This window comes from Rattus norvegicus, chromosome 9 (assembly GCF_021556685.1).
Source record: "Rattus norvegicus strain SHRSP/BbbUtx chromosome 9, alternate assembly SHRSP_T2T, whole genome shotgun sequence".
NCBI lineage: Eukaryota > Metazoa > Chordata > Mammalia > Rodentia > Muridae > Rattus > Rattus norvegicus.
The window spans coordinates 52,679,513-52,751,601 of record NC_141542.1 but is presented as its reverse complement, the minus strand read 5'-3'; positions in this window follow the sequence as shown (position 1 = coordinate 52,751,601).

The following is a 72,089-nucleotide window of genomic DNA, read 5'->3' as shown; positions in this document are numbered from 1 at the left end:
AAGTGTCACTAAGGAGGACCATGGACCCCTTCTCTGCACAGACAACTCTGTCTGGACCTTCAGTATTGAGGGGAAGTAGAGCAGATGCTTCTGCCTGGGCTCCTGCCTCAGCTCTGCCCTTCTGCTGCGGGTTTTTGCCTCAGCCTTGATGTTCACGCTACCTAGAGAAGCCAGGAAGTTAACACTGAGGCTGACTTTCCCCAAGAACAGCCAAGAACCCCTGACTGTTCTTGTTCTCCTCGGGAATTTCTCTCTCTCTCTCTCTCTCTCTCTCTCTCTCTCTCTCTCTCTCTCTCTCTCTCTCTCTCTCTCTGCTGAAGGAATACCCATATCTTCCTTTGTTCTCGGATCCATTAATTTCCTTTTTGCTCCCCACTCTGTGTGTGTGTGTGTGTGTGTGTGTGTGTGTGTGTGTGTGCTATGTGCATGTATGTGTGAGCTTGTGTGTGAGTGTGTATTTATGAGTGTGTGTTAAGTATGTATGTTGAGTATGTGTGTGAATGTGTGTATGTTGTGAATGTGTGTGTGTGCATGAGTGTGAGTATGTGTGCATGTAATGCATGTATATGTGTGTGTGAGTATGTGTATGTATGTGTGAGTGTGTATGTGTGAGTGTGAATGTGAGTGTGTGTGTGTGTATAAAATGAACAACTTCATCTATTCCTCACCAAGATGCCGCCATCTTTTATGAGACAGGACCTCTCACTGGCCTGGTACTCCGTGGTCTGGGGCCAGGCCAAGTGGCCAGCAAGTCCCCTAAATACCTACCTATCTCTGCCTCCACTGTCCCTCTCCAGCTCTGGCATCTCATGTGAACCTGCTCTGCCCTGACCAGCCTTTTCCCCTGGTTCTGTGATTGAGCTCACACACTGTGAGAATAAACAAGTTTATTCCACCATTTTCCCCTCTTACATAACTATCACTTCCGAAAACAAAGCAGTTAGACAGCCGCAGGTTTGTCACAGAGTACTGCAGGGCCTTCCACCCCCTAGTGCATTTACCACAGACCCAACTGCCACATACACTACAAGTCGTCCCGACTTCATTCCATCCTTCTTGGGAATAGCCATCAAACCCAATTTAATCCGAACATGCTTCACAGCCTAGGACCTGGCCTGCTGGGATAAGATGTGTGGGAAGTATGGTCGAGCCTCCTGGGCCCCCCAACAGAGGAAGCAGCCATGGGTGCTTGAGGCTCACTGCCTAGAATTTGTCAGGAGTTGAGTCTTGTTCTTTCCATCTTCTGGATCTCAACCGAGCTATGGCCAGTGGCTCGCCGGGCTTGTTTGAAGGCACACACTTCTAGTAGCTTTAGTCACCTTCCTTCCTCCCTATGCTGCAATCCCACCCCACTCCCGCTGCTTCCTCCTGGGCACGTGTGGGACTACTGGGTGATTTGGGACAACCAGCAACTAGGAAAGGGCTGTTCCCACAGCTGAAGTTCAAAAGTTCCCTATTCCTCATCCTAGGGTCAGGTCTCAAATGCTGTTGCTACACGTGTGAGCTTCTGTCTCGGAGCCCTGTGGGAGAAGCTGAAGAGAAACGAGTGACAAAAAACAGAGTCAGACACAGAGGATGCTCAGCATCCAGGAACTTAGGAAGCAGAGATGGGAGAGGCAAACATGGATCCCACTCGCTGGGGTGGTCCAGAGGAAGCCATAGATCCATACACTGTGGGAGACTCTAGGTTGGTCCCTCTGGAAGCTGCAACGGACATGTGCTCTGACCTCCCAGTCCAAGCCCTGGCTGCCAAGCAAGAAGATTTCATCCTAACGAAGCACAACCAATATGAAGGACCATATATGGCCACCACCAGTAGAGAAGACGACTCTGGCTGCAATGCCTCTTGCATTTGGCATCTGTGATGAGGTCTCCATTTCTTGCACTTGGGTTTTGTAGCCATAGCTCATCTCTATGCCTTATAGAGAGATGACAGGCGGTGACTGGGGAGTCACTGCAGTGCCTTGGGAAGGCTCCCAGCCCTCAACAGTGTCCCCACCGCTCAATCAGCCATTAGCTCTTGTGTGGACTTCCTGACACTTTTTGGTTTTCTTTTCTTTCCTCTAAGTGGGAAATGAAGTATAAAAAGCTATGCCCCTCCTACCACCCACATCGCAGCTCCTTGGAGAGTCATTGGCATTTAAATGCCAGTCTGCCAAAGTCAGGAGGACACCAGCCTCGGGCTTGTCTTGTGGTCAGGGGTAAGGATCAGGGGTCTCCTTTGGTCTCTGATTTAATAAGAGGATTGCTTCCAGCGAAGAGCAAGGCCAGCGAGGTCAGTCCTGAACATGCACAGATCCACGGAGAAATAAAGGAGCCAGATGGTTATCACGCTGTGCGGGCTCCTTATTAAAGGGGAAAGCATTTCAGGAAGGGGCTGCTGCAGAAGCTACTCATGGGAGAGGCGGGACATGCTGGAGCTGTCTCTGAAGGGAAAGTCACTTGAGAAAACATTGGTTATTCCACTCAGTTGGGACAGGGACCAAAGGGATTAGCACAGATGCAGGTGCATCCCGGAAATGAAAACTAGGCCTCCCTCACCTCAGATTCCTTCTTTTCCAATGTGAGGTTTTAGAAAGCTTGTGCCCTTGAGTGTGGTGATTAATGTTGTGAAGGCCAGAGCATCATAGACTGAAAAGGAAAAGGGCTTCCTCGCTCCAAAACCAGGTTGAGGCCTCCCACCGGCTGAGATGTCCAGCACATTGAACATCTGCTGAAGGACTTTTATCAGTTCCCAGCTGCAGATTCCCAGAAACCCTGGTGCAGACCTGGCAGCTCCTGGTTTTCCCTTTCAGATTGTGATCCTACACACCTATAGTCTCAATGATTGAAACGGAAACGGGAGTAGAGGAGGGGAGGGTCTCTTAGAAACCCACCGGACAATGAGATTCACGAAGCTCCCCCAGGCCTCTGCACAGTCTCCTACTATTATGGTCAATTTAGATACTTTCTGGAGAAGTCCACACTCAGCCTCTCAGGCCTGGCTTATTCTTTCCCTGAGTATTTTCCTGTGGTGTGGTATGTGTGTGTGTGTGGGGGGTGTGTGTGTGGGGTGTGTGCGTGTGTGTGTGTGTGTGGTGTGTGCTATGTATGTGTGTATGTGTGGTGCATGTAGTGTGTGTGTGTAGTGTATAGTGTGCATGTGGTATGATGTGTGTGTGTGGTGTGTGCATATATGTGGTATGGTGTGTATGTTTGGGTATGTGGTATGTAGGGTGTGTGTGGCATTTATGTGTGTGTTGTGCATGTGGTATATGGTATGTGTGGTGTGTATGTGTGTGTGTATGTGATGTGTGGTGTGTGTATGGTGTGGTGTGTGTGTATGTTTTGTGGGGGGGTGAGGGTGTGTGTGTCTATGGTATGTGTGGTTTACATGTGTGTGATGTGTGGTGTGTGGTATGTGTGTGTTTGGTGTGTGATGTATATGTGTGTGATGTGTGGTGTATGTGGTGTGTGTGTGTGTGTGTTGTGTATAGCATGTGTGTGTCTGTGGTGATGTGTAGTATGTGTGTGTGGTGTGTATATGTGTGTGTGGTTTGTATGTGTGTGTGTATGTGTGTGATGTGTGGTATGTGTGTGGTGTGTATGTGTGTGTGGTGTGTATAGCATGTGTGTGTCTGTGGTGATGTGTGGTATGTGTGTGTGTGTATGTGTGTGTGTGGTTTGTATGTGTGTGTGTATGTGTGTGATGTGTGGTATGTGTGTGGTGTGTTATGTGTGTGTGGTGTGTGTGGGGTATGTAGAGTGTGTGTGTCTGTGGTGATATGTGGTGTGTGTGTGTGAGAGTGTGTGCTCACATTTCCCAAAGTACAAAGAAGCCAGAGACAACCTTGGTTCTCATTCCTTGTCTTCCCACCCTGTTTGAGGCAAAATCTCTTTTTCATTTACGACTACATTGGCCAGGGTAGCTGGCACATGCACTTCAAGACGTTGTCTCTGATACCTATCTCAGCCTATTAGCATTAGGATTCTAGATGCAGCTTCTGCATCTGACTGTATGTGGGTTCTGGGACCGAAATGTGGGTCTTTGCACTTATGAAACAATCACTTTACCCACCGAGCCATCTCCCCAGCTCCCCGTGTTGTCTAGTTTTCTGTCAATTGACACGAGCTAAAGTACTTTTAGAAGAGAAACACCCCAACTGAGAAAATATCCACACCAGACTAGCCTGTGGAAAAGCTTTCATTGCCCGTTTGTTTGATTGTGACTGATGTGGGAGGGCAATGGCACTGTGTGTAGTCTTCCCCTGGGCTGGTAAGTGTAAGAAAGCAGGCTGAGCAAACCATAGGGAGCAAAACAGCAAGAAGTATTTCTCCATGGCCTCTGCATTGGTTCCTGCCTCTGGGTTCCTGCCCTGACTTCCCTGGATTAAGGACCACAAATTGTAAGAGGAGTAATCCCAAGCTGCTTTAGGTCATTTTGATTCAACAGAAATCCTAATTAAGCCATCTCTGTTGTCTTCATAATGCTATAACCTTGTTTCATGGCAGCTCACCCTGAAATTCTTCTTTGTGATGTGGCCAAGGATCTATATAGCTTTATTTAAATCAAAGTTCATAAAAGATTAAAGGAAACCATCGGGCTGCCAGGAGCAGTGAGGAGTTGTGCCTCTGTCCCTACTCTTGCTAACAGGTCCAGCCATATTGGGAATAGGGAGCCATAAGAGCCAGGTTATGATCAGAAAGCATGCTGTTAATACAGATACCCAGTAAGAGTCAGTTTAAACATGGCCGACAGAGACATTTATGGGGCTGTGAGTCAGCATAAAATGGCTGACCTCAAATGGTTGGAAAATGTCAAAAGCAGCAACATAACCCGTCCCCTGGAAGAATGGTATTTCTGTGTGGGTTCTACAGAAATGAAGCTTTGAGGGCAGAGACCTGAAAACTTGGCTTTTGCCCTCTCATGCCTGTGTGCACAGATCTGTAGGCCTGTGCACCTGTCTTCCTGCTGTCTGTGTGTGAGTCTATGCCCATATGGGTGTGGCCAGTATGTGCCTGGGCACCTACTGGCATCTGCCTTTCTATCTGTTTGTGTGGTGGGCTTCACCCAGAGAGAGTAAGATCTATCCTATGGCTCTACAGCTTCCTGAATCCCATTAATCCCCCAGCCTCCCATGACTTTTCTCCTTTCCTGGCATTAGAGCTTGAACCGTGCACCTCACTGCTGCTCCGTCATAGATGTGGCCTCCAGACGTGGAGCTCACACAGTTAGAGATCACTTCTCTAAACCACTAGTGCCTGTCAGTCATGCAAGGACACTGGGCTACTCCCCTTCTGCTCTAGAGTTGAACGTAGCAGATGGAAACGTTCCCAGAATTGGCTTATTAGCCATCACCAGGAAGATGGGTGGGTGTGAATGGCAGGGAGTCCCTGAATCTCCCTTAATATCCACGGGCTCAAAGTTTCCTCATTCCTCTCTTACACCGGAGCACTGTGGGGCACATGTCATTCTTGTAAAGATCCTGGAAACCGGCACTCCATGTTCTCTTCAAGGAGTGATATTAGCTAATGGTTAGAGCTCTTATTCAGTTAGGTAAAACCTCAAGCAGACAGTAAAGGCAGTGGAACTTCTAATGGGCCATGGATGGGATGCTACGGAAGAAAGCAAACCTTGGGTGTCTGGTGCTCCTCTTTTTCTCCGATTAAAAATAAAACAAAACAAGACCACCCCGAGGTGGAAAGAGTCCATCTGAATTACACTTCCTAGTCACCGTCTCTCATCGAGGGAAGTGTGGGCAGAAACTTGGGCAGGAATGTAGAGGCAGGGCCTGAAGCAGAGGCTACAAAGCGACATTGTGTGCTAGCTTGGTCTCCCTGGCTCGTCTCAGGTGCCTTTCTTATATAAGCCAGGATCACCTGTCCAGGGATGGCACCACTCACTGTGATGCAGGTCCTCATCCGTCAACTCACAGTGGAGAAAATGGCCCACAGACATGCCCACAAGCCAGTCTGATAGAAGCAATTCCTCAGCTGAGGCTCCTTCACCCCGGGTGACGTTAGTTAGTGACTAACCAGCTCAGTTGGTGATCTACCCTGCCACGCAGACGTCAGATGAGACATTGGGTGCCCAGTGCAGACACACTGACGAGACTCAGTTGGGCAGGCTTCTCTCTATACATTTTTAGAACTCACCGTCCCTCCCGGTTACAGTTAGTATCGGTTGTCAACGTGACGGGGTCTAGAGTTACCTAGGAGACAAATCTCTGGGCATGTCTGTGAGAGGGTTTCTAAATTAGGCTAATTAGGGGTGGAACCACACTGTGGGCTGAGGGCCCAGACTCCATAAAACGTCAAAAGTAAGCTGAGAAGCAGCATTCAGCTCTTTCAACTTCCTAATCAAGGACCCAGGGCCAGCTGCCGCCTCCTCATACTCCTGACTGGAGGTCCTCCTCACCGAGATGGACCGTGCCCTGGAATTGAGCCAAGGCGGCCCCTTTCTTCCTTCCTTAAGTTGCCACATCTCTTGTCACAGCAATAAGTCAAGTAATGAAGATACACAGCTCATCATCCCTGGGTATTCAGGAAAATCCTCCTTTCCTCCATGGGCTCCCATTCCCTTATCTCGAGTCTGTTTTAGCCCAAACGCCCCAAGGCATTCAGATGAATTGCCCTGTAGAGATGTTTTCTCAGCCAACAGGTAAAACGCCAAAGCCTAACTGCACGCTTCTATGCAGGAGCCTGGCTGCACTTACATCTAGTTAATTTATTTATGCTCAGGCTTCGTAAATGCAGTGTGGCCTGACCAATACACGTGGACTTCAAGACAGCCGCTTTGCATGAGGAGAGCAGCCGGAGCCGGCCCTGGCCTGTGGGTCCTGGCACAGTTACCGTTTCCTCTTACTTTTCTTTCTAGTCAGCATGTTTTCCAAACCTGCAGTCTTTTAGCTCGTGCACAGTCAGGGTATAAAATGTGACCTAATTAAATTAGAAATTATTCAGTTAATGGGACGCTAACAGAAGAAACTACTCTGGCTTAGAGATTTTACAGACCCTCATCAGCGTCTCCGAGTCTCACTGGAGGCTCTTCGTCTGCTGATTATTTATTCTGTTTGTGGCTGTCGTAGGCAGAGGATGGCACTGCGGTGTCCCTGCCATCTGCTCTCTGTTTGAAGACTCGGCAGCTGAGCATCCTTTGCTCTCTCCCCGAGTATGAATCATCACCCAACTTTCCTCAAATCGGGATGAGTCTCCACATTGTGGAAATAGACTGCAGAAGGAACCAGTGGAGTGAGAGGACATGGGGGGGAGAGGCAACAGACCATGTATACATGTGTGCATCTGTATGAACGTACACACGGGGAGGACAGAGGTCAACCTCAAATATTGTTCCTTAGAAGCTATCCCCCTTGTTTTTTGAGATGGGATTTCTCACCTGCCTGAGGCTTGCCAGGTTAGTGAGTTTGCTTGGGTGGTGATCTCCAAGAATCTTATCTCCACCTCCTTTATCACAGAGGTTATTACAAGGGCACACGTTCATGCTCTGCCTTTTCCATAAGTACTGGAAATCCTGAACTCAGCTCTTCACATTTTCATGACAAGTAGTCTACCTCCTGAGATGTATCTTCAGCCCCTGCAATGGACTCTGGGATTGTGAAATTGCCGAGATGCAGAATTACGCTGAAAGTCCTCCATTTTGTGGGTTTACTTTTTCCATTGAGACATTTGTTTTCAAAAGTCATGACTTGTGAATGCACAGATGGAGAAGTAAACAGCTCATCACCTCAGGAGTAGCCCTGAGGGCATGAAAGTTTGCAAGGCTGTATTCCAGAACTTACACTAGCCAAATGTATCTGCACAGTCATGCATGTGAGAGAGACACTGCAGAGGAAACATAGGAGCCAGAGCCCGGCACATAGGGCATACACACAAGAGCAAACCTCCCTTGGCCACCCCAGCTTGTCCCCTCCTGGGAACTCTCAGCCACTTCACCCCTCAGTGTCTTATCTTATTTACACATAGGCAGAACAGAAGAAATAGTACATATTTCCAGGATTACATATGCCTGGTCTGTACCCAGGCCATGAAGGTTTATCCTGGGAAAACATCCTCAAAGAAAGACACACAGGCGCTAGAATCCCCCAGCAGACAAACCATTGAGCCTGCCCCAAGGGACTTTGCAGATGGACTAAGTGAGGTAGAAAGGTCCACCCTGAACTTGAGCAGCGCCAGTGCATTGGCTGGAGTTATGAGCTGAATAAAGAAGAGAAAGTGATCCGAGCCATGCTTTGTGAAAGCAGTCATTGTCCTAGAGAAAGCCAGGCCAGAGGGATATTCTACCCCATTTCTGTCTCAAAGGGCACAACCTAACTGTCTCCAACCAAGAACAGAGCCCTTACTAGACGCCACATTTCTTGGTACCATGACATACAGAAGTGTGAAGAAAAAAATGATACTTTTTAAATTAGCCAAGCTATGCTATTGTGTCATAGCAGCAGGAGCACATTCACAGAGTAGCTAATTGCTACTTCAGTCACTTGCGAAGTGCTCCCTGCTATAGGGCATGCTCCCCTGGGCCCTGCGGTCAGGCTTCAGCTGCCTACCTGCACAGGCAGCATCCCTTTCTCCTGTCTGCTCCTCACTTCCTTCCCTTTCTCCGACTTCCTTTACCCTCTTACTCATAATTCTTCCTCTTGCCTCCTTGGATCCATTGTGTGTGTGTGTGTATGTGTGTGTGTGTGTGTGTGTGTGTCTGTGTGTGTGTATGAGTGTGTGTATGTGTGTGTCTGTGTGTGAGTGAGTGTGTGTATGTATGTTTGTGAGTGTGTGTGTGTCTGTGTGTGTGAGTGTGTGTGTATATGTGTGTTTGTGTGTGTGTGTGTCTGTGTGCGTGTGTGTGTGTGCCTGTGTGAGTGTGTGTGTGTGTATGTGTGTGTATGTGTGTGTGAGTGTGTGTGTGTGTGTGTGTGTGTGTGTGTGTGTGTGTGTGTGTATGGAGGGGAAAGAAAGAGATTCAGTGAATGTTATAAAACTATCTAGAGCCACTCACAGTCAGTAATTTCGCTATCAGAAGACATTTTCCCCTTATTTATTCACTTTAAATCTCAATATCAGCCTCTCCTCTTTCCTCAGTGCCCCCTCACACAGGTCCTCTCCCCATTCCCTTCTTTCTCCTCTGTGAAAGTGGAGGTCCCCTCTAGAGTATCATCCCATCGTGGCACACTAATTCACTGCAGGTATGTGTGAATCCTCTCCCACTGAGGCCAGACAAGGTGGACCAGTTAGGAGACCAGGATCCATAGGCAGGCAAGCAGGCAACAGATTCAGAGATAGCCCAGGTTCTAGTTGTTGGGGGAAAACCATGAAGACCAAGCTGCATATCTGCTACGTATGTATAGGAGGTCTAGGTCCAGTCTGTGCCTGCTCTTTGGCTGGTGGTGCAGTCTCTGGGACCCCCCCCCACCAAGTGTCTGGGTTAGTTGACTCTGTTGGTCTTCCTGTGGAGTCTCTGTGTCCTATTTGGATCCCTTAATCCTTCCCCCAACTCTTCCACAGGACACCCTGAGCTCCATCAAATCTTGGGCTGTGGGTCTCTGTATCTGTTTCCATTGGCTGCTAGATGGAGACTCCAGTTATGCCAGGATCCTGTCTGCAAGCATAACTTGAGAGTATCATTAATAGTGTCAGGGGTTGGCTCTCTCCCATGTGAGGGGTCTCAAGTTGAGCCAGTCATTGGTTGGCCATACCCTCCATCTCTGCACCATCTTTGTCCCTGAATATCTTGTAGGCAGGACACATGTTGAGTTAAAGTTTTTGTGGGTGGGTTGCAGATTTCATTTTAAATGAAACCCCATAAGAGAAATGTCTTCTGTAGCTTAGAGAATAGGAAAGGAACATCTTAACTACTTTTGATTAGCTGTAACCAAGGTATCTATTGAAACACTTCAAGGGAGGATAAATTTATTTGGTTCAGTGTATCAAGAAGGGGGAGGCAAAATGGGAAAGAACATCGCACAACACAACACGCAGGAAGCAGAAGGCAGCACCAAAACCTGCAGAACTTTCTCTTTCTTTCTCTTACTCCGTCCCGGCTTCAAGTTCATGCGATGGCGCTGACCCACTTAGGACGGTTTCACCATCTGGTGTCTCCCAGCAGAAGAAGAACAAGTCCCTCTCTTCCATTCTCTTCTTGTTTCCGCTTCCTTTTCACAGAGTCATCATGGGCTCACTGTGAAAATAAGCATATTTTTTTTAAAACTCTATCAGAAAAAAAAAGGAAGGCAATGTTTGACAGCAGAGGCCCAGTAGCAGACATCGCTTGTGGGTCTGGAGAGATGGCTTAGTCACTAACATTCCTTCTGCACAAGAGCGAACACCTGAGTTCAAATTTTTAGCATCTCCACAAAAGCTGAAAGTCGCCCAATTCAGTAATGCTAGTGCTTGTGACAGGAGCTGACAGGAGCACCAAACCAGATAGAGCTCTGGAGAGTGCAGGCTAGACATGATGGGGGAATAGTCAAGTAAAGCAGCAATAGTAGATGACAGCTAATACCAACCTAGGACCTCCACATGCATGTGCACACACATGTATCTGTAACCATTATGCACACCAAAAAAAAAAATAACATGTGACTAACTATCCATTGATGGGAGTGGTTCTTTGGAAACCTGGAAGAAATCTCAACATAATGTGTATGTGTGTGCTTAGATGTAAGAGGACTCAACATTTTATAAGTAGTAACGATTTTATCTCATGCCTGCACTTCTCTCCCAAAGCGGTGCGACTCAGCATAGGAATGCCTATGCTGTATGCTGGTCACCTGGCAAGGTGAGAGCACAGGGATAGTCTTAGGCCTCAGGGGGCATTGTCCAAAGGCTACTTCTGCCTCACTCCACCCATATCATTGAGGAAAAGGTCTGGGGAGAGTCACCATAGGGTGGACTTAAAGCAGTGGTCACAGGTAATCCTAATAATCCTAAATTCCCTGTGGAATACACTGAGGAGCCTTACTATGACCCCGTGGGACATTTCACCTGTGCCCTCCACTGGTGAACCTGTGCCTTTGTTTCCCATGAGATCCTGAGATCCTGTTTGCAAACCTTTGAAGATATGCATGTGTGTGGTCCTGTCCATGGAGCACTACAGAGGCACGAACTGACAGCTGGCTTAGCCAACAGACGTAGGGAAAGACTCATAGTCTTCAGACTCACTGTCAATCAAGAGGGAAACAAGTGAGGCAGGTATACCAATGGTGCATTCAGGGTCAGATGGACTTCCAAAATCTCTAGCTGGGCTGGTTGAAAAACAAACAAACACAAACAAACAAAACCTTAGCCCAATTTCAGTTAGTAAACATGCAGCTATTTAAAGGGAGGAACAGTAAGACAAGAATTTAAAGAACAGGAAGAATCAAGAAAATGGGACACCATTAAAGACAAAAATACCAATTTCCAGTGACTGTAGCTCAAATAAACAGAGGTCTGCAAATTGTCCAAGAAATATTCAAAACATTCATGTGTGGTCAGTGAGCTTCTTGGGAGCACAAGTCAGCAAGCAATGGGCTCGGAGAATCAACACATGAACAAGCCTGGTTCAACCAATAGAAACAAAACAAAATGGAATCTAAGAAATCCCAGAGATGAGAAATTCAACGATTAACTAAAAAACCCAATGGAGCTTCAGTAGCAGATCCATTCGAACTGGGGAAAGGCCATTAACCCTGAGGGCATATCATTAGAAGTTATCCAGAATTTGGGGATGTGTACAAGTGAGGACATCCCCTTTAACTGTGGGACACGTAGCAAAAGCAAGATACACTTTGGTAGGTCTCAGAAGGAAAAGGCAAAGGAGAAGGAATGACGAGGTTATTTACAGAAGGCATGACAAAAGAATAACCTTCCAGTCTGAACAGAGATATAAACAAACAGATGTGCAATATCCAATAGCCTCAGAAAGCCTGAACCTGGAGATGACTTGCTGAGACACAAATCATTTAAATCTCCACAATTAAAAGGAAAAGGAAAAGTTGGGAAACAGCAAGAAAAAAAAGAGATCCATATAAAGCGATCAGTAAGCTGTCAGGAGAAAATCTTGTGGATCAGGAGAGAGTGAATCACAGAGTTAAAGTATTCAAATATAAAAATAAAAGACCGCTCTGATCAAGAATGCTTAGGTCCCTAAAGGTGGCCTTCAAAATGAGAAAGAGATTTTGTCAAGGGAAAAAAAGGCAAGGCAGTTTATACTTGTGGTAGTTTGAATAAAAACGGACCGCACAGGCTCATATATTTTAATGCTTAGTTATCAGGGAGTAGCACGATTTGAGAAGGACTAGGAGGTGTGGCCTTATTGGAATAGGTGTGGCTTTGTTGGAGGAAGTGCATCATTGGGGGCGGGCTTGGAGGTTTCAAAAGTCCAAGCCTGTCCACCAGTCGCTGTTTCTACCTAGCCTGTGGATCCAGACGAGATACTCTCAACAACTTCTCCAGCACCACGTCTGCTTGGAATTGTAAACCAAACTCCTGGAGTTATAAGTGAGCTACCAACTAATGTTTTCTTTCCTAAGAGTTGCCTTGGTCATGGTGCTTTTTCATAGTGATAGAAACTGCAACTAACTTACTATTGGACCTGCCCTCTAAGAAAGACCGAAAGTGATCTTTTAAGTTGAAATAAAAGGACGTTAAATGAGAACAAGGAAGCCTGGAAGCCTAAAAGTTACTGCTAAATTAAGTATACTATTAAAGTCAGGGTGCCGTGAGACCGTTATACTAGTATGTATGTAAATCATTTTAATAGCAGCATAAAAATTAAAAGATCAAAAATTAAGAGAGTTGTGGGCATAGGATTGATTAGCACCAGCGCAATCCGACAAACAAGAAACAGTGACAGTGGGAACAAAAGAATGGGTGGAGGAGAGAGCGGGTACTGGTATTTTATGTGGTAAAAGTTAACGAAGCATAAAATAAAGGTAAGATCTTAACAATGATATGGGTGAGCAGATTTAATTCCCTAATCAAAGAATGCAGAGGGGCAAAAAAAAAAAAAAAGGAAAACAAGAAGATTCAACTAAATCTGACCTGTAGAGTAGCAGGATTAAAAAAAACATGTACCAAGAATGAGATAAGGCTCAGCAGGTAAACCTTAATGGGTTGAGTTTAATCCTAAAACACAACTGGTAGAGGGAGATAACAAGGAACCTCTAAGTGGTCTTCTGACTTCTACAGACACACTATTCATGCACACCCACAGATACTGCACATGTGAGCTCACACACACACACACACACACACACATACACACGAATAAATAAATATGAAAAACTTTAAAAGGGATACACCATGTGAATGATAAACACCAAATATAGCTATCCTTAAATCAAATTGAATGTGTAGAATGCATTCATTATATCATAATTAAGTAGTCAATTGTTCAATTGAAAAATGATCAATATGTATAACCCCGTTCAGTGAGCCAGGGTGTGTACGACAAACATTGACAAGCACAGTGATACGACAACCATGGGTACTGCGGTCTGAATGGCAGTGCTCCCCAAGTTCCTAACTCTCCACTGGGACATCATGAATAGATAAGCACTTCCAGAAGGAATTAAATATGGCCATTGTACCCTCAGGAATGGGATTAGTGCCCTTCAAATGGGGCCAGTGTCCCTTCTCCTTATTCAAGAAGAGAAATTACCAATGCAGCAGAAAATGACACTTCCTAGATTACACCACACTGACCTTAGATTTCTCAACCCCCAAAGTATGACAGACACATTTCTCCCATTCATAATTTCCCCAGTCTGAGGTATTCTGGCAAACGCTTGTGAATAGACAAAGACAACAGGTGACTTCAATGGTAAACACTGGTTTGGTGATCAAGAGAAAACAAATGAAGAATGTGTTTGCTTTAAAACACTATAAATCAACCTGACTAACTAGACATGCATAGAACATTTCATCCCAAGACAGCAAAGCCACCTGCCAATTACCACACAGAGCCTTCCGCAGGGCAGGGCAGACTACCCCACAGAGCAAGTTTAGAAACCTTGAGAGGATGACAATCATATTCTGACCACCATGGCACAAACCTAGAGATCAGCAACAGAAGAAACAACAGAAAATCACAAATTCATGGAGATTGAATATATCACTAAATAAACTGGGCCGGAGAATATATTAAAAAGGAAGTAGAAGAATTGCCTTGATACAAATTGGAAACACATAGTAAAAACGTATGAGATAGGACATGTTGAGTTCCAAAACGAGGTTTAGCATGACAAAAGAATCATGATTCAGGAAGAAGTAACATCTCAAGAAAATAGCTTCTTACAAAGAACTTCATACAAACACACACACACGTACACATACTCACCCATGCATACATACACACATACATATGCATACACACACTCACAAGCCTACACACTCATACACATACATGCACATTTATGTACCCATACACACACACATGCATACACATACATACCTACACACACATACACTCATACACACATACACACACTTAGACTTAGCTACACACTCTGACACATACACACCTATACACTTACACACATATACACACACGGAGTAGGAGTAGGGGCGTTCCACTAAGCCCAAAGCAGTGAGAGAAAATAAATAATAAAGACTACTGTAGAAATAAAACCCAACGTCCTGGCAGAAATCAAAAACATACACTCTACCAACATGGAACAAAAAATTGGAACAAGTCAATAACTGAACGTCAATAACTGAATTGGAAATCAGAAGTCTGCAAAGGATGGACGATGGTCAAGATCGGGCTGCTTCAGCAGAATGCTATCAAACCTCTAATGAATGGCTATTGTCAACATTTATTAAGCTTTTGGATGGAGGCAACACTTTCAATTTCATTTTATAAAGCCAGCATGACCTTGATATTAAAGTCAGACAGGAAGAAGACAAAGAAGAAAGAAGATGGCAGGACAATCTCCCCACCGAATAAAACTCTTAAAAAGCGTTTTAAAGAGCAAGTTAAAAGAGTCTTAGAAGGCATTGCGCTGGAGTTTACCCCCAAAATACAATGACAGTAAAATGCATAAGAGTCCATGGATGGGGACATGGCCTTAGCAGAAGGCAGGGTGGAGGTCTTAGATCATCTCAATAAACAAAGCTACATCCTTTTATCAGCATGCTCAAAAAATTAAATATGGAAGGAATGTTTCTTCATACCATGGAGACTGTACACAAAAAGTATCTTACTCTAGGGCAATGTTTTTGAAACCAAGGTAAAAGACAAGAATTACTATCCTGACACCTTCTTTTGCACAGATGACACAAAGCAATAAAAATATGACATTTTAAATCAGAAAGGAATCCACAAACATGTCTTTATTTTGTTCTTATATTGTCCTGTCAGGGGGTGGGGAAATGACTCCATGAGTAACAGCACTCATCATGCAACCATGAAGACCTGAATTTGGACTCCAGAACCAACCCCACCTAAGAATCCAGGCATGGTCGTTTGTACACCTGTAGCCTCAGCACAGAGTGGTAACTGAGACCGTAGAATTTCTAGGGCTCGGTGGCTGCCAGATTCATTGAAAGACTTGAGCTCCAGGTTCAAGGAGAGACCATGGCGCAAAGGAATAAGGCAGAGTGTAACAGACCAAAGTATCTGATGCCGTCCTCAGACCTCCTCACATGTATACAAACATATACACTCATGCATACACCAAACACATACCACAATGTTACAGATAAGTTACAGGGCACGAAATTAAAGCTATATGTGTTGAATAGAAAACAAAAAATACTGTGCTTGATAATTCAATTTCACATGTAACAAGAAACAGATGGGGAGAGGAAAGAAAAAAGAAAGGAAAAGAAAAGGAAAGAAGGAGAGGGATGGAGGGAGGCAAAGGAAGGGGAAGAGAGGGAGTGATATAGGTAGAGGGAAGAAGACAGAAATGGAACCTTGGGCTGGAGAGATGGCTCAGTGGTTAAGAGCACTGACTGCTCTTCCAGAGGTCCCGAGTTCAATTCCCAGCAACCACATGGTGGTTCACAACCATCTGTAATGGAACCTGATGCCCTCTTTTGGTTCAGCTACAGTGTACTCATATACGTAAAATAAATAAATCTTTTTTAAAAAGAAATTGGAACTTTACTACATTGTACACAAAAATCAACACAAAATGACTTAAAAACCCACTGTAACCAGGAACGGTTCCTAAAAGAGAATATAAGATGAAAACTCACTTGGACCCTTACCTTGGGAATTATTTTTGGGTAGGATTCAAAAGCGTAGGAAGTAACTCTGAAATAAAGGGACGCATCCCCACCCAGAAAACAACAAATCAACAAAGAAACTGCCCTTGAGCTACGTACCTAGTGAGGCCTCTATACCTCATATACATGGGGCCGGCTACCCACGCCAGGAAAAACAAACAGATTGACTGTTAGAATCCAAAAAGTCTGGATGATCTTTCTCTAAATGTGACATGTGAACAGCAGTATTGAGAGCTATTTAAGAAAGTGCTCAATGTCACTATTTATCAAGGAAATAGAAATCAAAACCACATTAACACCCGCACCTGATACGATGGTGCTTATGTACTTGCTTAGATGTCTATCCGCTAGTTACCAACCTGTTTATTTAGTGAGTTTTGGTGATGGCGTAGAAAGGAACCCTGTTACACTGTTGGTGGGTTGCTATGAAAAACAGTATTAGGTTTAAAAAATACATAAATAAAAATAAAAATGGTTCCAGGAAGATGGCTTGGGGTAAAAGCATTTGCCCCACAGGCGTGATGGTTTAAATTCAATCCCAACAACCCACAGGAGAAGCAGAGAACAGACTTCTGAAAGTTGTCCTATGGCCTCTACAAGTGTATGATTTCCCTCTTCCTCTCCCTCTCTCTCTCCCTCTCCCTCTCCCTCTCCCTCTCCCTCTCTGTCTTCTCCCCTCTCCCCTCTTCCCTCTCCTCCCCTTCCCTCCCCTCTCCTCCTCCCCCCTCTCTCTCCCTCCCTCCCTCCTCCACTCCCTCCCTCGTTCTCTCTTTGGGACTTGGGAAATGTTTAAGTCAGCAAAATGTTAGGTGTAAAAGAACAAAGGCCTGAGTTTAGATTTCCAGCACCCAAGCCAAAAAGGTGGAGATACAGTCCTGCCCCCTCAGTGCTGACAGGAGAGAGACAGGTACATCTCTGTGGCTTGCTGATCAAACTGTCTGAATCAGGGAGCTCTAAGTTCTTTGAGAGAGACCTTGGCCTCCAAAAGTAAAGTGGAGAGGCACTCAATGTCAAACCCTGCTTTCATACACACGTACGTCCAAACCCGTATACACTGCATACACTGCATATCCCAAAACTGGATACATACCTGCACACAAAGGACTTCATAGTCAATGTAGACATCATGTACGTGCACACAATAATCATTAATTTTTTCATTAGCAAGCTCAACAGAGTCCTGGCAGGGCTTTTCAACCAAATGTGTAGTGTTCCTTTGTTTTTTTCTTTTTTGAGATTGGATACACGATCAAAGAGTCTCCGTTGTAATCCCCTTGATGAGAAATTTAATTATGAACAATGAGAAGGATAATACATCCAGATTGTTTACAGGCAGTTAATGGCCAAAGATGCTAAACATAGTCTACAGTGGGTCTGCTTTGTAGAAACAACCCCAAAGCCCAGCTTGCCTCACAATGTATGTGAGCAGCTGGGACAAACCCTCAGTCCTCACCACGGAAATGATAAATCAGATCTGTCAATGAATAAAACATTGCCTCTCAGCAATCAAGCAATGGATTTGTGAGGAGCCTTTCCATTTATCCGGTTAGCTATTGATTACCCGTGAAAGGCCATCTCAGCAGAGAGCTAATAAATGGGAGAGCTGAGCTCCAATGCGCAGGGCAGAGTGAGGTCATACCAACGCCTTCAGGACCTCAACACTATTTGAGGTTGCTCCATTGTCACGTTAAGGAACTTATAACATAGTAGTGCGATTAGAGTTCAGATTGCCACTGACAGGTGATCTGAGCAAGAAACAAACTAATACTGATGGAGGAAAGCAAGGTCGAATGCCTGCCAAGGATCCCCCAAGTAACTATCCTACCGGCAATGAACCCTCCCTTTAGCTCTCAGACTAAACAATGAAACCCCACCCCAACCCCCAAGAAATTGGAATTTCGCCAAGGAAAAGGCAAAAGCCTGGTGCCAATCAGAGGAGGGATTTGTCTCCAAGGAAGAGATTGCACACAATTCTACCAACTTGTCAGACCACCTGACGGGAGACACTGGAACAGAGGATTGTGGGCAGAACTACATCTTCACCAGGACTATTTAGCTATGCACATACCTTGGCTTGTGTTTAAGCATGAACCTCACACCAGGACCCCAAAGATAGATTTGAATGGGGATGTTGTTTCTGGGTTTCTTTATTCCTTTCCCCCAAAATGGTCGCACTGGATAAATCTCTTTTCTCTGCTTATTGGTATTTGTTTATTTGACCTGTTGAGAATGGGTGGCCAAACCTAATGTTGGCCAAGACCAAGCCTCTGAGCCTCTGACCCTTAAATTTTTGATAACACCCAGAGTTCTAGGACTTACTAAAAGAAACCAGGACCTGGCTTGCAGACAGCAGGGAGACAAGACCAGCTCTTAAGATTTACATCTGACATCTTCCCCCAAGTCCTAACAGTGCTGAGTGCCTTGTCAAATTCTCTCTTCAATTTGCTCCTAGACCATGGGAGTACTTGCTCCCTGATGGGCTGCTTGGTTGATCAAGACATGTTGTCCTAGTGAACAGGTAGCAATTGGCTGAGGACCAAAGCGCTCTCTATAGCATGTGCCAGTGCCTGTGGTCTACATGGATCCTGCTGCAGGGGGCTTCAAACCTGAGATCACTGAACACTAGAGCAGGAAAGTGTGGGGATCAGCCTCCCTGAGTTGTACATAGCCAATGCCAGCACATAGTGTGGAGCCCCCAAACTCTCCAGTGACCTCTACTGGTGCTCTCTCTATGGAAGTTCTCTGCCTGGGTCCTGGGCAGGGTGGGTGTAATATAAGTAACTAATGCTAAATGGTATGTGGTGTTGAAGCCTACAGAAAAGCAGTTTCTAAGAGCGAAGGGGTCTTTTGTGTCAGGACTCCAGTATATTTATTTAAAGTATCCTTCAAGATTCCAACTTCTGGCTCAGGTTGGCCCCCTAAGATTGTGACAGTAAGAACAGAAAATAGTGAAATGCTAGGATGTTAAAAATACCATGTCCTTGAGCACAGGACCAGGAGAGAAATCATTCCAAATGCTACTGAACATGGGGATCATCCTGTGCCCCAAGCCTGGCAAGGCCAGTGTCTTCACTAAGCCAATTAAAAGAGCCAAATTAAAAGTGGGAGTCAGGAAACAGAAAGTTATTCAAGGTGGCCATGTTGGGAGGAGGGACCAAGAGATACTAGAACCCTGTCCTACCCCACTTCCCCATCCCTCCTGCTGTAAGTCCCAAGTCCAATTTCAGGATCGTGAAGTGAGGGCAAAGTTTAAGTAGAAGATCAAGGATCTTACATCAGAGCAGACATGGTCCTATGAGGTCCCATGAGCCTGCCCTATGATGTCACCTATGAGCCCTCATTTTCTGGACTTCAGTCTTACTGTGTGACATGCTCTGCCAAGTGTTAGAACTAGATAAAAAGCTTTTTCTAGGAGACAGGTTACACATGCCAGTTGGCAATTCTTCCCTTTCCTAGAATGAGTGGATGAAATAACGACTTCTTTGGGACTATTCTTTGAATTGTCTGGTCGTTAAATTGAGAGACACTGAATCTGTTTAGATTACCTTGTTACCAGGCATTGTACCAATGGAGATTACCACAGTTTATCTATCCCACAATACAAAAGTACCTGAGGTGAGAATGAGACACTGGGAGCTTGTCCATGGAGAGGAAGCCCTGTGCAGAGCCCCCGACTGGGAACCATTTCAGTGGGGTTTCCCTAGGTGATTTCTGTTGGGTGTTCTAAGTACCTCATTTGATGGTGATATTTTTTGCTCACTCTCTCACTTGGGTTGCTCCAGTCATTTCTCCTAGATATTGTAAGGTGTGATGCTGTCTTACTATCTTTCCTGTTTCTATCTCTCTGGTGCTTGTGATTTGTCCAAGTGTTTCTAGGTTCTGATGCCTTGTTCAAAAATCTGGAAAACACACACATTCACACTTACACTCTCACACATATTCATACTCTCACACACTCTCACACATATTCACATTCTTATACACTCTTACACACTCACACAATTCACATTCTCACACAATTCACACTTTCACATACATTCACATACACACTTTCTCACACACACATGCACACACACGCATTCACACAGTAACACACATGCATGCACACACTCACATACACTCACACACATGCACACCCATAGTCACACACACACACACACACATAAGGAACAGTGAGTTTTATTAAGAGAAAAACAATAGTACACAATTTGACTACACTGGCAAGAGAGTATCACACAACTCACAACTTGAGGGAGAGAGTACCCAAGGACCCTGTTACAGTCGGGGCATCATTTTATGGGGTCCAGGAGGAGGAGTTAACTACTAGGGTAGAGGGAAACCTTTGGTTTTCCAATGATGCATTTGATCTTAATCATAAGAATACACCATTCTCTAACATTCGAAATGTAAATAAGAAATACTCAAGTTAATAAAAAAAATAACAATCTTTGTCAAAGCACAAAAATGTACGTTTAGAATTATGGAAAATATAAACCCTTCGGAAATAAAAAAAAAGAATACACCATTCTGTGTAGGCATGGAATGGTACATAGTGTTTTTTTTTCTTTGAAAATGCACTCAGCAAATAGAGTTTGCCTCATATCACGGTGCCCCCAAACAACTAGGCTAAATCAGCCCTTGGTTTCAGAATGTCTTTACTGGTCAATCAAAGTAGCTCATCAAGTTGCTAGGTTATTTCTATACTTGGCTTCCTAAAATGGCCTACTTGACAAAAATAGAGTGGAAGGGACCCTGAGCAAATAGAAGGTACTTCAAAATGTGTGTTCTTTTTTTTTTTTTTTTGGTTCTTTTTTTTTTTTTTTCGGAGCTGGGGACCGAACCCAGGGCCTTGCCCTTCCTAGGTAAGCGCTCTACCACTGAGCCAAATCCCCAGCCCCCAAAATGTGTGTTCTTATTGGTTACTATTGTTGCTCTTGACTTGCACAGGACTGGGCTTTCTGCTGCATCTCTTAAGCCTCTAGTATAGGGCTAAGGGCTACAGGTTAATGGATTTCCACTTATTGCCACAATCTATACTGTAGGGAGGTTCCAGGCTTAATATGAAAGCAATTGCTTGCCCAGGTAATAATCTGAAGGCCTTCAAAGGCAACGGTTAACTATAGAAGCCTAGGCTCTAAGAAGCACTGAAGGATTTCTGAGCAAAAGAGTGCCGTGCCGCTGGGAAAGCCCAGGTAAATGACATTCTACGAGGAGCCCAAGGCAAGGTCCAGAGTGAGTTGGAAGGCATTGAACATAATTGGGACCTGCTGTGGAGATGGCCGTAGCATACTAATAATGTCTGCCTAGGGAGATGCTGTGGGTTTCTGCAGAACCCTTTTAACCCTCAGCTCACTTGAGTGTGTAGCAGCTAATGGCTCACAGTTCCCCTGTCCTCCAGAGAACCTCCCTAAGCTAACAGAAGCTGGGGGCCTTAGGCCATCTCCTGGGTAAGCTCATAACTGACTGAAGACTGACAGAAGCTTGGTCTCCAGTCTGATTGTACTCTCTAGGGCACTTCACACACCAGAGCCCACAGAGGGTCAAGTGACCCCTAGACTCCAGGTGAGACCCCTCCCAACTTTGCTTAACTTTCTACTCTAGGCGTGCCCTTTCCCCCTTGGCATCTCTTGGTTTGTTGTAAGGACAGCATTCACTTCCTGCCTCAGGCCCTGTCCCCGATAATTTTGGCCTAACTCATGGGGAAGGAGAAGAGCTGAAGACACGGAATAAAGAAATGTGTGGTGGCTTTGTTGGCTCCTTTGTTTATACAACCGTTTCTCTATTCTTTCACTAAACCCGAGTGGAACATCTGTTGCAGGCATACTGCCCACTCATGTATGATGCATAACAAAGACACAGCCAGGGCTCGAGACATCACAGAATACAGACCATAGGGATGCTCATGGGAAAACACAGGTCTCGCCTCTCGCCTCTAAGAGAATAAGAAAATGTTTGCATGTAAGGCTCAGCCAATTCTGTTTTGAAGCTCCAGGGTCTAAACTCCAACTCCAGGAGAAAAGCTACAGAGTCCACTTGAGCAAGCATCCTGTGGAAACACCTCATCCCACCCCCTAGCAACAGCCAGTCAGGCTACACCAGCAGGGTCAAGGTACATACAGCCAACCTAAAACATCCTACAGAGAATAGATGACCTAGCCATCCTGTGTGTCAGGTGTTTTTGCCCCCATGTTTGGTTCCTGCAGATTATGCTAAAAATGCAATTTAAAAAATAGTAACTTGCTGACCCACATGGAAATCCCCCAAGCTTGGTGTAACCACAGTAAATACCCTGCACCCCAAGACTTGGGGATCTCACTTCTGACCCACTGGGCTGAGACACTGATGGTGAGAGTCCTTGCTTGCAAGCTTGTAATAAAAACCCTTATGTGTTTGTTTGCATTGAAATTAGCTCCTTGGTAGTTTGGGGGGTCCCTGTGACTTGGGCATCACATGTACTGGTGTCAAATAGGAGTTTACATGGCCCATGAACACAGATTTAAGTCACCCCAAATACTATGTTCCAATGCAGTAACAATGTAATGATGTTTTTATAGTTAACAGACAAAAGTCAGTCATAAATCATAGCACTTTTCAAATGAATTTGTTGGATATATTGAGTAGGGGGGATACTGCAGAACAGGGAGAATTCTACTTTAGTCCTTAGACTCGATCTTGATGCCATTTCTAAGACACATCAGTCATTGACTAGATGCATGACTTAAAGCAAAGTGCATACCCTTTCTGAACTGTAATGTCTCAATAGTAGCATTAGAGTGGGAGTCCTCCACTTGATAGCCGCGATGAACCAAGCTCAGTCACCTGCCCTCTATAAGCCATTTAAGAGGGCTAAATTAGAACCAGGAAGATGTATTATGGCTAAACCTGACAACCTAGACCTGGGTTGGATCCCTGGTTCCTCCATGAGACAAGGTAAGAACAACTCTTGAAACAACTTTGCTCTCCACTCGGGCTGCAATAAAAACAAAACAAACCAGTGCTCACCTCACAGGAATAAAAGCCACTACCCATTCTGAAGGCACATTGAAGAAGCCATGGCTTGGGGACATAGATTCAGTTCCCCCACATTCCATGTTCCAAAGGGGCAGCCATTTTTATGAACTTTTTATGGTAACAGAGAAAAGAAAGAAGGCAAGGTATAGCAAGATGGGGTAGAGATCTGCTAAGAGCCTTGGACGCCGCCTGACAGCACTCTCAGCACTGTGATTGGTGGAAACTAATGCTTCGTTAAGTTAATACATTCTGAAAGGTTTCTGCCTCTTTGTCAGGATGTTAGGTGTGACACAAAGTTGGGCAAGAATGACTATTTAGTGGGCGAATGGTGGCCCAATAAACTAATAAAAGCACAGCCATATTGAATACATATCTTTTTCTTTCTGCTTTTCACTGTTAATTTAGCTCTTTAAACAATTTCACTACATATATTTGGTTGTGTGTATGGGTGTGTGCATGTGCACACTCTGATAAGAGAAAAAAAATCCAATTATTCCCCCAATTTATTTTGCAGGCCTTATTGTGTGGGTAAGGTTTAGCAAAGGAGAGGCTTATTTTACTAAACCAACAGTTCTCAACCTGTGGGTTGAGACTCCTTGAGGTCAAATAACTCTTTCAGAAGGGTTAAGACCACTGGAAATAAGAAATATTTATATTGTGATTAATAAGAGTAGCAAAACTACAGTTATGAAGTAGCAACAGAAATAATTTTATGGGTTGCAGGTCACTATAACAGGAGGAACTGTATCAAAGGGTTGCAGCATTAGGACAGTTAAAGATCACTGCACTAAGTCCTGGTTGGGGTATGGTTTTGTCCATCAATAACCCAGTCATTGTCTGGGTTCCATTCTCTCCTGCACCGTGCTTTTGACACATTGTAAATCTTTCCCAGCTCTGGCTGACTGCAGGACCTCAGCCTTCCTTCTCCCACCATGAGACTCCAGGGATATTTTCAGTTTGGGGGAGGGGCTCATTGTTTCAATGGTCTGAGAGGCACAGGGAGGTGCACAAATATCTCTCTAGTACATCTTCATCCCCACAAGGATGGTTACAGTTTAACCTATACTAGAGGGAAGGGGCCCTGCATACCTTGTATCAAGATTTTCATGATAGAAGGGATGCAGGGAGCAACCACAAAGCAGGGCGCTTCTTTGCTTGTTGTCCTTAGAAGGCTGATGCCAGGGATTAGCTGAATGTGTGTAATCGGGAGAAACTGATGCCAAAGGGAGAGGGTTCTAGTAAGCAGCAGGCTCCGTGGTGCTGAGCAAGCTCTCTCTCTGCTCTGGTTCCCAGGACAGAATGGCATTAAAGATACACACGCCACTTTGAAGTCCCTGACATGTCACAGGCCTTTTCCCATGGTAGTAAATGTTTCTGTCTCTCAATGGGAGTCAGTGGTGGGGTCACAATGGACATCATTTCGTTCTGCTTAAAATAATTGCCCAAAGGGCCAGTTCCTCAGAATCGCCTGGTGAGGTACTTTATGTGGTAGGCATACTGTTTTGTATCTAGTGATCACCAAGCCCACTGCTGTCCCTAGCACATTCTGACAAAACACGGACATCCAGTTTGAGAGTCCCAGGATGCTAATCTGTAAGCCTGCCAGAACTGTCACTCTGGTGAGAAATGGTGTTAAAATTGCTTTCAACATCTTAATTAGCAGAAACCTTTCAGGAAAAAAAAGTCTTTTGCTTCCCCCCACCCACCTCCACCTGCTTTCCTTTCCTTTCCTTTTTCATTTTTTATTGGTTATTTTATTTATTTGGCATTTCAAATGTTATCTCTTTTTCCAATTCCCTCTAACAAACTCCTTCCCTCCTCCCTTCCCCCCCCCGCCTCTATGAGGCTGCTCCCCCACCCACCCACTTCTGCCTCAGCGCCCCAACATTCCCCTACCCTGGGTCATCAGGCATCTGGAAGACCAAGGGGCTCCCCTCCCAGTGATGCCCAGTAAGGCCATCCTCTGCTATATATCCAGCTGGAGCCATGGGTCCCCCCAACCATGCATACTCTTTGGTTGGTGGTTTAGTCCCTGGGAGCTTTGAAGGGGTCTTGTTGGTTGATACTGCTGTTCTTCCTGTGGGGTTGCAAACCCCTTCAGCTCCTTCAGTCCTTTCTCTAACTCCTCCACTGGGGTCCCCGCACTCAGTCCAATGCTGCGAGCATCCGCATCTGTATTGGTCAGGCTCTGGCTGAGCCTCTCAGGAGGCAGCTATACCAGGCTCCTGTCAGCAAGCATTTCTTGGCATCAGCAATCGTGACTGGGTTTAATGTCTTGCTTTCCTTTTCTTGTATTTTCATTTGTTTCTTAAGACGATGTAATCACGTTTTAAGTCCTGAGTTTCAGGAAAAGGATGTAGCATTCAGGGATACCCAACTCCATACCTATGCGCAAATGCGATGGGATCTTTCCGTTGTTTTGCATCGCTATGCTAAGGATTCACCCTCTGCACCCTGTGTCTATTGATAATCTCTGAAAAATCATGTGATAGTATAGGCCTTTTGGGAGAGAACACTAGGACCCTTTAAGTACCTACCTATGTGCATCTCATGGATGTGTACATGCATTCCTGATTGTAGAGCTGCATGTTAAAGGACTAATAACCTCAATGCCTCTGGTGAGCAAAGGAGCTAGAGCAGGAAAGGTGACATGAAGATAACATCTTCTGCAGCAAGTTAGGATCCTGGAAGCTCCTGGGAAGATCAACATGCCAGCCTCCGTTGGCATTTACAGGGTAATAGATTTGTAGATGGAACCTTCCACCATAGAACTTCCCCTTTCTGCCCTATAAGACCTCAAGCTTGCAGCACCTTTTTATCGTCTCTACTCTCCCTGAGAGGCCACTGTGCTTCATTGCTCTGATTAAAGGACAGCCTGATTCTGTAGGGTCCGGTCTCCTCTTTGATTTCCATGTCACCTTGATCTCTCCTGATCTAACACATGTGTTAGAGGGAGGGCAGAAGAGCCACAGGTAGTTGGACTGCTGAGGGAGCCTGAAGGCCAGCATCTACTCTGGTATGCTAACAGGCACTATGGATAGCTATTTGCCCCGGGTTTCTTGTGGACCTGACAATTGTGTATGTACAAGTGGAGGTCGGACAAAAACCTCAGCCTTGTTTCTCAGTGCCCATCTTTCCTTGCTTTGCCATTTTCTTAAGACTTCTGAATTTTTATCATATATATATATATATATATATATATAATATATATACACACACACACACACACACACACACACATATATATATACTTGAGTGTATATGCGGAGGTCAGAAGAAGGTGCCAGTTACCCTGGGGCTGGAGCCGTAGGCAGTGAGCCACCAGATGTGAGTGAGTTCTAGGATCTGAACCCAGATCCCCAGTAGAGCACCATTAAACCACCTCTCTTAACCACCAAACCATCTCTCTAGCTTCTGGTTTTGGTTTGTGTGTGTTTAAGATAGGAGCTCTCAATGGCCTGAAACTCACAAAGCAGGGCTAGACTACCTGAAAGCCACAGGGACCTGCCTGACTCCACCACTCTGCTTCGGTTTTTACTCATGGGCTCAGGGGATCAAGTTCGGGTCCTCAAGTTTGTGAGGCAAGCACTTGATCGTCCCAGCCTCTGTATATGTACTGTGTCTTTTGAAATGTTGGGTTGAGGGTCTGGAGAGGCGGCTAGGTGGTTAAAGGCACTTAACTGCACTTGCAGAAGCCCAGGGTTTAATTTTAGGCATCCAAAAGGTGACATATAAGTACCTGTAACTCCTGTTTTAGGAGGGCCAATGCCTTCTCAGAATTCTGTGAGCCCTCATGCAAATGTGGCACGCATATACACACTCGGCACACACAGATACCCACAAAAATACAATTTTTTTAAATTTAAAAGATAAATTTTGTGTTGAGTGGTTATAATTCAGTTGTAGTTTATTTGATGTTTTGTTTTGTTTTGGTGATAACACAATACCATAGACTGGTTCATGATAAAGAAAAAGAGGTTATTTGGTCCATAGTTCAAGTCCACAGCCAAAGAGCTGCATCTGGGATGAGATTGAGGGGAGCCTCCCAGGGATATCACATGATCAGAGACAGGGAATACACTAGGAATGTGGGTGGTCTGAAGTTTACAACTCACCTACCATGAAGATAACATTCTAACCAACAAGTGTTACTGTGTTGTGGAGATAAAGGGTGAATTCACTCCTGAGAATGGTGATAGAATGTAGGGAGAAATCTTAACATCTACAGGCTGTTATGACTATTCTTAAGGGATGGATGTGTATAGGATTTTGTGTGTCTAGATGAGCAAACTATATCTTATCTAGGTGGGCAATTATATCTTATCAATTGGATCAGACATTATTGTGTTGTGTGTTCTTTCATGTGGCGATTTCATTGAGTTCAAGAGAGTGTGTGGTGGCTGGACACACTGGGCCGCCATGGAATTGGGATGTGTATGTCTGGCATGGTGGTAATCTGCCTTGGGAATTATATGGGTAGAGAGATTGTTGCTGGGCTCAGAGAGTAGCCATTGGCAGTGTGATATGGGGTGAAGCCTAGTGGGTGAGACGCTTTGATGACTGAGATGAAAATATCTCACAGATGCCATGTGCCCCTACAGTGTTGGCACTAATGCGAGATAAAAGAAACATCCTTTAAATTTTTACCACGACACCCTTTCCTCACAACCCCATTCCCCCATTTTAGAAACCCAATTCACTATATCCAGCTTGGGCTACTCAGATCCATATGCGTGCCGATTTCTCCCCTATAGCGTGGTTGGCGATCAAGGACCAGTTCCTTAAAAAAAAAAAACAATAACTCACTCTCCCCTAGAAACCATCAATTCTCCACAGCTACTCCGAGAGGGCTAGAGGCTTATGGAATATTAACTGGCTTGATCTTGTTCAAGTTTGGTGCAGGCAGCCACCTTTACTGTTAGCTCATGAGTACAGCGATGCTGCCATGACTCGAAGACCCTATTCTGTTCATGTTCTCCCAACATTTGGCCCTCTTTACAGCCTTCCATCTCTTCTATCAGTAATAAAAATCTGTCACTGTCTTAGTCACGTTTTCTATTCCTGCACAAAAATGATAACCAAGAAGCAAGCTGGGGAGGAAAGGGTTTACTCAGTTTATACATTCACATTGCCGCTCATCACCAGAGGAAATCAGGATTGGAACTCAAACAGGTCAGGTAGCAGGAGCTGATGCAGAGGCCATGGAGGGATGTTGCTTAGTTGCTTGCTTCCCCTGGCTTGCTCAGCTTGCTTTCTTATAGAACCTAGGACCACCAGTCCAGGGATGGCACCACCCACAATGGGCTGGGCCCTCCCACCCTTGATCACTAATTGAGAAAATGCCTTACAACTGGATCTCATGGAGGCATTTCCTCAAGGGAGTTTCCTTTCTCTGTGATAACTCCAGCTTGTGTCAAGTGGATATACAAAACCAGCCAGCACAGCCACAATCCACAAAAACATGTAAGTAGACAAATGATACAAAACAAAGGATCCAGAATCGAATACACACATATGTTGTCACCTACTGTGTGGTGGTTTGAATGGGAATTGTATCCCACAGGCCTGGGCATTTAAACACTTGACCCCTGGTGCTGTTGCTGGAAGGGATCTACGCTTGCTGGAGTTAGTACAGCATCAGGCTTTGAGAGTTCATAGCCTCTCCAGGCCCCTGTTACTACTTCCTGAATACTGGGATTATAGGTGGGTTGCCATGCCAACCTGGCATTCACATGGGTGCTGGGGTTCCAAACTAAGGTCCTCATGTTTGCATAGCAAGAAATTAAAACACTGAGCCACCTCCCAATTCCTATTGCTTTGTATTGATTTATTATTTACAGATTTTTTTCTCTTTGAGGATTCACCACAAATACTACAATTTTCAATTTTGACTCAAATCCCGTCAAACAATCATATCACATGCAAAGGATGTCCGAGAGGCACCATGCTCTCCCCTGTACCCACAGTTCTTAAGAAAACAGGCAAGTTTTGACGAATCGATAGTAAGCTTTCCCTGTGTGGCTCAACTTCAGTGGCCTTATTTTTAAGTCCTGGCTCTCTTCTCTTCATAAAAATGTCTAGAGCTGGCTGTCCAGAAGCCACCGTGAGCCCTGTCTATTCCTTCTTTCAGCTTTGCTTTGCTGGTTTTTCCTCTTCTCTCAAAGCTACCCGATGACTGCTGGAGTTGGGCTTTTATCTGAATTCCAGGAAGAGGGAAGAGAAACAGTAAGAAGCAAGGAGGGTGCTTCTGAGTCCCAGAAGCTTGTCTTTCCCTAACCCTCGCAACATCTCCGGCTAGTCTCAGTGCAATATCAGGAAGGAAATGTGCTCTAACTGGGCACAGTCACATGCTAGGTATCAGGGATTGTTATTGAGTTTATCAGCCAGCATTCAATCACAGAAGGAAAAGCACCGTTAGACACATGGAGTGGAGACTTTTATTAAGAAGCCCTTCCCTTCGTGACTGTAGAGGATAATTAAGTATGCATGGGCTTTGCCTCTGTGCCTGGGATTACTTCTGTGCTTCAAGTCAGTCAGGCCACCAGACAGAAGTGCCACGGGGGTGGGAAAGGACAAAGGCAACCTATAAATATAACCGCAGCCAGTGAGGGCAATCTGCCATCCCACGAGAGTAAGATGGACTGCACACCTATCCCTCACTGTCGCCAACCTTAAGGACATCTGGTGCACTGCCAGAGAATGATTCATGCAACCTCCCAGGGGTCAGGAGCCGCTGAGGCAGGCAATCTGTTACTGCTGTAGGAGCCGTGAACCAGCAGGGGGAGGTAGTGAGTCAGGAGGCTCACTTGCATTCATTACCAAGTGCTCCAATCGGAACTTTGCACAGCCCTGGCCTGCTATTCCACCAACACCTTCCAAGTCTTATATATATTTTTTCCTAGCTAACTCTGACTCAGACTCTCCCAGAAAGGTATTTTGGCAAAGGTAATTGTAATATAGCAAAGCTGATCAAGTTCAAACATCAAGCTTGGGGGCTGGGGACGCCTAAAGTCCCTGTGCTAGCAAGGGGTCCTATCTTTGCAGAAGACAGAAAAATACCTAGGGAGGGACAGCAGCAGCCAGAACTGGAGGGTGGCATGTTTTCCAAATGCACAGAGAACTTCTCAGACCAAATGATGTTGTGTATAAAAGAAGAGAGAACAGCAGAGGATTCCGAGGTAGTTACTTAATTGGTGATTGATGGGAGAGAACTTACACCATTGTGCATGCTGCCATCCCTGGGCTGTAGTCCTGAGTTCTATAAGAATTAAGACTGAGCAAACCATGAGAGCAACCAGTAGACCTCACCCCTCATGGCTTCTGTATCAGCTCCCGCCTTCAGATTCCAACCCTGCCTGAGTTCCGACTTCCTTTTATGATGAACAGTGATGGGGAAATATAAGCCAAATCAACCCTTTTCTCCCCGAACTGCTTTCCATACAGCAATAGTGACCCTACCTAGGGCAGCGGCTTAAACAAAAAAGGTTTACGGGAGAGGTTCAGAGCAGATGTAATGTCTGAGCCCGATAGCAGCCTTTTCAGTATCTGGGCTCCACATTGACAGCAGCTGACAACAGTCCCACAGGAATGGCAGCTGATGGCAGTATCCAGAGCCAGGCTGCAACTTCCACCGTTGTCTTCCTCCTGGTCAGACCTTAATTAGCCGGAGTGGTACATCAGTGTACATGACAGAAAACTCTCTCCCTGTCTCACAGCCACCCTCCCAGGCACCCATTCTTGAGTTCAAGTGCAGGCGGTCCTTAGAAAGTAGAGTCTGAAGTTGGGTAGTGGGTGGATGGGTAGAGTGTATTCAACACACAAGGGATGTGGGAGAGGTAAAGACATTGGCCAGTCTACAGACAGCAATAAGGATAGCCACCGCCCACTCCAGTGGGGTTGCCTGGCTACGTCTCTATTTAGTGCCTCTGGGATGCATGTGCACATGCACTTTTGGGGAAAGGGGATTTATGCAGTGACAAAGCCCTTCAGAAGGAACAATGATGGGCTGGTTGCATTAGCGCCTCAGCCCAGGTGTAGCTAGTCATCCACCGAAGGTTCCCTCACCAACAGCTCCAAGTATGTTCAAACAAATTTGAGAGCTTGGTTTTCGCTCCCAACTGTCAGAGAAGTCTCCTTCCTTTGGCCCTGCAATTCTACCCACAAAAGATCAACCCTTTACATCTAGCCCAGAGTCGCTTTCTTCAAGGTTCCTGCAGAGCCAGGCAGATGCACCTGCAACACTAGGCTAACGGAAGGTACCATTGGCTCTCTCTCCTCTTTCCCTCAGTGGGAAAAAAGAAAGCACCATTTCATTCCTCCCAATAGAAAGACCAAGGTCCTATGCCTGCATCTCACCAAAGTTAGAATGACCATATCCCTGAAAATACTTTCATGCATCAGTGAGGGACAGATGGGGTCCTGTAGGGGTTCAAAGTAGGACCCACCTTTTCAGTCTTACTCAGGAAGCAGCATGAGAAAGGGATTCCATCATCTAGAGGAAGGGAAAATCCAGAGGGCAAAATGGAAGGAGGGGAAGAAAAGATGTGGGGTGGATAAAGGAGGAAGAGGCAGAAAGGGGAAGGGGAGAAGGGAGAAAGAGAAGATTTGAAGGGAGAGGAGAAGACAGAGATGAGGAAGGGAAGAGGAGGCTAGGAGAATGTAAGGCAGTGTCTTAGGGTTTAACTGCTGTGAACAGACACCACAGCCAAGGCAACTCTTATAAGGACAGCATTTAACTGGGGCTGGCTCACAGCTTCAGAGGTTCAGTCCATTATCATCATGGTGGGAAGCAGGGCATCATGCAGGCAGACATGGTGCTGGGGGAAGCCAAGAGTTCTCCATCTTGATTCAAAGGGAGCCAGGAGGAGACTGTCCTCTGCCAGCAGCCAGAAGGAGGGCTCCTCCTTGGGCAGAGTTTAAGCATAGGACCTCAAAGCCCACTCCCACAGTGGCACACTTCCTCCAACAAGGCCACACACCCCTAATAGTGCCATTCCCCATGGGTCAAGCATATTCAGGCAGCACAGGGAGGGTGGAGAAGAGGATTGGAGAAGGAGGCCAGAAGTTTAAGCTAGGAGAGAAAAACACACTCAGGTCCCAGGAGGGCTTGCTCAGAGTCCCGGCAGGGAGGAGATTTAAGTGAGGGAGCGCCTGGGTGAGCTGTCAGGCTTGTGTACCTCTGTGGAGAAGAAAAGGCAGCAAGGAGGGCTGCAGCATTCAAAGAATGACGTCACCACAGTTGTAGGCATGAAAGTGACTATGCCTAAACATGTTCACACATGTGTGTGGGTGCACCCAGAGTCCAGAGCACAGGCGTGACCTTGTCAGACAAGCACAAAATTGCAAATTATTCTTTCAGAGACGATATTGCCTCATGAATAACGGGGACATTTTCTTAACCCCAGGCTGTGATCTGAAATTGGAATGCAGCCATCAGCCCTGAACCCCCATCAACTCTGGCTGCGGAAATAGAATTATTTTTCTGAAGAAGTTGCCATGATAAACTTTCCCTTTTGTTCTTTCTAAATTCGGCCAAGCAGAGCAGCAAAACACTGGTCCCCAGGATGAGGGTTCTCTCCGTCAATAGCAAACCATGGCAGCTTCTTGATACTTTGATCTTTCTCCAACTTTTGTGCTCTGTTTAAGCACTGGCTGATTGCCGGCTTCTACTTCGGGACAGTGTGTCTCGTGTCAAATATGTTCTCGGCAGGCAATGCGCTCTGGATGCCAGAGTCCTGATTATTCATACTTGGCTATGCACACTTTTGGAACCCCTGGGCACTGCCCTTGTCTCTATTGTGTTCCCTGTTCTCAGGCCTGACATACATGCTATCTAGAGACCTTCTTAAATTCCTCTCCATAGGACGGAAGCCGTGAACCAGATATATTAATGGAGTCTCCACTACATCGACCATGTGTCGCCTGGTCAGGTGACCACCTATATTTAGGTGGTCTTCCTTCGAGGCTTGCTTCCTAGGTCATTCTAGATCCTATGGAGTTGAAATCAGTGTCAGCCATGATATAGCATCCTATTCTGAACATGGCAGCTTTGAGCTCACTACTTACTTCAAAGCTCTAGCATTTCCAACAATCTGTACTTGGCCACCTGTCAACAACAAACCGATTAAAATGACGCCAGAGAAAACAGGGAATGGAGATTAATTCAATGTGGCTACAATGGGCACAGGAAACATAAAGGGGTCCCCTAATCTCTAAACTGTCTTTGGGGACTAAGATAAAGGTCAGACTTATACAGGGGGTGGGCCGTGTGCATGGCTAAGTAGTCCAAATCAATGTATGGTTGCCTGTCACCATTGTCTCAGCTCCAGTCTCCCCTCTGCGAGGTCACCTGACCAATTATGAGACCCACTTGCCATCTGTGTCTAGGACACATGTTCCTGCTCTGGGCGGCACCAGGTGCGAGACTTTCCCTCCCCTTAGCATGAGATTGTTGGGGACGTCATTAGTTCTTGTGGTCTATTGTTTCAATTGCCTGATAGTTCATGTTTTTCTCTTTACAATGCCTTCTGTCCTTCCAGCGCAGTTACTGTGACACTCATTTTCTAATCTGTCTCCACATGCAAACGCTAGAATTTGTGTGACCTCAGAATATTATTTGGTGCTCTTTAGCAAGTATTTCCTTTCCCTCACATGCAAAGCTAACCTCCTATCTGGCTTCTTTCACTGTAGTTCAGCTGTGACAGATTGTGGAGTACAGGACTCATTCCCTGGACGTGATGATAGTATATATCATATTCATGTGTGTGTGTGTGTGTGTGTGTGTGTGTGTGTAGCTCACATATATATGTTATATATTGTGATATAATTAAAAATAATGTATTTTTAATTTAAAAACCCTTTTGTTAATGTATATGTAGGTGTATACTTTTGTCTGTGTCTTGGCTGACCTGGAACTTACTTACTAGCCTCAAACTCACAGATTCACCTGCCTGTGTCCCACAGTCACTGGAATTAAACCATGTGTGTACATCTGTGTACATGAGTGTGAGTGTACATCTGTGTACATGTATCTATGTGGGCATACAGCTGCATATGTGTAGATGATTGCATGTCTGCATACACATGTGAGTACGTATCTGTTACATGTATGTAACATGTTCGTGTACATGTCTGTGAGCACCTGTCTGTGTACATGTCTGTGAATGCACACCTGTGTACATGCATGTGTATGAGTGTACATCTGTATGAGTGCACATCTGCATACATGTGTCTGTGTACATCTGTGTGAATGTACATCTGTGTACATGTATGTGAGTATACATGCCTATATACACATATGAAGAAGTCAGGCGAGGATGACAGGTATCTTCCTCTATCATGTTCCATTCCATTTCTTTGAGACAGAGTCTCTCACTGAATCTGGAGCTAGGCTGGTGGCCTGGAAGCTCCAGCAATCCTCCTGTCTCTGCCCTTCGAAGCAGTGGGTTTATAAATGTTTGTGGCCATGACCAACTTTTTTAGTGGGTGCTGGGATCTGAACTCAGATACTCTACTCATACCTGTGAAGCAAGTACTCTTATATCCTGAGCCATCTCCTACAGCTCCTGATAATACTTTTTTGACTGTTTTCTTAATTTAGTTACTTTACATTCCAATTGCAGCTTCCCCTCCCTCCTCTCCTCCCTTGATTCTGTCTTTATCCTTGTCTTCCCCAACAAAAGAAACTTACTGTGCATTCTTGGCTGGCCTGGAACTTGCAGTGTAGACCAGCCAGCCTCAAACTCACAGAGATTCACCTGCCTGTGCCCAATTGCTGGGATTAGGGGCATGAGACATAGTCCATGACAATGGTGGTGGTTGGTTCCTTCTCCTATTCTTCTTTTTTCTTTTTCTTTTTTTTTAAAGATTTATTCATTTATTATATATAAGTACACTGTAGCTGTCTTCAGATACACCAGAAGAGGGCATCAGATCTCATTACAGATGGTTGTGAGCCACCATGTGGTTGCTGGGAATTGAACTCAGGACCTCTGGAAGAGCAGTCGGGTACTCTTAACCGCTGAGCCATCTCTCCAGCCCCCTTCTCCTATTCTTATACTTCAAACACAGACACTAGTGTAGCCGTTTATTTCTAGTAATAACTGAACATACAGGGCCAGAGGCCAAATATCAAGTAAACACTCAGGCAAAGGGTATTGTGAAGGATGTTCAACCTCAGTTTAAAAGAATAATAAGGTTTAGTTCATTTGAGATGTTGCCTGTTGACCAGTGTTAATTGATTTAATTGCATTCTGATAGGGAAGCCTAGACTGTGTCAACAGGAATGCCTGGAAAAGAGCTGTATCTTCAGAGATTAGAACTGCAGTGACATGAAAAGGTTGAAATGCTGCAGGTCCCGCCGTGGAATCGCCTTATCTTGAACTAGTTTCAGCTTGTCCTTGCCCATGTGAAACTAACATCTAACAGCTGATAACATACGAGCAAGATGTTTGTAGGACCGAGAATGTCATGTTACATAGATGATGTTTCACGTGAGCTTAAAGAGAAGGCAGAGCCCTCAGCCTGCATCCCTCTCTCTCTTCCCATCTTTAACCATCATTCCTGCTTTTCTCCCTCTCAATGATGCCCCAATTTCAGGAGAAAGTATAGAAGAGGTTGTCATCTCTTATAATTAACAGAAGGCTGCAATAGTAGATTTTCACCCTGGACAAGTCTCACTCAGTACTTGTGACTCCTCCCAGCACTAGTCACCCTCTACCCTACTCTAACCTATCCTTCCTACCCTACCCTACCCTACCCTAAACCGTCCACTCCAGGGGCAGGGCTTCCACTTCCCTTCTCTAGGCTTCTCTTTCCAATATTATTCATCCATTTTAGACACACAGTCTCTTGGTCTCTTGGCTGTTTCCACTCCTGGATCTCTCTTCTGCATGCTCTCTCTTCTCTCTCGCTCTTCCCCACCTTTCCCATGGCCCCATTCAGTCTTCTGGCCATATCTGGACTGGTCCAGATGCCTCTGGGTGTGCTCCTCCTCATACCTACAACAAACCTTCTCTTCAGCCATAACAGACAGCTATAAGTGTCAGATACAGGTGTTTATAAATGATGCTGTTCAAGTCCTAAACTTGTCCATGTGGACTTAAAAACCAAGAAATTAATCAGACGATAGTGGTTTTAATAAAAGCAGACAGACCAATGACATCGTGGAAAAGTAAATGAGCCTCTGCCCAAGCAGGCTCTGTCTTGTGTAAAGCTAATACAAATGCACCAGCGTCTTGAGCACAAGTAAAACTATACAAACTTAAGAAATGGAGAAAAAGCCTTAGGATCTGCGATGAAACAAAAAGGCTTCTCACCCGATGCAAAAATAGCAATGGATAAGGGGGATGGGGCAGGATGAACTGGACTGCAGTGTAATATTTTGCTCCTTGGAAGACTTGTTAAGAAACAAAGAGAGGGTACAGACTGAGATAAAGTGCTGGCAAGGCACCATATGTAACCGAAAGACTGTTGGCCAAAACATGTAGCAGAGCTCACCAATCTCCTCTGTAAAGAAATTTATAATCCAATTAGGGAACTGGGCAAACAAGAGTTGGCCGTGTATAATGTGAGGCTGCAGCTGCCACTCAGCCACACCGCACACTGCTCTGCCTCGCTTAGGCACAGGCACCCAGAGACGCTGGCCCCAAATCTCAGCTGATAGACTTTCAGGTACCAGGAATCACCGAGAGAAAAGAAATCTTACATTAAAGGGGGGATTGTTGACCACATGCCCTACTCTCTGCTTCCTATCTGAACATGAGAGGGGTTTGCTAAAGGCTTGTGCTGTGAAACAGCCCCCATCCTCAGAAAGCTATGATAGAGACCCCGTGTTTGGCACTGTGAAAAACGTATTTCTTGTTTTCTATAAAATGTAGTCAGCTCAACAAAGGCCTATATTTCCTGAAACTCCCCCATCCCTTCGCACCAACTGGCCAATATTGTCAGATTGTAAAGTCCAGTCCCCACCAATGGATAAGACACAGTAACCACCTACACCAGGGGTTAAAAGACACTGTGTCATTTTGGTGAGTTAGTTCACTAGCTGTGTTTAGATCCTAGTGCGCCTGTCTGTAAACAAAGAAATCACCTTTTTGAATTATGTTCTCTTTTCCCATATGTTCCTTTGTACAAGGCCAGGATTATTCTTTTCTCAACAATTTAAAGACTCATCTGGAATTTCAAACCCATCTGGATGTTCTGATCACCTCCCTTGAGGGAGGTACGTCTCACTCCTACTGCTGTGCACCCCAAGATCTCAGGTGAACATTTTTATCTCTTTAAGGACCCCAAGACAGAAAGTTTCCCAGCAATGTAGAGAGGGCCCAAAACAATTACCACAGTCATCAGGTAACTCTTTTGCCCTAGACCAAGGTTGAACCACAAAGAATGCAAAATACTCCTTGGTCAGGACATCTTGGGGGTTGAATAAGAGAGAATGGCCCTGATACAGATACAAGGTGGAGTCCTGACCCGTAGTTCTGAGGGCATCCTTAGAGACTTGTGTGTTTAAGTAGCAACTAACGTAGGACAATGTCCCATGAGGTAGGCGATAAACGAAGCATGCGGAATCAGAGTAACAGGAAAGGCCTCCATTACTGAAGACTGATTCCTGAGTTATCAGAATGGGAGAAGTCTCTGTTACATGACATTGAGAGTCTGACAGGTCAACTGTTAGGAATTCAGGACAGGAAACAGGGAAACGAGCTCTAAGGACACACACCCAGAGGATAACCTAGATAAGTTAACTGCTAAGAATCCAGGATAGGGGGCTGGAGAGATGGCTCAGTGGTTAAGAGCACTGCTCTTCCAGAGGTCCTGAGTTCAAATCCCAGCAAACACATGGTGGCTCACAACCATCTATAATGAAATCTGAAGAGGATCTGATGCCCTCTTCTGGTGTGTCTGAGAACAGCTACAGTATACTTATATATAAAGGATCCAGGACAGGAAACAGGAAAAGAACACACTCCCAGAGAGTAATAATCTATTCTAGCCAGTCCAGAAGTTTCTCTACCCTATCCTATATGCACAGAGCCTTCATATCTCAGCCCATGCCCTTTCAGGAGAGACAGAATGGTACCTTAGGTCACTGTCTCCTTCTCAGTTTCTCCATCTGCTCCCAGAAAAACAGTATTCCTTCAGACATTGGACACACCTCCACTTGTGCTTCATTCATGGATTCCTTTCCCAGGAACAACTTGTACCTAAAAGCTGAGGGAAGTCAGAATGGGACCCAGAAGAGAATAGTTGGCATTCACAGTTAGAATACGCAGTAGTGCCCATGGTAACTTGATGTGTGGGAGGAGTGGAGGGGCAGAGGGGATACCCAAAGAAGACCCACCTGGTCAGAGGAGAAGGGGAGTAGGGATGAGGGAAGGATGCTGTGGGAGAGGGAGAGGGAGGCAGCCTTTGGGATGTTAATTAATTAATTAATTAATTGCAGTAATGGACTCTCTTTTCCATGGACTGAGACAATGGAATTTCCTCTGTTTCTTTGTTCTGTATTTGGGGGCACCTACTTGCCTAGACCCCACGTACTATCTCCTCATGCATCCGTGATAACCTAGCATTTTTATTTGCTTGCTTGGTTTTTCTGCTTTTTGTTTTGAAAGGTGAATAACAGAAACCATCTACAGTTGATAACTGCTTGCAAACGAAAAACTAGTTTTCCCAAGAGGAGTCTTCCAGGGCATACAAACCACTCTTAAGGGCAGGCTCCATACCTAGAGCCAATACAAAATGAAGTCAAAGCTTCTTTGTCTCATAAACAGGACATTGTTTCCTTTTCAAGCTTACAGCTCCTTTGTGTATATATTGTGATTTCCTCCGTTGTGAGTTTTTATGGGATTCCTGCACGTGTGAACGTGTGTGTGTCACTACGTTTGTTTTTCTGTTTGTTTTGTTCTGTCCATGATTCGTTTGTTTTTATCTTATCTTATTTTATTATTTATGTGCTTGTTTGTTTGCTAGGGAGAGACAGAAAGGGTGTAGATCCAAATGAGAAAGGAGGGGAGGAGGGTATCAGAGGAATTGGGGGGGTATAATCAGAATATATTATATGAATTTATTATATTCTCTTTCAGGAAGAGCAAAGGGGGTGACTGTCCATATTTAATCTGTGAGTTCATGAACCTCATAGGAACTGATGTCCTAATGGGGAATAAGCTGATTTTGTGGTGAACTGAACTCATCAAAGACAAAAAGTAGCCATATTGTTTGTGACCGTATTGGCTGGGGTCCACATCAAGGTAAAGATGCCCATGTAACATATCTATCACCTTAGTTAATGACATCATCAAGATGGCAACTGCCATGTGATTTCATCACCATCTTTAGTTAATATATCAGAGTTCAATCTCCAGAACCCACCAAAGAGGGGGGTCACAGTAGCATACCTAGTCTATATAGTAGCCACTTCCTGACCAAAGAAGCTACTTCAAAATAAAAGCCAACAGCCCCTGAAGAACAACACTCAACCCTTTTCTCTAGTTTCTACATGTACATAAGTGTACACACACACACACACACACACACACACACACACACACTCACTCACAAGACCTTGCAAAGTTGACTTTTTGCCCAAACAGATACCAAATTGCAACATATATTCTAATAAAAATATGGTCATTCTCCTAAAAGTTGCTGTAGTAGTTACATTTTAAATAAATAGTATATCTATGTAAATGTTATCTAGGTCGATGTCAAACAGTCCACAAGCGTTTCTTAAGAGCCTGCTCATTGTCAGCCATGTAGAGAGTGCATATCATGTACTCAAGCTCCTCACAATGTTGTGGAGAGAAATGCAGGCACGCAGCAGACACGTTTGCTTATGATTCAGAGCTACAAAACCCTTAGGGAAGAGATGTTCAGCTTGGCAGCGACAGGGAAGTTGGGTGAAAAAGCCGGTCTGAACTACGTCTTAGAGAAGGCTTAGCACTGCACATGGTGCACAGGGCGAGAGGGGCTGGATTTTAGGAGGCGTGGCTACCACAGGAACTCATAGGCAGGAATGTACCATGCCAGGGTAATAGTGTTTGTGTCAGATCAGAGACCATATCCTGCCACCACATTGCCTAGTCTCTGGCCAGCATGGCTTCTTATAAGAAATACACTGAACACATCAGGGCACACCATCAGCCAACAGGTATGTTAGCCGTGACTAAAGGGTGGAGCCAGGATAACTTTCCTGGGGCCTGTGAAGTTTGGGATTTAAGAAAAGACCTCTTAACAATGTGAGAAATCTGTTTTCTCTTATCTGAAAACATAATGGATACATTGTTTTAACCTTTTGTTATTGTTAAACATTTTTAGCAGGTTCTGTGGAAAATGACATAGTTTTGGTTTGTGAGGTAGTCCGGATAGTGGCTCTCCTGCCAGCATGCTTTACAGCCTCAAAGATAACGGTGAAGAGCTAGGGTTGCTTGGTGGTGGTACTGGCTTTGGTAACCATTATCGTTAAGATAGTTTTTTCCCATGGTAAAGGTCATAGCAGTGTCATTGTGGGTACCTATGGGGTAGGGATAAAGAGGCAAAGGACCTGACAGATAAGTTAGGACCAGAAAGATATCGTTGTACATGGTTACACTGCTCACACGGTGTGGCTGTGGGGAACCAGAAGGCTGTCACGGAATTTCTTAGCATGTATCCTAAAATGGACACAAGTGAGGCTGCAAACGCCTACAATTTCTTTCAGTGGTGACAAATTTCTTCAGCAACACGACCGCATCCCTAGGCATAGAAAGTCTGGCAGTCTTGCTTTTTTATCTCTCAGGTTTCTGCCCTTGAGTCAGGATGTGGCCTTCAGCAAGAGAGGTGTGTCTGTGGCCTCTCTGTTCTCGTTCCCCAGATGAAAGCCGAGAAAGCCTCGGCTTCGTCAGTGATCTTAGGGAAGGATGGTCACACCTGGGCTTAGAGGTCAGTGATCTTAGGGAAGGATGGTCACACATGGGCCTAAAAGCGCTGCCGAGGCTCGTGGTCTCATTATCAGGGTAAAGCGCAAAAGGGTCTCTCTCTGTCTCTCTGCCTCTCTCTGTCTTTCTATCTCTCTGTCTCCCTGCCTTCCTCCCTCTCTCTCTCTCTCTCTCTCTCTCTCTCTCTCTCTCTGTCTGTCTGTCTCTGTCTCTCTCTCTGTCTGTCTCTGTCTGTCTCTGTCTCTGTCTCTGTCTCTGTCTCTCTCTCTCTCTCTCTCTCTCTCTCTCTCTCTCTCTCTCTCTCTCTCTCTCTCTCTCTCTCTCTCGGAAAACTAGCCTAGCAGAAACTGTGGGCTGGAGATCCAGAGGAGGAGGGACCTCCGGCTGAGAACTGGAGACAGAAAAAGCAGACAAAAGTTGCAAGTCTCTTACATTATGATTAAAAGAAGGAGACGAGGGTTTATTGAGTACTGACTAAGGAGGCCTCAGGTAAAGGGAAAACTGGAGGCTCCCAGGTAAAAGGAGGAGGCAGGAGGAAGAGAGACCTGAGAGATGTGGTTGTCATCAGTGTGGCAGTGCAGCTTTTCTTCCATGTCCAAGCAGCAGGTTTGCAAAGGATGAAAAGGACCCCCGCGGGGTCCGAATATACAGAGCACCCATGCAGGAAGCTGGGACCCACACGGCAGGAGAGAGCCAGGTGGCACATGCACCCCACTTAAATCCCCCACAAAATGGATCGCTACATGTAATTTAAATAAATTTCTTTGTCTGCTGGTTCATCTGCACACCAGAAGATCCCACAGAGCAACAGTTATGGGAGTTATGAGCCACCATGTGGTTGCTGGGAATGGAACTCAGGACCTCTGGAAGAGTAGCCAGTGCTTTTAACCACTGAGACATTTCTGCAGCCCTGGTAAATTTACACATTTTACATGAACTACTACACATTGGAAGGAGCAGACGCCTGTGTGTTGGGACTTTGTATTTATTGTTTGTCTCAGCCATGTTCTCAGAGGACGCGGCTCCTGATTATCTGTGTCTCTATCCCTTCAGAGGAGGGCAGTGGCTCATTCCTGAGGTAGAGGCTGAGGTTGACCCCCACTGACTTCTTTTCCTTGTATGCTGGGCTTCCGGAAGAAAATTGGTATATAGAAGAGAAGGGGCCAGGGAACCTCCAGGGACCCTATCAGAAGAGACAGACAGAGGAGGAAGTCGGAACATGTACCTTCACCCATCACTGGGCATTCAGACTTGTCTAAAGATGAACACTTCCCAAGTAATGCCACAGCACAGAAACCCACTGTTTTCCTGCCCTTAATTTCAGAAGAATAATTACAAGTTCTTATCTTGCATGGTGGAGAAATAATTAAGCAATTGCTAATTGTCCCTCCCTCTCATTCTTGATTTAACGCTGTTCAAATTCAAAGTGACACGCTCGTGTGAGTCGGTTTTGTTGGGGATTCATCCAATTTTCTCTCTGAGTGATAACCGAGATGGCTCTTCGCAAACACTCGTTAAACACCGAGGCTGGGTGGCGGCACTCTCACAAAAGCTTCGGGTGAGTCCTTTTTACTCTTGAATGTCACTGCAGTTTTCATCTAAACAATGAAGTTTAAAACGCAGCGGTAAAATGAATGCTGGTGTGATAAACTAGCTGGGGTGTGTGTCAAATCACGAGACGTTAGTCAAGAGCATTTCAAGGTCAATTTAACAAAGTAGAGGAAAGAAACAAGGGAGGGGGAGGTTGGCTGTAAACTGGAAACGTTACAAATTGCAACCATAAAGGGAGGTAGAGGGAATACACCTAATTATCAATTATAGAACATCATCAATGGACTGAATTGTCTTTATGGAGACACGGGAAGTTGGACTGAGTTGCAAAACAAAACAAACGGAGTGAAAGTCAGTGAGATCACAACACAGCAGGAAAATGGGGAAATTTTTTTGTATGAGAGCTTGTCACGGTAGCAGATAGCTGGAACCCAAGAACTCGGGAGACAGAAAGAGAAAGACTGAGTTTTAAGCTAGCCTGGACTACAAAGTGAGACTCCCTCCAAAACAAGTGTGTGTGTGTGTGTGTGTGTGTGTGTGTGTGTGTGTGTGTGTCTGTCTGTTTATGTATGTATGTATGTATGTATGTATGTATGTATGTATGTATGTATGTATGTATATTCGTCTGTCTGTGTCTGTGTCTGTGTGTATGTATATCTCCAGAAATTAGCAAACAAAAATGACAAAGATTGACAAGAACAAACAGGAAAAGACCCTCTCTTTGTTTCTTATTCTGTGTGTACACAGTGCACGTGTGTGTGTGTGTGTGGTATGTGTGTGTGTGTGGTATGTGTGTGTGTGTGTGTGTGGTATGTGTGTGTGTGGTATGTGTGTGTGTGTGTGGTATGTGTGTGTGTGTGTGTGGTATGTGTGTGTGTGTGGTATGTGTGTGTGTGTGTGGTATGTGTGTGTGTGTGTGTGTGGTATGTGTGTGTGTGTGTGGGGTATGTGTGTGTGTGTGTGTGTGGTATGTGTGTGTGTGTGTGTGTGTGTGGTATGTGTGTGTGTGTGTGGTGTGTGTGTGTGCACATGCCTGCCTGGGCATACATGTCCTACTGTGCATATGTTACCAGAGGACACCCTCAGGCACTGGTCACCTTCTTGAGAGCACGTCTCCTTACCACTTGCCACCATGTATGTCTGACTACCTTGGGTTTGGGGGAGGAGGTCTCTTGACTCTGGCTCTCAAGCCATCATAGTAGCACTGCTTGCATGGAGATGCTCTGCCCAATCAAACCATTTCCTCACCCAAAACAGCAGGTTTCCAGTCAAACAATCCTTTCAAGGCATGTGCCACCAAAACCCATGAGTAATCAATTCACTAACTAGCTGTGATGATTTGTCTAAGAGCGGCCCCCATGAGCACCTGTATTTGAATGGACAGGAGGGAGTAGAACTCTTTGATAGGATTAGGAGATGTGTTCTTGCTGAAGGAACTGTGTTAACAGAAATAGACCTCGAGGTTTCAAAAGCCCATGCCAGACCCAGTCTCTCTCTGTTTATGTTCTCTCTCTCTCTCTCTCTCTCTCTCTCTCTCTCTCTCTCTCTTTCTCCCTCTCCCTGTAGATCAGGCCCTCAGCTATTGCTACAGTGCCACACATGCTGCCACATTCCCTGCCATGACAGTAATGGACTGAACCTCTGAAAATGCAAGCCAGCCTCTGATTAAATGCTTCCTTTGTAAGACTTGCCTGGTCATGGGGTCTGTATTAGTCAAGTTCTCTAGAGTAGCAGAATGTACATAATGAATCTCTCTCTCATGTGTGTGTGTATCTGTGTATGTGTGTGTGTGTGTGTATAAATAAAATGTGTGTATACATATTATATATATATATATTATATATATATATATGACTTATTAGAATCAAAGGCTATGGTCCAAGTAATCCAACAATGGGAGGCTATGAACAGAAAGCCCATGAATCCAGAAATTGCTCAGTCCACAAGGCCAGATGTCTCACCTGGTCTTCAGTAGATGCTAGAATTCCAAAGAAGTAGGCCCTAATACCAGTGAAGGGATGAACTTGCTAGCAAAGCAAGAGCAAGCAAGCACAGAGCAAAGCTTCCTTCTCCGATGTCCTTATATACCTGGGCTTCTAGTAGAAAGTGTGGCCCAGATTAAAGGAGTAAGTTTTCTTACCTCAAGGTCCAAATTAAAGACTGAATCCTCCTGCCTCAAATACACACACACACACACACACACACACACACACACACACACACACACTGATTTACATAAATAAAATTCACTTATAAAACCTATCCTCAAATACAGCCTAGACAAAACAAAGAGGTTTTGAGAGCTGTAGAGCTGTAACCAAAGGTACAGTATTTGTGCCATTTTCTGAGTGAAGAGAGAAAGAAAATGGGCCTGAAGAAAAAGAGTAAATGGGATAAAAATTTCCCTAGATTTGTCTCTAATAAACCTACAGATTCATAAACCTAAGCAAACTTTAAGTAGGTGGAATAAAAGCCACCTTAACACATTACCACCAAACTCTGAGACATAGGTTAGGGCCTGTGAAGAGCATCCCTCTGTGACGACGTAGCCACACGGAACACGCGTGAAATGAAGTTACAGCTGTGAGTGAAGCTAGCTGGGGATCAGAACACCCGTCAGCGCCGGACAGAAAACTGGCAGAAAGTGAGCAAGCATGTAAAAAAAAAAATCTCAATAACTCCATGAATCAAAAGAATCAGTCAACATGTTTATGAAAGCAGAGCGGTTTCTTTTCAATAATTTGCTGACTATAACACAAACACAGGACATCTTCCAGCCCATAAAACAAAGCTGGTCAGAACAAAAATGTAAATTCTCCAGAGTTTTTTGATCATCTGCATAGAAATCAATAGTCGAACATCAGAAAATTCTCCAAATGATTGTAAATTGCACAGTGTATTTTCAAATGTTCTAGGTATCAAAGTGGAAGAATCAAGGTAAATGTGCAAAATACATGGATCTGACTGAAAAGAAAAAAATGACAAAATTTAAACAAAAAGGCTCCTGGCTGAAAGCATGGTGAGAGAAAGTCACAGAGCTAACTATTTTCATGTCTTATACACCAGTGCCTCACCTGGTCAAATGACTGGCCGGAACCTGTAGCTAACGTGTCAGGATGGTAGCCGTCCATATACACACCACACTAAAATGGCCATCACGCAGTTCTTTCTGTTAGAGCTTGGAAATGAAGCCAGCAATAGTGCCTGCAGGCCATAAATCAGTAGGAGCCATTGCAATAAATACAGGTTTGAAGGGACCCGTGGTGCTTTCCTGAAGTCCAGCTTGGCCATGAGTTATAGTGCGGTGGCCTCAGAGTTCTATTCTGTCATCTTGGTGACAGGACGGAGACCACGATCATCTAAGCTGGCCCCCAAACTGCCATAAGCCACCTCCCCACTGACTCCTTGCCTTGGCAGAGAACCTCCAATCTCCCTAGGTACAAAGGCCATCATTGTAATCAGCAGTTAGTCTTGTGTATTTTCCAAAGGCTATGTAGTTTCTCTCAGAATGGAATAGTCGTATTTACAGGATCATGGACGGCTCTCATGCCGCTGCAACACCAAGCGGCTCATGAAGGACTCGTGAAGGCTGCAACTGTGGAGATCCCTGATGAACTTGCATGCTGGCAGCTCTACCAAAGAATCCCTACTCCAACCTCTACAGTCCATTCCCACTTAACCCCTCTCCACCACCCCAGCACACACAGACCCCTCCCACACCACCCCTGCAACACCCAAATCCTCCCCCCAACATCCTAGCACACCCAAACCCCCCTCCCAACACCCCAACATACCCAAACCCCCTCCCTCAACACCCCAGCACACCCAAACCCCTCCCACACCACTCCAGTACACACAAACCCCTCCCCCAACACCCCAGTCAAGTAACTGCTCATTCCTTATGGAACCCTTTGGAGTGGCCTTGTGAATCTTGTAAAAGCCAGAGCTTCCTAGGACCGGGACCACCTCTCTGTAGGACAGAAAGCTTCGATTTGCATGAAGTGGAGAGCGTTCATTGGTGTCAAGGACTACCATGGACTTACTCAATTCAGTCATGGTCCAGTCATGTCTGGGCATCCAGTACATAAGCATTGGCTAAGGCGTTGTTTTCTCTAAAGCCTTGCTTTGGATCTCTCACAGGCCTCTCAGGGGTTTAGCAGAGAGCTATTGGTTAAAAAGAACCTCACTTCAACTTACAGCTGAAGAGCAGGTGAGCAACTCATTAGCCCTGTCCGTCCCCGTCCATCAACTGTCTCCAGATCCACAGGCAGGCTGGCCAAGTTTCCATGGAGTCTCTGCATCCTTCCAAAAGCCATTGGCAAGGTGCCCTGCAGGCCCTCAGACTCTTGCAAATAGCCAGGAGCCCTCTAGGAAACCCACATTCTCCAAGAACAGCACTCAAGGATGCCTCATGGCGTCTCTAGGCTTTTGGCTCTCCTATAAAGGAGTTGTGCTAAATCGATGACCCAGCTACTGTTACAGTTTTTCAGGGACTCAGAGTCTAAGGAAGTTGGGCGCTAAAAAGTGTGTCAATGTTAAAAACAAAACAACAACAGCAAAGAGCTCTCCCCAAAATGGGAATTAGAGACACCTTATTCTGAGCCAAATATGAGCGACTATGAACAGAACACAGATAAGGTTGCCCCCAAATAAAGCTCCAGTCTGAAAGCAGTTGAATGAAACGTTTATAGTTAAACATCAAAGGAAAGCCATAAATCAAGGCATTTTCTAAATACATCAGTGAGACCATCAGGTTGACAGTTACAGCAAAGCACAGAAATCCTGTACACATTTTTTTTATATGTTATTTGGTGACACTTACTCTGAGAGTTGGTGTAAACTATCATTAGATTCCAAAGGTTCTGCCCCATAGTTAAAGGATGTTAGATACAGACGTAGGCAATGAGTAGCTGAAGATAATTTGGCTCTGAACCTGCAACATTCCAACTCTCCTTAATAAGGAAGTTCAAATCAGCAACATTCCAACTCTCCATAATAAGGAAGTTCTCTAATCAGCCCCATTAGCCTTTCAGAAGGTTCGACTGGGGACTATGGTTCACAGTAGAGTGCTGAAATTCTGGGAAGCAGAGAATCCAATTAAAATAACAAACCTTCATAAAAATAATAGTCAGATACTGTTAGTCTATGTTCAAGAGTCCATGTACACATACAGGCAAGGCTTCAGACAAGGATGTCTGTGGGACAGAGAAAGTCCTAGGAATGCAGATCCCTGAAAGAGCTTGGCTGACCAAACTAGAGCCCTGTGCAGGAGTGCAAGGCACCAGCCACTGGCTGTGTGCACTGGCTGTGTGCACTGGCTGATGTCTGGGCAGCTGATAAAGCCTTTGAGACTTCCTGCCTAGCATCAGGGTTTGCAGAATCACACCCAGGATAAGGATGGGGTTTGGAGTGATAGGTGCCTAGCATACTTGTGTACCTGGGTTTGGTCTCCAGCACACGAGTCACACCGAGATTAAGAGTGAAGATCTGGGCTCTGCACACACTAGAAAGAGCAACGGTACTTTTCCACCTCCTCCAACTCCCGAAAACAAAAATGGAAGAAACAATAAATATAGAGCAAATTAGTGGCTAATAATCTGAAACAGCTAGTCTAATAGAAAGATGGAATGACCTTTCGAAGACACAGTCACAGCACCAATTAGGTGGCAGCGGCAGGGAGGGCTGGGCAGGGTTCTTGAAGAGGCAGCGTGTGCTTTGAATCAGCATCTGATATATGGTAGAGTTTCTTCCACAGCCAGGATCCATGGGTCCAGAAATGAAGGGGTGGAAAAGGGAATAGTTCCACTCCCTATCACTCCTAGTGACCCACTAGCAAAGTTTTTGCTTCCCATCACCACAACTCTAAATTCTGCTAGCCTAGAAGTTTTGGTTCCAGAGGGGGGAGTGCTCCTGACAGCAGCCACAGCAAACATTGCATTGAACTGGAAGTTCAGAGTCGCCCCTGGTCATTTTGGGCTTCTAATATCTTTAAACCAACAGCCTAAGAAAGGAATAACAGTGTCAGGAGGGGTGATAGATTCAGATTACCATGGTGAAATTGGATTGCCTCTCCACAATGGAGGTAAGAAGGATTACGTCTAGAGTGCGAGAGATCCTTTAGGGCATCTTTTAGTACTACCACAGTCTGTGATTAAAGTCAACTGGAAATTATAACAGTCTAATCCAAGCCGGATGACAAAGGGCACAGACCCATCAGGAATGAAGTTATGGGTGTTATGGTTTGTATATGCTCAGCCCAGGGAGTGGCACAATTAGAAGGTGTGGCCCAGTTGGAGTAGGTGTGGCTCTGTTGGAGTAGTTGTGTCACTAAAGGCTTGGGCTTTAAGACCCTCAACCTTGTTGCCTGGAAGCCAGTATTCTGCTAGCAGCCTTCAGATAAAGATGTAGAACTCTCAGCTCTGCCTACACCATCTGCCTGGACCCTGCTATGATCCCGCCTTGATAATGGACTGAACCTCTGAACCTGTAAGCCAACCCCAATTAAATGTTGTCCTTTATAAGACTCGCATTGGTCATGGTGTCTGTTCACACCAGTAAAACCCTAACTAAGACAATGGGTCACTCTTCCAGGAATAAGCCAAGATCTGCTGAGGTGCTTGCAGAGGGTGGAGGAAATTCAGAATGGGCAGTAGAGGAAGGTAGTTGTAAATATCATCTAGGGTCACATGTCTAGTTGCTGAATCGATGATTATAACTGGTATGAATACCTCTGTTTTGTTTTGTTAAGAACACATTTGTATAGATATTTGTGCTGTCTTCCAATTTCTTTAACATCGAGAGAATACCAATCAGTATTTAAGTTGAGATATTGAAAGGATGTTCCCAAGGGACACTGACCTATGCTAAATTTACAATGTGTCTGCAATTGTACAATAGATACTTATATCTTGTTATGTGTATATATGACCTGGTTATTGTTTCATTTGGACATGAGATATGAGTTGGGTCAAGTTGGCAAGGGGTAAATTGTGATGGCTATTCCTGGTTGTCAATTTGACTGTATTTGGAATGAACCGTAATCTAGAAATGAAGGGCTCACCTGTGATTCAGAACTTGAAGGTGGAAGACACAGGCTTCTGACCTGGATTGTGACGTGGAGAGGCATCCATGAAATGCTTAGGTCCAGACAAAGTAGTATACACTTTTAACCCCAGGAGACTGAGGCAAGCCTGGGACAAAGCAAGTTCCAAATCCAGGCATGATGGTACATACCTTTAATCTGGGCCCCACCTTCTTCTGGAGACTTTTATAAGGACATTGGAAGAAGGAAGACTCACTCTTCTTTGACTGCTTGCACTTACTTGCCAGCACATCTGTTGGAACCTACTTCTTCAGGATTCTAGCTTACACAGAAGAGACCTTTGAGGTTTTGGAGAAAGGCTCTACCATCATTTGCACACAACTATTCTCCCTTTGAAAAACAACTCTTGGCCTGCTAATGATAATAGAACACAAAATTACTATGAGACCTGAACTGACCATGATGAGCTGGGTGCTATCAGACCCACCAATCATAAAGTAGGACATGCACAGCAGCAGTCTATTATCAAATGGAAGTGGTATATACCCCATCAAGCCTGAGCAGGTCCTGAAGGCACAAGTAAGTTACATGAAGAAGTTGCCCTAATGCAACTTTCTCCTCCTGTTACAATGCTGTCTGATGCCAAGCATGCACCTATAGCCTCATGGGGTGTTCCCTATGATCAGTTGACTGAAGAAGAGAAGGTAGGACCTGGTTTCCTGAGAGTTCTACCATTATGCAAGCACAACTCAGAAGTAGACAACTGCAAGGCCACTTTCTAGTACCAACTTCTGTCTTAGGGTTTCCATTGCTGTCAAGAGACACCATGACCGGCTCTCTGCTCCCAGACCCGGTGAGAGAGAGACCCAACCGCCTGGTCAGGTGGGCACTCCTGAGGCTGCAGAGCAGAAGAGACCACCAACACTGCTCACCCCTGCCCACATCCCTGGCCCAAGAGGAAACTGTATAAGGCCTCTGGGCTCCTGTGGGGGAGGGCCCAGGAGCGGCAGGACCCCTGCCTGAGACACCGCCGGAACCTGAAAGAAACAGACCAGATAAACAGTTCTCTGCACCGAAATCCCGTGGGAGGGAGAGCTAAACCTTCAGAGAGGCAGACAAGCCTGGGAAACCAGAAGAGACTGCTCCCTGCACACACATCTCGGACGCCAGAGGAAAAAGCCAAAGACCATCTGGAACCCTGGTGCACTGAAGCTCCCGAAAGGGGCGGGACAGGTCTTCCTGGTTGCTGCCGCTGCAGAGAGCCCCTGGGCAGCACCCCACGAGCGAACTTGAGCCTCAGGACCACAGGTAAGACCAAATTTTCTGCTGAAAGAAAGCTGCCTAGTGAACTCAAGACACAGGCCCACAGGAACAGCTGAAGACCTGTAGAGAGGAAAAACTACACGCCCGAAAGCAGAACACTCTGTCCCCATAACTGACTGAAAGAGAGGAAAACAGGTCTACAGCACTCCTGACACACAGGCTTATAGGACAGTCTAGCCACTGTCAGAAATAGCAGAACAAAGTAACACTAGAGATAATCTGATGGCGAGAGGCAAGCACAGGAACCCAAGCAACAGAAACCAAGACTACATGGCACCATCGGAGCCCAATTCTCCCATCAAAACAAACATGGAATATCCAAACACACCAGAAAAGCGAGATCTAGTTTCAAAATCATTTTTGATCATGATGCTGGAGGACTTCAAGAAAGACGTGAAGAACTCCCTTAGAGAACAAGTAGAAGCCTACAGAGAGGAATCGCAAAAATGCCTGAAAGAATTCCAGGAAAACATAAATAAACAAGCAGAAGCCCATAGAGAGGAGACACAAAAATCCTTGAAAGAATTCCAGGAAAACACAATCAAACAGTTGAAGGAATTGAGGATGGAAATAGAAGCAATCAAGAAAGAACACAGGGAAACAGCCCTGGATATAGAAAACCAAAAGAAGAGACAAGGAGCTGTAGATACAAGCTTCACCAACAGAATACAAGAGATGGAAGAGAGAATCTCAGGAGCAGAAGATTCCATAGAAATCATTGACTCAACTGTCAAGGATAATGTAAAGCGGAAAAAGCTACTGGTCCAAAACATACAGGAAATCCAGGACTCAATGAGAAGATCAAACCTAAGGATAATAGGTATAGAAGAGAGTGAAGACTCCCAGCTCAAAGGACCAGTAAATATCTTCAACAAAATCATAGAAGAAAACTTCCCTAACCTAAAAAAAGAGATACCCATAGACATACAAGAAGCCTACAGAACTCCAAATAGATTGGACCAGAAAAGAAACACCTCCCGTCACATAATTGTCAAAACACCAAACGCACAAAATAAAGAAAGAATATTAAAAGCAGTAAGGGAAAAAGGTCAAGTAACATATAAAGGCAGACCTATCAGAATCACACCAGACTTCTCGCCAGAAACTATGAAGGCCAGAAGATCCTGGACTGATGTCATACAGACCCTAAGAGAACACAAATGCCAGCCCAGGTTACTGTATCCAGCAAAACTCTCAATTAACATTGATGGAGAAACCAAGATATTCCATGACAAAACCAAATTTACACAATATCTTTCTACAAATCCAGCACTACAAAGGATAATAAATGGTAAAGCCCAACATAAGGAGGCAAGCTATACCCTAGAAGAAGCAAGAAACTAATCGTCTTGGCAACAAAACAAAGAGAATGAAAGCACACAAACATAACCTTACATCCAAATATGAATATAACGGGAAGCAATAATCACTATTCCTTAATATCTCTCAATATCAATGGCCTCAACTCCCCAATAAAAAGACATAGATTAACAAACTGGATACGCAACGAGGACCCTGCATTCTGCTGCCTACAGGAAACACACCTCAGAGACAAAGACAGACACTACCTCAGAGTGAAAGGCTGGAAAACAACTTTCCAAGCAAATGGTCAGAAGAAGCAAGCTGGAGTAGCCATTCTAATATCAAATAAAATCAATTTCCAACTAAAAGTCATCAAAAAAGATAAGGAAGGACACTTCATATTCATCAAAGGAAAAATCCACCAAGATGAACTCTCAATCCTAAATATCTATGCCCCAAATACAAGGGCACCTACATACGTAAAAGAAACCTTACTAAAGCTCAAAACACACATTGCACCTCACACAATAATAGTGGGAGATTTCAAGACACCACTCTCATCAATGGACAGATCATGGAAACAGAAATTAAACAGTGATGTCGACAGACTAAGAGAAGTCATGAGCCAAATGGACTTAACAGATATTTATAGAACATTCTATCCTAAAGCAAAAGGATCTACCTTCTTCTCAGCTCCTCATGGCACTTTCTCCAAAATTGACCATATAATTGGTCAAAAAACGGGCCTCAACAGGTACAGAAAGATAGAAATAATCCCATGCGTGCTATCGGACCACCACGGCCTAAAACTGGTCTTCAATAACAATAAGGGAAGAATGCCCACATATACGTGGAAATTGAACAATGCTCTACTCAATGATAACCTGGTCAAGGAAGAAATAAAGAAAGAAATTAAAAACTTTTTAGAATTTAATGAAAATGAAGGTACAACATACCCAAACTTATGGGACACAATGAAAGCTGTGCTAAGAGGAAAACTCATAGCGCTGAGTGCCTGCAGAAAGAAACAGGAAAGAGCATATGTCAGCAGCTTGACAGCACACCTAAAAGCTCTAGAACAAAAAGAAGCAAATACACCCAGGAGGAGTAGAAGGCAGGAAATAATCAAACTCAGAGCTGAAATCAACCAAGTAGAAACAAAAAGGACCATAGAAAGAATCAACAGAACCAAAAGCTGGTTCTTTGAGAAAATCAACAAGATAGATAAACCCTTAGCCAGACTAACGAGAGGACACAGAGAGTGCGTCCAAATTAACAAAATCAGAAATGAAAAGGGAGACATAACTACAGATTCAGAGGAAATTCAAAAAATCATCAGATCTTACTATAAAAACCTATATTCAACAAAACTTGAAAATCTTCAGGAAATGGACAATTTCCTAGACAGATACCAGGTATCAAAGTTAAATCAGGAACAGATAAACCAGTTAAACAACCCCATAACTCCTAAGGAAATAGAAGCAGTCATTAAAGGTCTCCCAACCAAAAAGAGCCCAGGTCCAGACGGGTTTAGTGCAGAATTCTATCAAACCTTCATAGAAGACCTCATACCAATATTATCCAAACTATTCCACAAAATTGAAACAGATGGAGCACTACCGAATTCCTTCTACGAAGCCACAATTACTCTTATACCTAAACCACACAAAGACACAACAAAGAAAGAGAACTTCAGACCAATTTCCCTTATGAATATCGACGCAAAAATACTCAATAAAATTCTGGCAAACCGAATTCAAGAGCACATCAAAACAATCATCCACCATGATCAAGTAGGCTTCATCCCAGGCATGCAGGGATGGTTTAATATACGGAAAACCATCAACGTGATCCATTATATAAACAAACTGAAAGAACAAAACCACATGATCATTTCATTAGATGCTGAGAAAGCATTTGACAAAATTCAACACCCCTTCATGATAAAAGTCCTGGAAAGAATAGGAATTCAAGGCCCATACCTAAACATAGTAAAAGCCATATACAGCAAACCAGTTGCTAACATTAAACTAAATGGAGAGAAACTTGAAGCAATCCCACTAAAATCGGGGGCTAGACAAGGCTGCCCACTCTCTCCCTACTTATTCAATATAGTTCTTGAGGTTCTAGCCAGAGCAATCAGACAACAAAAGGAGATCAAGGGGATACAGATCGGAAAAGAAGAGGTCAAAATATCACTATTTGCAGATGACATGATAGTATATTTAAGTGATCCCAAAAGTTCCACCAGAGAACTACTAAAGCTGATAAACAACTTCAGCAAAGTGACTGGGTATAAAATTAACTCAAATAAATCAGTTGCCTTCCTCTATACAAAAGAGAAACAAGCCGAGAAAGAAATTAGGGAAACGACACCCTTCATAATAGACCCAAATAATATAAAGTACCTCGGTGTGACTTTAACCAAGCAAGTAAAAGATCTGTACAATAAGAACTTCAAGACACTGAGGAAAGAAATTGAAGAAGACCTCAGAAGATGGAAAGATCTCCCATGCTCATGGAGTGGCAGGATTAATATAGTAAAAATGGCCATTTTACCAAAAGCAATCTACAGATTCAATGCAATCCCCATCAAAATACCAATCCAATTCTTCAAAGAGTTAGACAGAACAATTTGCAAATTCATCTGGAATAACAAAAAACCCAGGATAGCTAAAGCTATCCTCAACAATAAAAGGACGTCAGGGGGAATCACTATCCCTGAACTCAAGCAGTATTACAGAGCAATAGTGATAAAAACTGCATGGTATTGGTACAGAGACAGACAGACAGACCAATGGAATAGAATTGAAGACCCAAAAATGAACGCACACACCTATGGTCACTTGATTTTTGACAAAGGAGCCAAAACCATCCAATGGAAAAAAGATAGTATTTTCAGCAAATGGTGCTGGTTCAACTGGAGGGCAACATGTAGAAGAATGCAGATCGATCCATGCTTATCACCCTGTACAAAGCTTAAGTCCAAGTGGATCAAGGACCTCCACATCAAACCAGACACACTCAAACTAATAGAAGAAAAACTGGGGAAGCATCTGGAACACATGGGCCCTGGAAAAAATTTCCTGAACAAAACACCAATGGCTTACGCTCTAAGATCAAGAATCGACAAATGGGATCTCATAAAACTGCAAAGCTTCTGTAAGGCAAAGGACACTGTGGTTAGGACAAAACGACAACCAACAGATTGGGAAAAGATCTTTACCAATCCTACAACAGATAGAGGCCTTATATCCAAAATATACAAAGAACTCAAGAAGTTAGACGGCAGGGAAACAAATAACCCTATTAAAAAATGGGGTTCAGAGCTAAACAAAGAATTCACAGCTGAGGAATGCCGAATGGCTGAGAAACACCTAAAGAAATGTTCAACATCTTTAGTCATAAGGGAAATGCAAATCAAAACAACCCTGAGATTTCACCTCACACCAGTGAGAATGGCTAAGATCAAAAACTCAGGTGACAGCAGATGCTGGCGAGGATGTGGAGAAAGAGGAACACTCCTCCATTGTTGGTGGGATTGCAGACTGGTACAACCATTCTGGAAATCAGTCTGGAGGTTCCTCAGAAAATTGGACATTGAACTGCCTGAGGATCCAGCTATACCTCTCTTGGGCATATACCCAAAAGATGCCTCAACATACAAAAGAGACACGTGCTCCACTATGTTCATCACAGCCTTATTTATAATAGCCAGAAGCTGGAAAGAACCCAGATGCCCTTCAACAGAGGAATGGATTCAGAAAATGTGGTACATCTACACAATGGAATATTACTCAGCTATCAAAAACAATGAGTTTATGAAATTCGTAGGCAAATGGTTGGAACTGGAAAATATCATCCTGAGTGAGCTAACCCATTCACAGAAAGACATACATGGTATGCACTCATTGATAAGTGGCTATTAGCCCAAATGCTTGAATTACCCTAGATCCCTAGAACAAACGAAACTCAAGACGGATGATCAAAATGTGAATGCTTCACTCCTTCTTTAAATGAGGAAAAAGAATACCCTTGGCAGGGAAGGGAGAGGCAAAGATTAAAACAGAGACTGAAGGAACACCCATTCAGAGCCTGCCCCACATATGACCCATACATATACAGCCACCCAATTAGAGAAGATGGACGAAGCAAAGAAGTGCAGGCCTACAAGAACCGGATGTAAATCGCTCCTGAGAGACACAGCCAGAATACAGCAAATACAGAGGCGAATGCCAGCAGCAAACCACTGAACTGAGAATAGGCCCCCGTTGAAGGAATCAGAGAAAGAACTGGAAGAGCTTGAAGGGGCTCGAGACCCCAAAAGTACAACAATGTCAAGCAACCAGAGCTTCCAGGGACTGAGCCACTACCTAAAGACTATACATGGACTGACCCTGGACTCTGACCCCATAGGTAGCAATGAATATCCTAGTAAGAGCACCAGTGGAAGGAGAAGCCCTGGGTCCTGCTAAGACTGAACCCCCAGTGAACTAGACTATGCGGGGAGGGTGGCAATGGGGGGAGGGTTGGGAGGGGAACACCCATAAGGAAAGGGAGGGGGGAGGGGGATGTTTGCCCGGAAACCGGGAAAGGGAATAACACTTGAAATGTATATAAGAAATACTCAAGTTAATAAAAAAATAAATAAATAAATAAAAAAAGAGAGACACCATGACCAAGGCAACTCTTAGAAGGACAGCACTTAATTGGGGGTAGTTTACAGGTTCAGAGGTTTAGTCCATTATCATCATAGTAGGAAGCTTGAATGCATTCAGTCAGTCACAGAGCTGGAGAAGTTGAGAGTTCGCCATCTCCATCTAAAGGCACTCAGGAAAAGACTATCTTCAGGACGCTCGGAGGAGGGTCTCAAAGGCCACGCCCACAGTGACACCCCTATCCAACAAGGCCACACCTCCTAATAGTGCTACTTCCTGGGCCAAGCGTATTCAAACCACCACCGTGTCCTCATTTTGTCTCTGTTTTCATAAATTAGTACATCTGTCAGACCTCATTAGAGAAGTTTCTTCATGCAGATGGCAGTGGTGAATGCCGAAACTCACAGCTAGCCAAAAAGCAAAGAGTTAGTGTCTATTAGGTGCTCAGCCATAAATGGGGCACCTATATCATACACACACCATGTCCCTTTGGGACCTCAGGGACCATCACTAAAGAGGGCAAGGAGGGGTGTAAAAGCCAGAGTGAAATAGTGTCTCCTAGACATGTCAGAACTACTGCACTTGTGAAATCACAGCAGCTGTGGTTGCTGGCACAAGCCCTGTCCAAGACCAGCCAGTCAACATTCCAGTAAAATGGTAGAGAGACACATGAGCCCCCACTTCTAGCTCAGGGACTACAGATGATTGATGGGTTCTGGGGGAGGGAAAGTCAGTTTTCTTTAAGGGTGTAACCGATGGTAGGTCGCCTATACTCAGTAGATATGTGGCACACATTGGATTTGATGGGTTATTAAATAAAAGAAAAAAGACACAAGGTTCAGAGAGGGTGAGGGGTCGGGAATTGGGGCAGTAGTACCGGAGTAAATATAATCAAACTAAATTGTATGTGTACATGAAATTTTCAAAGAATTAATAAAAAATCATGTATTACAGGGAAATAGAGAGCAAGAGTAAATGGACTGTATGCAGGTGGTTCTCTAAAAATATCGCTGCAATCAACAGATGTCTTGTCTGACATCAGCAAAGGAAATGAGACACATTACAAACATTGGGAAAGAAATGACAATATCTCCCCAGGCCCTACAGACTTCAGAATGACAAGACTGGGACATACGGACAATGCTACATCCCCTTAGCAATTTATGTAAAGCCAACCAATGCCTCACTGCCTTCCCTACTAGCTCACTTATCCCCATGAGATGAGGTTGAAAAGTTCTAGCACCTCCAGGAAAATGGAGTGTTGGAGGAACTGAATGTGAACTTGAGAAAATTATACAATGTCATTCTGAAGGCCTGGTGGTTTCATAAAATGTGCCACACGACTCTTGGTCAAGAAATACTGTGGGAAGCATTTGGTCCCTGTGCTAAGTAAGGTCTAGGTAATCAATAAATGTTAAACATGCAGTATTGTCTCCCCAAAGGGAGAGTTGTATAACATCTTTCCTGCCCCAAAGGTTGAAAATGGATGTGGTTAATAGCCTGGTGAGCTCTGCACTATCTGTGTGGACGGACTACAATGGGCTCCCATAGACCCTCGTTGTGAGCTCCTTTACACTAAGTGTGCTTCCTCAGTGAATCTACAGAACCTATCTGTGTGGAAGATGTCACTTGTACTTTATGAGAGTTTAGATATGGTCATGTCTTAAGCTTTGCTATGACTGTGTTAGTTATCACCAGGAAACTTTTTTTCCCCAAATTGGGCTGTGCTTAATATGCCTAAGATAAACCTCCCAGGGTCAGACTCTTGGAATTTGAACCAATACCGGCTACTGAGTCGGGTTGAACTTACCTGCCCTCTTATCCCGGATCAACACTCTATTGGACATGGTGGTTGTAGAGATCTGCCAGAATCTATGTTACCAAATCTATGTTAATCTCTTCAGAGAGGGGAAGAATGTCATTTCTCAAACCTACTGTGTGGAGTCAGCCGTGTGTGTGTGTGTGTGTGTGTGTGTGTGTGTGTGTGTGTGTGTAAGGTAATCAAAGAGAGGGAAGGAAAAGGTAAACTTGGCTGGGAATCCAGCCCAGGAGTACAACTAGGACAGCATGCAGGAGGCTTCAGACTGAATCTCCAGTATGGGGGAGGGGGGAAACAAAAAGCATGAGAGAAAGATTGTGCTTTCGGATTCAGATGCAAACATTCTCCACTGGACCCGAGAAGCCCTAGGCAATAAAGTCCAAACATGCAGCACATTGTAAGTGAGCAGGGGTCTCCCAGGGATGCAAGGTTGCTTCAACCTCTAGAAACCAAGCAACCCAGTCCTGTACACCCATGGGCTACTAGGGCGTTTTGAGAATCCCATCCCCAGGGAGACATAAATATGTCTAGCCCTTCCTCATAAGCTCCCAGTGACAAATGAACGCAGGAGTCCAGTAGAATTCATCCTAGGGGACAGACGAATTGATTGGGTTTACTTATTGATTGTGGGTAAAGAGCATACGAGTGAGCGTCAAGGGGCCCCAAAGGTCTGGAAAGTCTTCCTCTAAAATGGATGATGGCTTCCTATAGCTGAATTGGTGGCTCCCTGCCTCCAGTTAACCTCCCTGATCCTGCCTGAGACCCAGAGGCTATATGCAGTTAGGGCAGAATTATATTCATGCAGTTGGGAAGAGCAGCCTGAGAGTCATGTGATTTCCTTCTATGGGGCAACGTCAACGTCTATAGGTTGGATGCATAGACCAATGGCAATGGCTTCTTGTAATGAGGCAAGGCTGATCCAGTGAAGGTGGAGACTTGTTTTGAGGGCAATGTTCTCTAATGGGCAGATATCCATTACTTAAAGTGGTTGGTGTTCAAGAGTATTTTACAAAATATTGTCTGTATTGTGTTTGAACATTCTCAGCAACCTAGAAATAGAGGCAATTTGTCTCTAACTATAATGAGGACAGTCTAGGAAAGCCCTACCATTCTTTTTTCCTGTGGAGAAACTTCTCAGTACAGGATAAGACAAGGACTTCTCTACTCTCGGCTGCTACTCGCTCTGGCCAGTCCAACATGGCAGGAAAATACAACAGAACTGCCCAGTCTGGAAAGGGGGAAGAGGCTGTTTACCAGCAACACAATGGCTTGCAAAGTTAATTCCATCAATTTTTAAAAACACCTGAAAGCATAAAAAAGATTCATGGGACACAGATGCACGTATTAAAATCAATCGCAGTTTATGTACTTGTGACAGCTAGCTTGAAACTTAATAACGTAGCACTAAAGCAGATCTTAAAGTTCATAAAAGTGGTGTAGTCCAATGTAAACTTATAAAAAAAGCCTTCCTAACTCGCAGCATTGATTTAGCAGTAAAAGTAAATGGTTTATCTGTACAGAACCCAAGTGTCTTTATGACTTTCCAAGGGTGTGGAAACCGCAGCCAGCTTCCTGTTAAATATAGAAAGTAGGATTCAAAGCTGGGAATATTTTGCAATCACAGCTCAGAATTGCCCATATGAAAGCATCTTTAATTTTCATTCCCTGTGAAAGAACTAGACAGAGACATGTTAAAATGTTAACAGTGAAAAAAGTAATATAATTTACAGTGTGTGTGTGTGTGTGTGCGTGCATGTGTATATGTGTGTGTCTGTATATGTGTATATGTGTGTATGTGCGTATGTGTGTGTATATTGTGTATATGTGTGTATGTATATATGTGCGTATGTATATGTGTATATGTGTGTGTCTGTGTGTGTATGTGTATTTGTGTGTGTGTGCGTGTGTGTATGTGTGTATGTGTGTGTATGTGTGTGTATGTGTGTATGTGTATATTGTGTATATGTGTGTATGTATATATGTGCATATGTATATGTGTATATGTGTGTGTCTGTGTGTGTATGTGTATTTGTGTGTGTGTGCGTGTGTGTATGTGTGTATGTGTGTGTGTATGTGTGTGTATGTGTGTATGTGTGTGTGTATGTGTGTACAGAGGCATTTGCGTGAAGGGACACACACGGATATGCATATGAAGGTCGGAAAACTGTCTCTTGTTCCTCAAGTGCTGTTTACTATCATTACATTTTACTTTTCTTTTTGAGATAGGGTATCTTTAGCCTGGCTGGTTGTTCAGAAAACCCAAGAATTTACTAGCCTCCATCTCTCCTGTTCTGGGATTATAAATCTGTGCTACCATTTTCAATTTTTCTTCATTTCTCTCTCTCTTTTTTCTTTTATTGGATTTTTTATTTACATTTTAAATGTTAGTCCCTTTCCCAGTTTCCCCTCCAGAAACCCACTATCCCATCCCCCCTCCCCGCTTCTATGAGGGTGCTCTCTTACCCACCCACCCACTCCCTCTCACCTCCTCACCCTGACATTCCTATACTGGGACATCGAACTTTGACAGGACCAAGGGCCTCTCCTCCCTTTGATGCTGACAAGGTCATCCTCTGCTACATGTGCGGCTGGAGCCACAGGTCCTTCCCTGTGTACTCTTGGGATGGTGGCTTAGTCACTGGGAGCTCTGGGGAGTCTGGTTGTTTGATATTGTTGTTCTTCTTATGGGGCTGCAAACTCCTTGAACTCCTTCAGTCCTTTCTCTAACCCCGTTTTTAATAGTTGAGTAGTATTCCATTGTGTAAATGTACCACATTTTCTGTGGGTTTGGAGGATCAAGCAGCAGTGTTTGTGCTTCTCAGTCAAGCTTTACTGACTGAGCTAGCCCTATGATTTTTTTCTTTAAAATAGAGAGATTTAAGTATGTATCTTTCAAGACTATATAAGACTCATATTCCGAAAAGTCGAGGATGAAATAAATCAAGATAAATAAATGAACCACTTACAGAATAAATGAAGCCATATATAAACCAAATTATCTGATAGAGGACTCACATTCAGACTAAGGCAGAATCTCAAACTTAAAGAAACCAGCAAAACAGAAAGTGGGGTGCACAATGGCAGGGGTGGTGTACATTGAGGTATTTGACCAAAGAGTGTTCAAAAAAATAATAAGAACACAGAGATGTTCAACTTTCTATCATTGTGCATTAAGGAGATGACAGTTAAGATCACAGTGTGCACTCAGGATGCATTAATTAAAAGAGAAGACTGGGGATGTGGCTCAACTGCTAGCACACATAAGGTTCTGGGGTCCATCCACAGTACAGCATGAGCCAGTTGGGATGAGCCAGTTGTGATGGCTCATGCCTGTAATGACATCACTTTGGAGGCAGCAGCTGGGAGCAGGGGAGGCAAATCAGAAGTTGAAGGCCATTTTTACATTTTTTACTTCCCCAGAAGTTGTTTGACGTTGTTCTTGTGGAGATACGACCAAATGTATACTCACCTCAGACAGGGAACTGACTACAGACCAAAGTAACAGTACTACCAACATTCAACTTGAAAAACAGTGCGTTTATTGAGGTATTTAAAGGAGTATCACAGAAGGCCTACCTGCCCCTTCGAGGATCCAGACACACGAAACCTGAAACTCTGGAGCTCGGCTGCTCTGCATCTCCTCTCTTCAACACTCCTCGCCGCTTGTTTAACCTGGAGGGAAGAGGGGCCTTGTGAATCTGGTCAGTTTCAGATCCAGATCTTGAGGTAGGAAGACATACCTTTAATCTGGGCCACACCTTCCGCTGGAAGCCTAGATCAGAACAAGGGAAATGAAAGGTCTTTATCTCTGCCAGCTTGTTCTCACCTTCCTTAGCACGTCCATTTCACTGGCATTGGGACCGATTCCAGTGTATACAGAAAACAAACTGAGACATCCAGACTTGTGGACCGAGCCACTACTGGATTCTTGACTTTCCATTCACAGAAGGCCAGTGTTGGATTAGCTGGACTGCAGCCTGTAAGTCATGCTAGTAAATTCTGTTATTCTAGAAAACTCTGGCTGATACACTACCAAGTGTTTGCTCTGAGTACATGTGAAGTTAACTGTGCACACGTAAAATTAGTGGACTTTACTGTTCATAGCATTTCTGAGGGAAATGGCCAAAAGTATACAGGAAGATAGACTGCTTCCACACAGAGCCTTTGCCTTTTATATATATATATGTTTATGTGAGGGACACTTAGTAAGACCCACATTCCAGGCATTTGCTGACCCACTGTGTGCAGGTCCAGCTTTGTCAAGGAGCAAAGTCTCCTTCACGTTTTTGTCAGCATTATGGGTCACACCCAGCCCCCCTTCCGAATTTCCCTATAATTTACAGAACTCGGCTTGGGCCAAACTACGATTTGTAGCTTCAACCCAGGAAAAACAAATCAGGACTAGCCAGTTTATGAAGCAGAGTTGAGGGATCGATGAGTGTAGGCTTAGGGTCGGGGACCAAGTTGAAAGCCATGCACTCTGAATGACGACATGCTCAAGAGCATGGACATGGGCTTCTCAGAGGAAGAACGAGCTCATTGTTTTGAGAATAGCCATGGATAGGATTCTGCCTGGGGTTGAGTACTATCCTTAAAGTATTGCTAAGAAACCTGACTATGACCCTGGGTGGTTCTGACAGGATTACAATGCACAAAGAGAACGTCTGGCCCACAGCGGAATAGCTTTATCCTACTTTGCAAAAAAAGCTAATGGTCTTGTTTGAAATTTTCAGGCAGCGTCTGGGGAAAAACATGAAGTGAAACCCATCTTCAGATACATTTAGACTTTAAGCCTGGTCCTATGTTATTTAAACATAATCTATCTGCCTAAGGAAGGGATATTAACTGTTTCGGAAGCTTTTACAGTAAATGTTGTCAACTCTGCTGGAGTTCTTGCTTCTCAGCTGGTGAGGAGCTTCAATCAGATTCTGGAGTGAAAGAGTTTTGCTATTTATCCCAGACTGACTTCTAGCCTGAACCTCCCTCCCAAGTGTTGGGATTCTAGGCATGAGGTTTCCCACTCAGCCTGACTGTGTTGTTTAGAAGACAGAGAGATCACAGAGAGACACAGGGGCATTTTTCTAAGGAGCTAGAGGATGAAACGTCACATCAGGGAAATCTGACTGCTCACTCTCTGTACTTGCTTTCCTAAGTGAGAAACACACAGTTGTACCTGAAGCACAAGAGGGTGGAGGCCCCTTAGACAAGCCAGCCAGCCAGCAGGAGAAGAAATCTCAAAACTTCTTGAGAGACAATGAGGCTTCAGAGATATCCAGTCCGACCTCTGCTATTAATTACTAATTATTAATTATTAATTATTAATTACTAATTATTAATTTCTGCACAGACCTGAAAGAGCCTATGTAGCTCAGTAGACCTGGCTGATGAGGATACTATGGACTAACCTACAAATAAATGTCAATCCGAATTCTAGAGTTACACTGTTAGAGGGCTCTCTGTCTCACATCCATGGACGACTGCTGGAGCTAGTGTCCTACTTCGTTCTGATCAGGCTGATTTTGCTTCGCTCTGATTTGTCCGTACCCTTCAGCTTGCTATGCACCTTTGGAGGATGTTGCACGGGTGGCAGGACCATGGGCTCCACCATGAGCAGCTCAGCAGGAGGCTGGAGTAATGAAAATAAACAAATATCTAGCTCCATTCCTGCTCACTCCCTACCTGGTGCAGTGTCTTGACATTCTTTATCTGTTTTCTCTAAATTGAAATGTTTTATTCTGAAGTGGAGCTTTATTTGACTTAGGGGGAAAATAAGCAAGCACAGATTTCAGGAAGTTCCTGAAACTTACAGAGTCTCAAGGCCCTTCATCATGGTTATATACACAGTATCTCTTGCAAGAGAGGAGATTGTCCAGCCAAGCTATTGGCAAGTAATACAGGGAGTTCCAGGGATACAGGTTTCACATTTGGGTGGGCTTTCAGATGACTCAAACATGGTGTCTGGTCATTCATGTTCCTGTAAAGGACTCACCCACTCCCCTGTAAGTGAGCATAATAAACTCGCTGGCTCACTAAGCTAGCATTGTTTCTTTGGTCTGTTGTCAGTATCCTATATAGGGTAAACAAGACATTGGTTTGCATCTTCCCATAGAAAGCATTCCAATACTTGAACAGTGGCCCACTTCTCTTGATGGTTTTCCAGGCAGAGTATCTTCCATGTGCTCACATCTCACTATCCTTTTTTCCTCTGCTTACTTCATCCAGAATGTGGCGATGGCTTCTGTCTATTGCATTTCTCTGTGGGAACCACATCCCTTCCTCACTCCTGTACACTGCCTGTACTCAGTAGATACCCTTCAGCACATTCAGACGCTGTGTTGGATTCTGTTTTCTGCAGAGTCCCATTTGATAGAGGGTTCACCCTCCAAATAGGTCTATGTGGCTCTTGGGTCTCAGTCAACTCAACTTCCACACAGATTATGATCACAGTCTTCTTGGTCTAACACAGTGTTTGTGTGAACACACATGGGATATCATGTGATAGTCATGTTTGACACCAGGCTGTGTTTTGAGGTTTGGTCTGTTGGTATGTATTATAATGCCAAATTCTGTATCTGAAGGTCTAAGCCTACAAGTGAATTCTCATGTTTAAAGGCTTTTGTTGTGCAAATATTGTTCCTTGATTTGCACATTTGTACAGACCTAAGAAAGGCCCTTCTCTATCATTCTCTGTCTTATTTCCTTGAGACAGGGTCTCTCTTCTGGTTAGAAGCTTGCCATTTTGATGAGACTGGCTGTCCAGTGAATTCCCAAGATCTGGTGTCTCTACTGGCCAAGGCCAGGCTTACAGGCACATGCAGCGATGCTTGACCTCCTGCTTGCAGAACAAGATTCCTATCTACTGGATGACTTTGACAGCCTCTAGTGGTTCATATATTTTATATTTTTAAATTATGTTAACTTATGTATTCTCTCTCACTCTATATCTTTCTCTCTCTCCTCTCTCTCTCTCTCCCTCCCCGTGTGTGTGTGTGTGTGTGTGTGTGTGTGTGTGTGTGTGTGTGTGTGTGTGTACACATTAATATCAGAGGAGTAGGATCTTCTCTTCTACCATGTGAATCCCAAGTATTGAACTCAGATCGTCCGGTTTAGTGCTAAGTCCCTAAACCCACTGACCCATCTCACCAACCTTCCGATGTTTTATTTCTTGATAATAGTTTTATTACAGTAGTTTAAAAGTAAGCTATCTACAACCGAAGCCATAACTATAGTAGAAGCTGTGTAGCTCCTGTTTCACTTCCTCTTCTATCAGTGGGATGCCAACATCCCACCTAAAAACACTCCCTGACCCTTCCCTTTTCCACTGTGTATCTTTCCCCAATCAAGGGATGCTCTCTGCAGCCCACAGAAAGCACATGCTTTTTTTCTCTACTATAAGTCTGGAGCCTAGAGCTACAATGAATAATGCATTAGAAACACTCCACGAGTATTTGCTGACTAAATAGATGAGTGGACACATGAATGAGAGAATAAATGAATAAGACAGAATGATATATTTTTCAGGCCAGTCCTACTACTGACAGAAAAATAAATCTACTTCCTTATGTTCAAATTAAGGCTCTCATGAAAAGCTAATTCAAAATGCAAGACAGACTTAATAAACAAAAAGCAATGAATGAGTTAGAAAATCACCATTAGCACACCACTAGTGTGATTGCCCTAGGCAATGGAAGGATGCTAAAATTTATGGGTGGAACTCCAAGGAGACACAAGAAATTTGCACAGGCTGGAAGTGTCTCCTGAAGAGTGATTAATTAACATATTGGGGACAGAAGTCCTTCGATAGGACTGTTGTTAAATGTATGCATCGTACACCAAGTCCCCCTGCTGAAAGCAGGAGCTTCGGTAGTACTGACACACCTTGAAAAGCAAACACTGACCTTGGTTGAGCAAATTGATGTTCCCCCAAAAGAAAAGCCACCACTTAGTTACAGGTGCATGAGGCCAAATCATGGAAACTCATGATGCTGGAGAGTTAATGTTAAAGATCAGACCCAAATAATCTTTGGCTGTTGTTAGACTCCCCACCACCACCACAACACCCCCCCCCCTCAAGCTACTGGTTGCCTGTTCTGGTCTGATTTGACATCTTTGTAACTACCGAAACCTTTAGAACAATTCTTAGCAAAACACTAGCTCCTACCTGTCAGATAGTGTGTTTTTGATGTGTGTGCATGACTGTGTGTTCTTGTGTGTGTGTGTGTGTGTGTGTGTGTGTGTGTGTGTGTGCTTTGCTGTAGCTCACCTATATGTGATCTTCACTAACATTATTTGATAAATGGCCCATGGCTTTCTTTGTTCTGTAACTAATAAAATCTCATATAAACATTTCCACTGTAGAGCATGTCCTTTGAGGTAATAACATGTCACCTCATGTCTTCTGGGGTGATGACATAACAAAGTAGAACATGTCTTTTGTTACCACAGTTGCTCATATTTTGTGCAAGAATAACCTAATACTTTTTTGTGGTGAGAGCTGTGTTTTTTGTATCAATAGTTGAGGGCTTTTGGGAAAGCATAGAAAGACAAATAAGATAACTTTACAGTGAAACCACATTAGCCAAGGGATCATCACTCCCACAGGCCATGCTGACACCCGTGATACTTTGTATATGCTCAGCCCAGGGAGTGGCACTATTAGAAGGTGCGGCCATGTTGGAGCAGGTGTGGCCTTGTTGGGGCAAGTGTGTCCTTGTTGGAGTGGGTGTGGCCTTATTGGAGTGGGTGTGGCCCTGTTGGAGTAGGTGTGGCCTTGGAGTAGGTGTGTCACTGTGGGTGTGAGCTTTAAGACCCTCATCCTAGCTATTTGGAAGTCAGTATTCTGCTAGTAACCTTCAGATGAAGATGTAGAACTCTCAGTTACATCATGCCTACCCCTCCTTGACATGCTCCCTCCTTGATGATAATGGACTGAACCGCTGAACCTGTAAGCCAGCCCCAATTAAATGTTGTACTTACAAGAGTTGCCTTGGTCATGGTGTCTGTTCACAGCAGTAAAACCCTAACTAAGACAATACCTAACAGGATTCAACGAGAAAGTACCATCAGGAGAAAGCATCAGGCAAGGCCATATCTAGCCACATTCTCTACACGTACAAGACCAGCATGGTTCAAACAGGTCAACGTGATGAAAAATAAGGAGAAACAGATAAACTCTTCTGGGGGGGAAGGCGCAGTGAGATTTAAAGGCAGCATGGTATGGGTGGGCCCCTATAGAACAGAGGTTGTGAGGCAGGAGACAACGCAATTGTTAAAGTGCTTGAGGCAATCATTAGGCCACCAAGCAGCCAAACAGAAGCCAGGCATGGCAGTGCACACCTATAATCCCACTTCTGTGGGGCAGAGACAGAAGGATCCTGGAGACCTGTTACAGATCCAGAAACTGTAGCTGAACTTGAGGAGCCTGTGTTCAATGAGAGACTCTGTCCCAAAAAAATAAAATGAAGAGGAAAAGAAAAAAGAAATCCTGATGTCAACCTCTGGTCTCCACATTCTTCTACATAGGCAAATCACCTGCACACACAAACACACACACACACACACACACACACACACACACACCAAACACACATGCACACACACACCAAACACACACACACCATACACATACACACCACATATACACACACAGTAAACACATAGATACAGACAGACACACACACACACACACACACACACACAAACAAACAAACACACAAACACCACAACACAAACCCCAGAAAAATATAGCACAAAATGGCAAAATATGGTAACATCGTAAGCACATAGAGCCATGCTAAAGTTAATTCATTAGTTTTGGCCAGTGAACTAAGGTTATGGAGATGCCAATGAAAAGGAAGGCAGTGACAGAGGAAAGACTGTTTTTCTTCATAACCCTTCTAGAAGCCTGAAATCATGGCAAACCAGTGTTAAACCAGGAAAAACAGCTGAGCCCGACCAACCTTCCACTCTTGGGCAAACATGCTCCATCTTCTGTCTGTTGGTTGATACTGTGCTTCCTTCACACTGGCAGTGGAGATGCCTAGTTGAGCCCCTGATTTTGTTGACTTCTGGGCTTCTGACTTGTTGTGTATTGTCCTCCTGTTTCACCTTAGCAGTCTCATTCACTAGGTAGATGATAAAATCCCTGTGCCTCAGGATGAAGAAGTAACTCAGGTAAATGTCCCTCTAATGCAACTACTGCAATTGAGGAGAACCTCCTGGGTGTAGATTTCCTGCATTCGCCACCAAGCTCACTGTCTCTCTGATTGTCTCCTTGATGCTGGAGGACCTCTGAGAATAGACTCCCCACTAAGGAATGAGGGTGACGGTTTTCACGGGTGTGTTTCTGATGACTCGTTTATTGGAATCCATAACGAGAGCTAACTCATGAGGGGCACCAAGCTCTTGGAACTGAAGAGTTTATGATCTGTAATTGGACGTGCAGAAATTGTTCACAAAGGCCAAACAAGATGGAAATGGAGGTATAGCTTCACTGAGGGCAGGGGCAGTGCATACCAAAGTTGAGTGTCTCTGTGTGTGTGTGTGTGTGTGTGTGTGTGTGTGTGTGTGTGTGTGTGCAAGTATGAGTACAGATATATGTATGTATACATGTGTAAGGAGACCAGAGGGTGAGGCTATGTATCTGCCTCAATCACTTTCCACCTTATTTTAAGTCAGTCTTTTTGCTGAACCCAGAGCTCATTGATTCAGCTAGATGGGTCTTGACCCCTTTAGGAGTCAAATGATCCTTTCACAGGGGTTGCCTAAGACCATCAGAAAACAGGATGATATTTACATATCCTGTTATGTGATTCATAACAGTAGCAAAATTACAGGTATGAAGTAGCAATGAGATAAATTTATGGTTGGGGTCACTGTTGGCGTAGAAATCCCGGCATGCGTCCAGACAAACCACAACAGGCCAACATGGAAGGGTTTAAGAAGAAGAGTAGAGGAGGAGAGGAGTAAAGGCCATGAGCACTTGGAAGGAAGTGGGGAGGGAAGTAAGGAGAGAAGAGACAAAGGGGAAGAGGGGAAAAGAGCAGAGAAGAGAAGAGAGAATGAGGAGGGGGCAAGCAGCCCCTTTTATAGTGAGTCAGGCATACCTGGCTGTTGCCAGGTAACTGTGCGGGTGGAGCTTAGACAAAGTGCTAGCAGTCAACACATAGGTAACTGTATGAAAAGGTTCGCATCATTAGGAACGTTGAGAACCATTGAGTTAGACTGTTGCCCAGGCATATTTTAGGGATCCTTCTGTCTCTGCCTCCAGAGTGCCAGGGCTGTGGGTGCACAACACTGTGCCTGGCTTGAAGATTGGATTAGTACTGATAGGGAAAAGTATCAACTATGTGTCTCAAACCATTTTATACTGATTTACAAAATGCTAGGTAATTCAGAATGAACATATCTGCCTATGGCAGAAGAAACCAAATTCTCAGCCTTGAGCCTTCTCATAATTGACATTTGTGTGTTCAGAAGAGTGGGTGCAAACCTCATCATTCAACACCTCTATCTGGTCCTACCTTGCTCGAGTGCTGGTAGGAATAAGGATAACCTTTAAAATATTTTATTTGTTTATATCTTTGACAATTTCATATGTTTATACAGTGACTTTTGATCACATACACACCCTCCACTTCTTTAATCCTCTTCCCACTCCTGATGAATCCCTTTGTCATCCCAACAATTCCCTCCCTCATACTTTGTGTTTGTGTATGGTAGAGATGTGTGTCTGTGGTGCGTGCATGCGTGTGTGTGTGTGTGTGTGTGTGTGTGTGTGTGTGTCTGTCTGTGTGTGTTTGTGTGTGTATGTGTGTGTTTGTGTGTGTGTATGTGTGTGTGAGTGTGTGTGTGTGTGTGTCCCACCGAGTTTAATCAGATTGCTTCCATGAGCATGAGTGGGAACGTGTTTACCAAAGCATGGAGAACTTGCCAGTGGCTACACCACTGAAGAAAATAATTTTCTCTTCCTCAGAAGGAATGAAGATATTCTAAAGAGACACCCTGTGTCCTTCCCATTGCCTACCTCATTGTTGAGATAAAGTCCACCCCCTTAGCCCCCAAATTGGAATCTCTCTGGGAGCTGCATGTTGGAAAGCTGGATGCCTGATGACAGCCAGAAGGGGAACTTGTCTTACAGGAAGAGATTTCACACAGTTTTAACAACTTGTCAAACCACCTTGCAGGAGAGTTTGGACCACACCAGGAGCAAGGCAGCTTCATAAATAGAAGGCTCCTTGTCTTCTACTCAATCTTAAACTTCAGGTCTGGGACATTGACTCAGAGGTTAAAAGCATGTACTGCTTCTTGCAGAGGACCCTTGATTCCCAGCACCTACATGATGGCTCAAAAAAGCACATAAGTCCCAGGACATGCTAGAAAGACATTCGTATACATAAAACACACTAAATTATCCATAGTATCACATTTCTGAGCATGCAACAGATTTAGAATAGAAGTAATAAAATAAAAATAAATAAACCTTAAACTTCAACCTCCTGTCAGGACCATAAAGAAGGCTTGTGGAGGATACTAGCTGTTGGGCACTTAGGCTTTGTCCCTAACTCCATTAGCAACCCCACTGTTACAGGGGCGTTAAGCTTCAATACACCCTTTGGGTGGACGCGTTCAAACCCCAGCATGAAAGCCTTTGCTGGATTCCCAAGCACTGTGCCCAGATGTGTGCTTCAGTGCCTCGCTCACTCAGTATTCTGAGCTGGTTCTGCCTTGCAGGTCCTGTAAACTCAGAAACAAGGCACCTTAGAGAGGTTTATGCTTTAGTTTCCCTTCACCTTGGTGCTCCTGCACATCTACAAAGGCTTTAGCATCTATTCTTAAAGATTAACAGCCAGATTTAACCTGAGAGGAAGCCTCTACTGTGCCACCAGGAGGCAGGTATGCACAGAGCTGAAACAGACCTTAGGGAATAGCTTATAATTTATGGCATGGCGATGGTGACATAAATCATTCTGCAAAGCAGAACTATGGATAGAATCACGAAGCCTTCCAGCCAAGGGAATCCAACACAGTAGATCTAACAAAAGAAGAATGAGCCTCGTGTTATGGGGAAGCCTCCGCTGTGCCTAAGAACACACGTATGTACATACAGCACACACACCTGCATCCTTCAACCTGCACAACACGCTCACACAGAATCATTTGATGTCTTGCAAACAATTATTTTCAGAGAGGCTAGTCATCATGGTGTGCCCGCACATTTGTGTGTGTTTGTGTGTGTGTGTGTGTGTGTGTGTGTGTGTGTG